General features: G+C 38.9%; 2 protein-coding genes across 2 annotated transcripts; both read right to left on the bottom strand.

Moving 5' to 3' along the window:
- Window positions 1-12,822: 12,822 nt before the first annotated feature.
- Window positions 12,823-31,018, bottom strand: TICAM2 (TIR domain containing adaptor molecule 2). Its single transcript, XM_066382048.1, has 2 exons — window positions 30,658-31,018; window positions 12,823-16,306 (listed from the first exon to the last, which is right to left on the bottom strand). Exon 2 carries the CDS (start codon window positions 16,249-16,251, stop codon window positions 15,550-15,552), a length of 702 nt encoding a protein of 233 aa, XP_066238145.1. The 5' UTR covers window positions 16,252-16,306; window positions 30,658-31,018; the 3' UTR covers window positions 12,823-15,549.
- Window positions 31,019-42,051: 11,033 nt separating this feature from the next.
- TMED7 (transmembrane p24 trafficking protein 7) lies at window positions 42,052-60,539 on the bottom strand. Its single transcript, XM_066382049.1, has 3 exons — window positions 60,019-60,539; window positions 53,552-53,797; window positions 42,052-49,354 (listed from the first exon to the last, which is right to left on the bottom strand). Exons 1-3 carry the CDS (start codon window positions 60,214-60,216, stop codon window positions 49,118-49,120), a joined length of 681 nt encoding a protein of 226 aa, XP_066238146.1. The 5' UTR covers window positions 60,217-60,539; the 3' UTR covers window positions 42,052-49,117.
- Window positions 60,540-72,089: the final 11,550 nt, after the last annotated feature.

Genomic DNA, 72,089 nt, shown 5'->3' on the forward strand with positions numbered 1-72,089 from the left:
TATGTTCTCTTGAGAAGTGTCTATTGAGGTCCTTTGCCTATTTTTTAATTAAACATTTTTTTTCGTGTTGGGTTTTATAAGTTCTTTATAAATTTTGAATATTAACCCCTTATCTGTTGTATCATTGATGGATATGTTCTCCCATTCATTCTTTGTCTTTAACCTTTACAATTCTAATTATGATATGTCTTGATGTGGGCCTTTAGGGGTTCATCTTGTTTGGCAGTTTACTTCATTATTATGACTATTACTTTAACTTGACTTATGTCTTTCACACATCTGAACACTCCTTGAGAGCAGGGATCACATCTTATTTATATCACAATGTATTATGCATAGTGTGTGCTCAATAAAAGATTTTTTTTAGGTGATAAGAGGGGAGATAGTGAGTCAAACTTCTGCATGTACCTGGACCAGGATCTACTTGGCAACCCCATGTGGGGCTGATACTCAAGTACCGAGCTATTTTTAGCACTTGATGCTGATGCACTCAGATAAACTGAGCTATCTTCAGTACCTGGAGCCATACTCGAACCAATCAAGCCACTGGCTGTGGGAAGGGATGAGGGGGGAAAAGGGGATGGAGGAAGAGAGAAGCAGATGGTTGCTTCTCTGTTGTGCCCTGACTGGGAGTCAAACCTGGAACATCCATAAGCCGAGCTGACCCTCTATCCACTGAGCCATGGGCCCAATAAAATATTTTGAATGAAGGTGTGGGTGAGGATAGAAATAGCTCCAACTACTACAATTGGGAACTATAGGTTTCATTTCTTAACTAGAAAAATCAACACTTCCCAGAAAACACATTGGATTAAAAGTATTTTTATACAGGAAGGTCTAGCCTCAGCATTGAATAAAACCACATATTTTCAAAAAGTTTTCATTCACCCCAATCTACAAAATGAAAGTCTATTATAAGAATTATATGTCTATTGACATATTTTCATTGATTAAAATTTATAGTAATGTATCAACAAAAGTTTAGCTCCAAGTAATTTATTATCCAAGTCTCCAGAAAAATCCATTTGTGTTATAAATTGCAGTTTTTATAAAATTCATAACAACATTTAAAAACTCAGCAATAAACTACTTGTTGGAGTAAGAGAAAAATTCAATCTAGAAATGTTTCAAAGAGTACCAACTTAGAAGGGATGTTCATTTCTTAATGTTGAGTTCAAGTGCCTGAGGGTAGTAAATTCAAGTCCTCAGTACACAGAATTTGTGGCAGACAGTTTATGACTCTCACCCTGAGAGCATATAAACCCAGCATGGGAAAAAGGAGCTCTGCAAGGAATAGGTATCTCAGTGGAAGTGAAAAAAGGGCCAACATATTGGTATCCTCACCTATTAATGACCTTCACAATCATATCATTAGACTTTCTCTTCTTGTTGATTTGATTATTAAATTTTCTTTTGACAGTAAAATTATAATGGGTAGATTTCTCTTTGTTTTGTTTTGTTTTATAAAAAGTGTACAGCAAGATACTGGTAAATAATAAAATAGTCTAATGATTACTTTTCATCTAATTATGCATATTTAATTTTACTATTGTGTTGCTTTAAAAAAATCTACAAGGCACCAATTTTAAAGCTATATTTTTTTGCCTGACCTATGGTGCCTCAGTGGGTAAAGCGTGTAGCTGGAATGCTGGGGTCACAGATTCAAAACCCCAGGCTTGCCAGGTCAAGGCATGTACAAAAAGCAACCGCTATAAGTTGATGCTTTCTGTACCTCCTTTCTCTCTCTCTTTCTCTCCCTCCCTCTCTCTAAAATCAATAAAGAAAAGTTTTTTAAACAAAATTATATTTTTATATATTAGACATTCTTTTCTTTTTTTAAATTTAGACAATTAAATTTAACAGGGTGATAGTGGTCAAACAGAGTACATAAATTTAGAGAAAACACCTCTACATCCTTTGGACAGTCGATTATATAGTATACCCATCACTCAAAGTCAAATCATCTTCTGTCACCCTATATTTTGTTTCGCTTTCAGTCCCTCACCTTCCCCCCACTCCCTGCCCTCTCCACCCTTCTACTCTCCCTGGTAACCACTTCACCCCATCTATGTACATAAGTCTCAATTTTGTGTCCCACCTATGTATGGAATCATACAGTTCTTAGCTTTTTCCGATTTACTTATTTCACTCAGCATAATGTTATCAAGGTCCATCCATGTTGTTGTAAATGATCCGATGTCATCATTTCTTATGGCTGAGTAGTATTCCATTGTATATATGTACCACATCTTCTTTATCCAGTCATCTATTGAAGGGCATTTTGGCTGTTTCCATGTTTTGGGCACTGTGAACAATGCTGCAAAGAACATGGGGCTGCAGGTTGTCTTTACGTAACCATGTTTTCAAGTTTTGTGGGTATATACCCAGTAGAGGGACTGCTGGGTCATAAGGTAGTTCTATTTTTAATTTTTTGAGGAACCACTATACTTTCTTCCATAATGGTTGTACTACTTTACATTCCCACCAACAGTGAATGAGGCTTCCTTTTTCTCCACAGCCTCTCCAGCACTTGTTATTACCTGTTTTGTAGATAATAGCTAATCTAACAGGTGTGAGGTGGTATCTCATTGTAGTTTTGATTTGTATTTCTCGAATAGTTACTGTATATCAGACATTCATTAATGGAACCATGATTTCAATATGGGTTCTTTCAGGAAGGGCAATTATGTCATAAATAAAATGGAGGAACATTCAGCATTTATCGGCTGCTCCAATTTTGGAAAATATTTTTCAACCACTGATATACTCCTTGTGTCTGTATTTAACTATAATCTTGTTATGCAAACTAGTTGTTAAGATTTCATTACACAATTACATTATGTAGGTTATAAAATAATAATGCTTCTTGCAGAAAATTGGAAAATATAAAAAAAAAACACACACACAGTTACTCCAAATTTAGCCCTGTAGATGGCTAATGTTAACATTTTGATTTATTGCATTCTTGTCTTTTTTCAAAGTACATACACATCCAACTTCTAGAAACAAATTATAGCCATACTATACATACTTTTAGTTTCTTGATTTTTCACTTACAATTATCACTGGAATTTTTAGGTTAATAAATATAAAAAGAAAATGTTTGAATCACTGATGGGTATTTTAAGATAAAGGTTATCATAATTTAATCAAACCTCTGCTGATATACATTTACATCACTCCAGTTAATTAAAGTTTTAAGAAACTTTTCAATTACAGTTGACATTTAATATTATATTAGTTTCAGGTGAACAGCATAGTGCTAACTTATGAAATGAGATATCACCTCATACCTGTCAGGATGTCTATCAGCAAAAAGTCAACAAATAATAAGTGCTGGTGAGGATGTGGAGAAAGGGACCCTTGTATATTGTCGGTGAAATTGTAAATTAGTGCAGTCACTATGGAAAACAATATAGAGATTCCTCAAAAAAAATTAAAAATAGAGCTGTCATATGACCAAGCAATCTACTTCTGGGTATTTATCTGAAGAAAATAAAAACTCTAATTTGAAATGATATACACACTCCTATGCCCATTTCAGTATCACTTACAATAGCTAAGATATGGAAACAACCTAGGTGTCCATCGGTAGATGAATGGATAAAGAAATGATATTTTTATAATGGAATATTACTCAACAATACAAAAGAATTAAATTTTGCTATTTGCAAAAACATGGATGGAACTAGGAGGTATTATGTTTAGTGATATAAGTCAGACAGAGAAAGATGAATACCATATGATTTCACCTATATGTGAAATATAATAAAACAAAACAGAAAACAGACCCATAGATACAGAGAACAAGCTGATAGTTGCCAAAGGTATGGGGAAGATAGGGGACCAAAGAACAAAAAAAGTCTGCAGTTATTGTGGGAGACTTTTTTTTAAAGCAAGCTCCCGTGCAAGAAACAGACAAGAACAGACAGACAGGAAGGGAGAGAGATGAGAAGCATTAACTCGCAGTTGCAGTATCTTAGTTATTCATTGCTTGTTTTCTCATACGTGGCTTGAAGGAGACAGGGCTCTATCCAAGACAGTGACCCCTTGCTCAAGCCAGCAACCATAGGGTCATGTCTATGATCCCATGTTCAAGCAGGTGACCCCATGCTCAAGCTGGTGAGACCTGTACTCAAGCCCACAACCTTGGGGTTTCAAACCTGGGTCTTTAGCATCCCAGGCTAACGCTCTATCCACTGTGCCACTACCTGGTCAGACTATTGTGGGAGACTTAACCATACTTGTTTTGATATAGATGGAACAAGGAGACTAATAAATAATATAGAAAAACTAAATTAAAAAATATTTACTACTAATTTTAAAAACAGAATCACAACATAGTCTAAATATTTTGTCTAAGTCCTAAGGTAAAAATATTGGTGCACTAGTGCAAGGCCTGCTTAAAGCCCTTAGTACACACAGTGCATACAAAAGCTTGGGATTAAATTTTTTTTTTTAATTTATTACTTTTGGCAAGAGAGGAAGAAGGAAAGCAAGGGGAAGGGAGAGAGAGACAGGACATGAATCTGTTCTTGTCTGTGCCCTGACCAGGGATCAAACCAGCAATCTCTGTGCTTCAGATGCTCTACGCAGCCAAGCTATCTGATCAGGGGTTGGCATTTCTGTTAAAAGTTTCCAGGATGGCATATCCATGTTATTCTTTGGCATAAAATATTTTTTGAGGGAAAGACACACATCATCAAAATATCATATCTCCTTAAATAAAACCATAAATGTAATGCAGTCCCAATAAAAGTAACAAAAGGATTTTTGTAGCGATATGAGCATATTTTAATATTAATATATTAAAATTATTATTTCACATTCATAGGAAATATTAAATGAGCAAGTGTAGAAAAGCCTGACCAGGTGGTGGCCAGTGGATAGAGCGTCGGACTGGGATGCGAAGGATCCAGATTTGAAACCCTGAGGTCGCCGGCTTGAGCATGGGCTCACCAGCTTGATAAAGGTGCCATTTAAAATTATTGGAAAAAGTTAGATTATCACAAAAGGGTATTAGAACAACTGGAGAAAAATAATTACACCAGTATCTCTCACAAAAAAAAAATGTTTACATGCATAAAACTACCATAAGCGAAGTCAAAACCTACACTGAGAAAAACATTTGCAAATTAAATCTCAATCAGGAGCAAATTTATCCCACACATATAGGCTCCTACAAATCAGCATGAGAAGACCAATAATCCAAAAAACCTGGAGCCAAGGCATACAGACAGTTCACAGAAAAGGGAACACCAACAGCTCTTAAACATAAGGAAAAGATGTTCGACCTCACTTTTTAAAAGATGCCAATTAAAACTTTAATGAGATACTATTTTTTGACAGGCTATTTTTTATATTGTAGATTGGCAAAGATCAAAAAATTTGGTAACACTCTTGGATGGATCTGGGGAATCAGTAACTCTCATATAATGTTAATGGGAATATGAATTGATACAAACTTCACAGAGGGCACTTTGGCAGTAGCTATAAAAATTTCATATGCACATGCTCAATAACTCAGCAAGTCCACTTCTAAGCTTTTATCTTACTGACACAGCCATTCATATATGCCCAAAATTTCACAGATATAAAGTTATCTGTCATTACAAGCGTTGTAATGGTAGATTGGAAACAACCTAAAAGCCCATAAAATAGGGACTGATTTAAATAAATCATGATACATTGAAATAATGAAATATTAGAGAGCCAAGAACAAAATGATGAAGCTCTTCAGTATTGATATGGGATGACTGCTGAGATAGATTGATAAGCATGGATAGATATATGTATAATGTATGTGTTATTGACTGTACATGCACTGAGTAAGTCTGTGAAAGCAACCAAGAAGCTGGCAATATTAACTGGCTTTGAGAATGGAAACTGGATTGCTTCTTTGTAACCTTTGAATTTTGAAGCATTCCAATGTATTATCTGTTTTAAAAATTAAATAGAACTCAATTAAATTTTTAAAGTTATGTAAGCCTTTGAAACCAGAAAATAACTTGGACCTTAATGAGGTAGTACGAAAAAGAATAAGAGAAATATCTCAGCAGAGCATAACAACCAGGACCTATTGTTCCCCCAAGGCCTCTAAGGTGTCAGGTAGTTTGAATTATCTACTCCCCATGCCAACCAGGTGGCGGAGTACTAACCAATGCCAGGGCTTCCCCAGTAGCTGAAATCAGAGCTGTAGCCACCCTCCTCTTCCTCTCCTTGCTTACTAGCTATGGAGAAGCCACTTTAGCACACACTTCAAATGACCAATGAAAGAACGGCTGGAGCCTTCCAGTTCTTCAGCTGATATAAAACTCAGTGAAACCAAGAAAGTATTGGAGTCACTGGGACCATCAACCACTGATCCTTATGTCATCTCTTCCTTAGAGCACACACAGCCTTTGAGTTCTCTCTCAGATCTGCCCCAATGACTGGATGTCTGACTCTATCAGCCACCAGCCTTGGCTAGAGGAGGTAGTGCAGGTGGAGCTCATCTTTATACACATTCTTCTTGAAGTTAAATGCAATAAATCTGTTTTTGTTTAAGGGGCAGATGGATTGTTCTTTGGCTTTAGGAAAACTTTTGTGAGAAAAGTGAACCCATATGGTCTGAAAGGGGAAAAATAAGGCAACTATCAAGAGCTGGATCTAACTGCTTAATCACTTGGTTGTCAGCCATGATTAATGGGCAAGGTCAGGATGAAAGTAACTTCCTAGAATGCCTATCCCCCACCCCACCCTGGTCTTAAGCACTTTACCTGTATTAGCTCATTTACTTTTCACAACAACTCTAAGAGGTAGTCATTACTATGATTTCTATTTTACAAATGAGGCAATTGAAACATGGAAAGTTTAATTGGCCCAAAGATACCCAAGGGCTAAATAGCAGAACTAGAATTGAACTCAGATAATGTGGCTCATTGGCTGCACTCTTATCAAAACATATGGCATTCTGTCATAGTAATTTTACCTATAGTATGATCTCAGCATGAAAAATAATAATTTTTGTTTGAACCAGCCCTTCCTGAAACTCAACAGAACAGAGTGTATGTGGATGTCTATATTTATTTCCTTTTCATCAATGTTTTGTACATTGTTGAACTTTTTGTTCTAAAACCATTAAAAAAGCCCCACATGTACCCAGCAGCTTTGTAACACTAATTTTCCTGAAATAAACACAATTCCTACTATCCTGTTCCACTCATTTTTTTTCTAAATAAAAGCAGTGTTTCAGTTAACATACATATAATCTAGTGTGAGCAAAAGAAGCAAATGAAACAAAACAGGAGCCCTAAGCAAACTTTAGGACAAGACTTCAGCCCTAAAGACTGAAGTCTGGAAAAGTCAGCTAGACAGCAGCCCAGTGGAATCGGGACATGTATTTCCTGCCTCCCAGTCATGAGTTACTCATACCAGGCTAAAACTAAAAATAGGCCACCTTTATCTCACCATGCCATTTCTTGATTTTATCTAGAACTTGCTGTGGTTTTCTCCTCTTACTACTGACCTCTCCTAAGAGTCTCCATCTTGGATAATGCAGACAGAACCACTGAGAAGCAGCATTATGGAGCTTAAGAATCACCAGGGCCCTGGCCGGTTGGCTCAGCGGTAGAGCGTCGGCCTGGCGTGCGGGGGGGGGGGGGGGGGGGGGAGGGGGCTGGGGGGGCTGGACCCGGGTTCGATTCCCGGCCAGGGCACATAGGAGAGGCGCCCATTTGCTTCTCCACCCCCCCCCCCCCCGCTTCTTCCTCTCTGTCTCTCTCTTCCCCTCCCGCAGCCAAGGCTCCATTGGAGCAAGGATGGCCCGGGCGCTGGGGATGGCTTCTTGGCCGCTGCCCCAGGCGCTAGAGTGGCTCTGGTCACGGCAGAGCGACGCCCCGGAGGGGCAGAGCATGGCCCCCTGGTGGGCAGAGCGTCGCCCCTGGTGGGCGTGCCGGGTGGATCCCGGTCGGGCGCATGCGGGAGTCTGTCTGACTGTCTCTCCCCATTTCCAGCTTCAGAAAAAAAAAAAAAGAATCACCAACTTAGACCTGGACCATCTGATATTTCAATGATCCTACCATCTACCAGGAATAATCATGTGGAAACATGAGATGATGTAAATGAAGTGCCCAACACATTAGTTAATAAAAAAAATGAAACCAATTATTACTAGCATGTATTTCTTTCATTTCTGTATCTATTGAGTCTTTCCTCATTTTTTCATTCCTCAAATCATTGCATGTGTAATAAAAATCTATAGCACTGAACATGACTACAAGTGTGGGATAACGTAAAAGAAAAATGACTATGAATTATTTCAAACACAGAAAAGCCTGGAAAAATATCATCACCTTTGTATATATCCATTGAAAATATAGTGCTGTGTTGTATGTTTTAAAATTTTATATAGGCCCTGGCTGGTTGACTCAGTGGTAGAGTGTTGGCCTGGAGTGTAGAAGTTCTGGGTTTGATTACTGATCAGAGCAAACAGGAGAAGCAATCATCTGCTTCTCCACCTATCCTCTTCTCTCTCTCTCTCTCTCTCTCTCTCTCTCTCTGCCTCTCTCTCCATTTTCTTCCCACAACCATGGCTCAAATGGTTCAAGCAAGTTGGCCCTGGGTGCTGAGGATGGCTCTGTGGTCTCACCACAGCCTCTAAAATAGCTTCAGTTGCCAAGCAACAGAGCAGCAGCCACAGATGGGCAGAGCATTGCCCAGTAGGGGGCTTGCTGGGTGGATCCTGGAGGGTGAATGTGGGAGTCTGTCTCTCTGCCTCGCCACCTCTCACTTAATAATAATAAAAAAATTATATAAATGGTATCAGATTGTACTATTCTATAATTTGCTCAACCCTCCCCAGCATTATGTTTTTGAGATTCACCTTTATTGATATGTGTAGCTTCGTTAGTTACTTTAAATGTTCTATACCCAGTGTTTTCAACTCCAGGTCCGCAGACAAGTCCACCAGAAATTTCCTGCTGTGAGTTAACCACCCTGATGTATGAAAGTTATAAACCCAATGATCTTCACTGATTTCGCCTATGCTCCGGGTGATTTCTGCTTTAGTGGTCCCTAAAATAATTCTATTTTCACAGGTCCCCAGTGTAAAAAGTAAAAATCATTGCTCTATAATATTCAATTGTATGAGCCCACCATAATGTATTTCTGCATTCTCCTACTGGTGGACATTTAAATTTTTTCCAGTTTTCCCACGCTTACAAAGAATATTGCCATAGACATTCTCCTCACAAGTGCTTCTTTGGGTACTCATGGGAGAGATTCTCTAGGGTACAATTTCAGAGGAGGAATCGCTAGGGTCATAAGATATGTCTACTTTCAGGATTACTAGCTATTGCCAAATTGCTATAGCAGCCTGACCTGTGGTGGCGCAGTGAAACCCTGGTTTGAAACCCTGGGCTTGCCTGGTCAAGGCACATATGGGAGTTGATGCTTCCAGCTCCTCCCCCCCTTCTCTCTCTCTCTGTCTTTCTTTCCTCTCTCTTGGTCTCTCTCTCTCCTCTCTAAAAATAAATAAATAAAAAAATTTAAAAAAATTAAAAAAAATTGCTATAGCATTTTGTTGTCACAGTTTTGGGGGGGGGTTGTTTACTTATTCTTTATTGAGATATATTTTACAAGGCATAAAACCCATTTAAAGTGTATAATTCTGTAATTTTTAGTATATTTGCCGAACTGTGCAACTGTCACAATATAATTTTAGATTCATGTAATAGTGTTTTTATTTATAAATATACTTAAGACATCTATCTGTAAAGCTAGTTATGTGTTCTGTCAAATGTATCCATGGAAATCCCCTGGGAGGAGCTAGTTGTACAGATTTCCTTGTTTTAAACCTGCTGTTTGAGTAGGTAGCTGAAAGGAACATTCCTAATTAGATTATGAAACTACTTAAATGCAGGTTCCTGTTATTTGCTATAAAAAGCATGCCTATTTATTCACCTCAGAGTAAAATGACTCAGAACTAACTCTATTTGAAGAGAATGGGAGGAGCGCTACACCAAATAAAGGAGTTATTTTTCCTCAGAACAATTCTTGCCTAAGCCAGAAAGGGAGGGAAGTATGAACCAGCAGAGATGTTGGAGTAAACAGTTGTGAAAGCCAATGCATTGGCCAGAGGAGGAGAGAGAGCAACTTTATCCCCCACCAGCACCACCCTCCCCCCACAGATTAACTCGTGGAGCTTTTAATCAAATAATTTTCATGCTCTGAGTTATTTATTAATGGCATTTTCAAATACTATTTACTCCAATTCAAACTTAATCTTAATATGTTAACTGACAATGTGGACTGCCAAATATGACTTAGAATAAAAATTTATATAACAATATCGTTCTTATTCTGCTACTAAATGTTCAAAATCTAATACGTTTTTTTTTTCTGCTTGGAATCTCCTAAGAAACATCAGGTTCATGGACAAACAACAAAGGTTCTCTCATATTAGTTAATTTCTTTTAGTCATTGGCTTAAGGACATCAATTTTCAGATGCTATGGTTTCATTTCATTAGGTGCTTGGCAGCTTTCTGAAATATCCTCCTTGCCCTTCAGAGTTTCCTACAAGTACAGAGGGTACAGTCACACACCGTGACCCACCTAACAGGTGGCATGAAGACCTGGCAATGTGAGACTGCAATGGGGAGAAAAGGCGAGGGTTGACTGACTGCCCAAAGCAAATACTCTGCGTCTCACCCTCCAGCAATTCATTTGTTAGCCACAGCTTCTCAGCCTTGGGCCAGCCCCACCGGTCATGGGTCAAGAGGCTTTACCTAAAGTAGGAAATAGCCTGTCAAACTGAGACAATTCTGCGTTGGATGCTTTTACTGAGCCACCCTAAATCCTCAGCAATTTGGGTGCCAACTCAGATTTCCCTATGAGTCTGTGAAAATCACTTTGACCTTTATACTGTAGGGTCCTCTACTGACAGGGAGATAGATGGCTCTACAAGGTCTCAGCTACATATTAACTTAGCATTTACTATCTGGAGAGGGAGTGACTGGGCTTCTCAGGCTTTGGAACAACGCTCACAGTCAGCAAACAGGCTTGGTGTTTAAGAATGAGCTGCAGTCAATGTGAGGACCCAAGGAAGCCGCTTCTATAACTAGCTATGTCTCCCCTATGCAGTGAGGCCTGGGGCCCTTACAGGAAGTTTTGGGTCCACACCAAGGCCCAACTAATATGTTAGGATCTGCAAAGGTGAAGGACAAGGGAATGAGACGGCAAACAGCCGAGACTTGCACTGGAAGGGATTAAGTCTAGCAAGCAACCTGGAACTCAGGGTGGAAATCCAATTAAGACAGGAAGGAGAGAAGTGGATGAGTGCCTCCCACTGCCCCTTCCGCCCACCCTGAGAGGGAACAGTCTAGCTACACTCCCTCCAACCTATACTCCCAAGCAAGGCAAAATTATCCACAAGTGCTCAGCCCCAGAAAAGGGTTGAGTTAAATGAGCCCCCTCACCATTAACTCCAATACATGCTACATTTATTCACTGCTTCCAAGTGGGAGAAGCAACACACAGAGATGACGCCTCCACACCCGGGCCACTCCCCTGAACTGGCTTCTGAGCTGGCCCTCCTGGGTCCACCTTCCTGCTTTTCTAGTTTATGCTCTCACTTCCCTAACTTGTCACAGTTGGGGCCATGCTCTTTCATCCTCCTGGCCATGGCTCCCTCCACACCCCCACTAACAGCTCACACAATTCCAGCTGTTCAGGGGGCTTCCCTCAACTCGCAGTGCCTGGATGGAACCCGTACTTGCACATGGAAACAAGGCCCAGCATCTTTCTTTCTTTTTGCTTAAAATCTATTTTCCCACCAGTGCAAGGGTTCCAAGAATTGGGGTGTGGGGAGTTATAAACTCCTATTTGCCCTTTCCCTCATCGCATGGTGCAGATTAACCATGTATAGGCAACAATAATAGTTCCAGTAGCATAGAACTGGTATAGTAGCTATGTCTGAGCCACTAGTGGAGTGCTTCACACATATTACTTAGTCCTCAAAATAACCTTACCAGGAAGGTATTATTATCTTTATTTTTGGATAAGGACTCTGAGACCCAGAAAAGCTAGGTATCTTGATTAGGATCACATTTTATAGAGGCCAGGGTGGGACACAAACCCAGATGGGCTGACTCCATTGCAGGGGAGGGGAAGGTAGTGGAAAGAATCCACTTGGGTGCGGGGAGAGAGAATTTTAAAATAATAAAACCAACTCAAATTATTACCTGACGTATAAGCAATTTTCAATAAAGTAGAGATGAAATCATCTTCCTTATTTGGGTGACTCTTCCGTCATCTGATTAGGCGGGGTGCTGCCTGTCTATATACGGTGCTTGGCAAAGGAACAATCGTGAGGGGAGTGTGACTGCAACACTGTGGAGAGCTGAGCAAAAATGTGGAAAGAACCTGGGACTTTAAAATCATTGTGATAAAACACACACAAAATTTACCATTTTAACCATTCAATTCAGTGGCTTTAAATATATTCACAAAGTTGTGCAACCATCACCACTATCCATTTCAACTTTTTCATCATCTCAAACAGAAACTCTGCACCCATTAAACATGACTCTCTCTTCTTCCCTTCCTCAGCCCCTACCCAGCCCCCTCTATTCTTTCTGTCTCTATAAATTTGCCTATTTTAGGAACATACAATTTTGCCCTTTTGTGTCTGGCTTTGTTTTCTTTTCAATTGGCATAATGTTTTCAAGATTGTATCTATGTTGTAGCATGTACCAGAATTTTATTCCTTTTTAAGGTGCAGTAATAGTCCACTGTATGTAAGAATTTGGGTTTTTAATGATATCTTTGAGGTCCCATTAAAGTGGAAGGTAAGTTTATCTTATGATGTAGGTCATATGCATTGGGTTTTCTGTTTCTTTCAGCTGAAAGAATCCTAACTGCTAAAAAGGCACAACTTGGATTCTTCAACGAAGTTCCAGGGTGGGCAATGAGGCTCACAACGTACTCAAAATGGGAGCACGCCAGCATGTAGCAAAATTTGCCAGAATTCCCCCATAGGTGTGTGTGTAAATCTAAATCTATGTATCTGTGCACATGTATATGCACTCAAACACATGACTAAGGCCATACCTTTACCTCTTTTCATTCTCACTTTAGCTATTTTGATAATCACTTGTTATAACTGCTAAGTTCAACATATACAGTTATTTGGTACTTAACATTTTTCATCATAAAAAAACACTGAACTCCAAATCGAGTGCCTAGTGCTCTACAGAGGAGTATAGATCAATGCCTCTTTTTGAAATATTTTCCACAATCTTCAATAAAGTTAGTAACAATCAAGTTTAGCCAATAGTAAAGAATGAAAACATTTATTTAAGGAAAAACATTCAGCACCAATTGATCTGAGTTTGGCAGGAAATGAAGAGTGGGTGATTAATGTTTTGTTGGTGTATGAAATTTGAGATACAGGAAGCAGTATGGCAAACAAAATACTTCTTATTAAAACTGAAATAGTAAGCTACTATGATAGAAAGGGACTTGAGGTTAAAAACATGTCACCACGCAATGTAAACAATCTCCTCATAAATAAGTTCTAGTAGAGAAGGAGGCCAGACTTACTTGCAAGGTTATGGGTGAATGTTACTCATGGGACATTTTGGTTCCTGGCTATGAAGAGGTGGTCTGCAGAAAGATGTGAGCAGACCCCAAGACTAACAGGAGATACAGAAAGGTGGGATAAGGAGAAAGAAAAATCAGGCAAGATGTCTTTGCTCAAAAGTCCCAATAAAGAATATGTTTTTAGGCCCTGGCCGGTTGGCTCAGTGGTAGAGCATCGGCCTGGTGTGCAGGAGTCCCGGGTTCAATTCCCAGCCAGGGCACACAGGAGAAGTGCCCATCTGCTTCTCCACCCCTCCCCCTCTCCTTCCTCTCTGTCTCTCTCTTACCTTCCCTCAGCTGAGGCTCCATTGGAGCAAAGATGGCCCGGGCGCTAGAATGGCTCTGGATGCAACAGAGCGATGCCCCAGAGGGGCAGAGCATCGCCCCCTGGTGGGCATGCCGGGTGGATCCCGGTCGGGTGCATGCAGGAGTCTGTCTGACTGCCTCCCCGTTTCCAGCTTCGGAAAAATGAAAAAAAAAAAAAAAAGCGATACATTTTTAAAAATCTGAGTAAGCATGTATCATAACTTTTTTCTGTCACTATAAAAGTATAATAAGCAACATGAGAAATGCAGTACATATATTAAAATACTCTTTCATTGTAAACATATATAAAACCTCCTGCAATGATATTACATACCACATTACAAAGTTCTATTTTTTTGCTTGTTCCCTTTTCTGGTTCCTAGTTGTTCACAAAGGCCTTTACAGACCCATCAATCCAATCCTTTTGTCTTGCAGATAGAGAAGGGTAAGCAGCTTTTCCAAGGTCACATTCATCCTCAGTGAGGTCAGATTCATCAAGAGCCTGGATTAGAACCAGGTCCCCTGACCTCCCATCAGGTGCTTTTAGTAGCACAACATAACACGATTCACACGACACTCACCCTGGTCCGTACCTGATGATTCTCCCTGAATCTCAGTGGGGCAGAAGGGTTGTGAGGGAAAGAAATAGGTCTGTTTGGGGCTTCTCTGGATTGCAGTGAGTGTGGGACACTAGAAGAGGAAGTGATAAAGCACATCTCCTACTTCTATCCCAACTCTAAATACTGAGAGAGAGACAGAGAGAGATAGACAGAGAGATACTACTCTGAACATCTTGAGAAATATTTCCTGGATAAAACCTTGTGCATGAAATTTTTAAAGGTTCATAAGAGAGGTCACTGATTTTAAAGAACATCTGGCTAAGGACACACAATCATACACCTTTCTGAAACACTGCAAATAAAGCCCTGATTACAGAAGATGACCAACATAAGGAGCTTCAGGCTCCAGGGGACATCTCAACCCTGCTCCATGGAGTCACTAACCATCACACTATCAATCGGTGGTGGGACTTGCCTCTACAGTATATGCAAATTCCAGCAGAAAGAAAAATACATTTGACTGTATTCTTTTTAAAAGCCCCACTATTCCCACATCTATTTCTGATTTCCTATTTATCGGCACTCAACATCCCGTATGTTCTGCTCTGGCTAACCAGATTTCTGGTGACAATATGGGGGATGCTGCATCACAACATTCACAGGAGGAAGGGCGGTCAGCTCTCTCAGGGCCATTCTGGTTACGTGTCTTTTGAGAACAAAATTCAGTGAAAGTGCTATATTTTTAAAATGCCTATTAGACAAATTTTTGTTCAAGGTTCAACACAAGGACTATCAATTGAGAATATCCTTTGTCATATTCATGAACTAGGAAAACTGTGACAGCAAATCCTGACATCCCTGAATTCACTGAAACACCAGAATATACCACAATTCTTTGTCTGGCAGAAATATCCTTTCCTTGTGCTCCACAGGTTCCTATAAGAATAGGATCTCTTTTATTGCAACTTCTCCTGGAAATTGCCTTCTCAAGTGAAGATAAATCATTCGTTTTAAATCATTTGTTTATAAGACAAGAGCCAGCCCTTTGTTCTGTGCTCCCTCTCAGGCAAGAAATTGCCTTTGTACCATATTTCTCGTCTCTCTCCAGATAGTTTGTTGTGTCTTATACACAGACTCCTGAAAAATTCTTTCCACTTGCGTAGGAAAGCCACGACTCTCTTCCTCCAGGGCGTTGATAGTTCGCAGGGCAAAGGGAGTCCTTTCCCGGGGCAGGGGATTGTTCAGGGGCCGCAAAGGGATGACGGAGTTGTATTTGTGCTGCCTGTTAACAGAGTTCATCAGGGATGTATAGAACTGGAACTTACACCAGGTGTCTCTCAAAAAGTTTTCAGTCAACAGTAAGATGGTCCACGCAGACCCATTCACAGCGTCATCTAAATTCTGTAAGTGCTGTCTGCCACACGGCATCTCGGCAAAGATGATTCCAGGTTTGACCCCAAAGTCATTTTGGAGCAAATCCTGGATTCTGAGGGCTTCGTCTATGTCATCTTCCGCGTGCAGTATCACAAACTTGAGGAACTCCTCTTCCTCAGCGGCCTCTGCGGGCACCCCGTCCGCTCCCGCAGCTCCTGCCTGCTCTTCCGCGGGCACCTCTGCTGTCCTGCTTTGCTCCGCAACGTGCAGGGAGATTTCTGAGCTCTTGGCATCTGACTCAAGAGGTCTTTGATTTGTATCCGTGCTGTGGCTTTTACCCAGAGAAAGAGAAAGAGGGCAGGGATCTATTTTTGACTTTCCAATACCCATTATAAATATCCAAGTCAGAAGAGAAAAGCTTTATGTCTCAGCACTTCTTTTCATTCTAAAAAAAGAAATAACAAAGAGAAGAACAGTGTAAATTTAATCAAAACATTGAAAATAGAACCTAAAAGGCTCAAAACGATGACATAGGCAGGTCCTAAGAAAGTAATGTCAAGCAGATCTCTGGGAAAAGAGATCACTTGTATTTTGAGAGCCTCACAAGGGCTACTACTACAGGTAGTCAAGGGTAATTAAACCCACGGTCCAGGCGACTATAACAGGAAACATTTGGAAATTTTAAATGGTATTATACTAGCACTATAAACCTCCAGATAAAAACGAATCATTTTGGTATTATTGAAAGAGGTACCATACCACTTTACCCATCTAAAGTTAAACTCCAAATTCTCCATTATCAAATTATTGTGTAGGCTAGAAATGTGAAAATCTAAAAAACAAAATATTCAAATATTAAGTAGAGAATTTATTTTTTGAAATAAACACAAGGACAAAACCGAATACAAATATCCTACAGTTGGCTAGCAAGCAGCTCTACTGACTGAGCATAAAAAGATCGAAAATGTCAAATTTCACTGGTTCCGAGCTTGTTTGTTTAAGGTCAGGCATTTCTGCTGCAGTGGGGCTGGTGAAGAAATTAAAATTGTGGGGAGGAAGGAATACTTCTCTCCAGCTAATCCTGGAAATACCGAATAAAACATATTTATTCACCTAGGGAAAAATTAACATCTTGGTTTGGAAGTGATTTTCTCCAGTGAAATCAACAACAAAAAAAATCATTATTGTCTAAACTCATTGTTTTATTTTAAAAAGTCTAAGTTCAGAGGGGAAGAATTAAATCAGCCATGGAAGAAAAGTATTCCATGTGAAGCTAATTTAAAGAAATGTTCAGATAATGTTAAAAAAAGGCAATTATAAGACAGATTCTTTTATCAAAAGACAGAAAATTAATAATACATAAATATAGACTTTATATTTTCAATATGGGCCCACATAGTTTATTTCCCAGAGCATTCATTGTTCATGGGAAAAGACCAGAATTCAGTAAGAAATCAGAATTACATTGATAATGAGTCATACCACTTCATATACCAAAATAATTCAGGTTTAGAAGAAACCATTCAGCAAAAATGGTGGAAATTGTTATGGGAAGAAAAGATAAGAAAAAAACAGAGAACTTCTTCCTAACATATATAGAGTGAAAGGGTTTGCTACTGCCTCTGAATAGTGAAGGACTGCTGGTTACTATCCGTAATTTACTGTAACTGTACTTCAGGTTCTGACTCCACAGTCAATTATGCCAATTACAAAGAGGAATTCCAGGCATAATAACTCTAAACTGCTATATACACACACACACACATACATACATACATACATACATACATACATACATACACACACATATACATACATTCCAAGTAATAAAAACAAATGGATTTTAACTCTTCATTGGTTAGGGTTAACTACTGACTTTGTTACTGTATTTTGAAAAAAGGTTTTAATATATGCAAAGTTGTCAGAAGAAACTTCCCCTGACTAATAAAATAACCGTTCAACCATTCAGAGACATCTATTTACTATACCAATTAAAATGATCTTCACTTACTCATGGATCTAGGCTTGTTAAAGCAACTTAAACTCATTGTCTTGATCACTAGCTGCTGCAGATAAATGCACCTGCAGTACTACAAGATATTCATAAAAATGTCAAAGGTTTCTAAGATAAAATAATGTGTCAAATCAGATCACAAAATCTTTCAAAATCCTTTTTTTTTTAGTGGAGGGGGGAGAGAGAGAGGTAAGAAGCATCAACTAGTAGTTGTAACACTTCAGTTTGTTCATTGATTGCTTTTCAAACCTGCCTTGAAGGAGGAGGGGGAAAGAAGAGTAGCAGTGCTCAAGCTGAGCCAGTGACCCCTTGCTCAAGCCAGCTACCTTTGAGCTCAAGCCAGCGGTTGTGAGATCTTTTTTTTTTTTTTTTTTTTTTTTTTTTTTAACAGAGACAGAGAGAGAGTCAGAGAGAGGGATAGATAGAAACAGACAGATAGGAATGGAGAGAGATGAGAAGCATCAATCATCAGTTTTCCATTGCGACACCTTAGTTGTTCATTGATTGCTTTCTCATATGTGCCTTGACCGCAGGCCTTCAGCAGACCAACTGACCCCTTGCTCAAGCCAGCGACCTTGGGTCCAAGCTGGTGAGTTTTGCTCAAACCAGATGAGCCCACGCTCAAGCTGGCAACCTCGGGGTCTCGAACCTGGGTCTTCCGCATCCCAGTCTGATGCTCTATCCACTGCGCTACCACCTGGTCAGGCCATGAGATCATTTTGATGATCCCACACTCAAGCCTGCGACTCCACGCTCAAGCTGATGAGCCCGTGCTCAACCTTGAGGTTTCAAACCTGGAACCTCAGAGTCCCAAGTCAAAGCTCTATCCACTGTGCCACCACTGGTCAGGCTCGAAATACAGTTCTAGAAAAGATTTCCAACTTGATGTCTTATTTTTCTTAAATACCAGTCAGTAAAAAGAGCAAAACAATCCAGAAATTTATGGTGTGCTATTCAACTTCCAAGCAGTCCTGCTCACACCCACTCTAAGCAGACCAGAGAGAAAAAAGTTGATGACGGTATCTGAAAAACTTCACTATGACCTTCTATTGGGCAAATAAGTTTGTAAAATTTGTGTTGTTCACTTTTATTAAAATGGTGCTGTCCACATGGGGTGGCTGCTTACCTTCATTCTTGGGAAGGGGCTTGGTTATGCTAATATGTGCTGCAGGAGGGACTTTTGTGCTGAAAAGTTTTAAAAGGAGGAGCTAGGAGGCCACTTTAAACAGGAGAGAGGCCACGTGGTTGTAAGGGAAGAGGCAGCCAAAAATGGAGGCATGCAGAGCGGACTGAGTGAGACTATTGGGACGTTGATTCTAGGAAAAAACCAGAGAAAGTCAGTGGCTTTGGGAGCCCTGAATGGAAAGGGAAGTGTTTTCTTGCTGTGTGTATTTCTCGCCTGCTGGTTGCAAGCAGGAATAAAGGAAAATGGCCCACCAGTTCTTGGCTCTGTTGTTTCATTACCATCTGTCTGAATTAAATGGGAACCTGCATGGGCCAGGTGGCTATGATGGTGGCCGCGGCTACTGGCCTTACACCTTCTAATTTGGAGGGAGGGGGTAAGGAGATAGCAAAGGGAAAAAGATGTGGAAAATTGTGTGCTGGAGACTTGCCTTTCCCACCACCAGTGACTCACGGGGATTGTCCAGGTTCATCACTGGGGTGTCCAAGGTTCGAAGAAAGGAGAGAACATGACTGTGCCACTCTGTGCCGACTAACTCCATCAATATAGAGGGCTTTACTCGAACAGAAGGAAGGTATGGAATGCTGAAGGAAATAAGGGGAGGGAGAAGGCTTTCAAAAAGAATCCTGGAAAGCTCTCTTTAAAGTTCTTGCCCATCTGGAATGGTTAGCACAGGGCTAAAGCATTTAGGCTCCACACCCTTCCTCTCAGCTAAATGGGAGGAGAGTGAGGGTGGCCTCTGGGGACAGGCACATGAAACAACTGTTCACAGGAATAAAAATACGTGTGTATTCACTTTTTAATTTACTTTTTAAGAAAAGGTAGTGGTTGAAACATCTAATGACTTTGAAAACATTTATATTGAAAAGTTTCACCATATCCTTATCCATCCTGTTACCCCCATGGCCTCCCTCTGGTGGTCAATTTTATGAGTTTCTTCTATATCCTTCCACTGTTTCTTTATGAATATATATTCTTTCTTTTCTTTCCTTTTTTTCAAAAATGTATTATGTACGGGATACTTATTTTTCCAAATAAAAGTATCTCATATATATAAATGTTCATTCACACACACACACACACACACACACACACTGCCAACCACCACCATATAGATAGGTTGCTTTTCCCATTAATACTATGATCTCAGAGCTTTCCATATCACCACACAGAGAACTTCCTCTCTCTTATTCACAACGACATTATCTTCCAGTACGTGGATGTACTATAACTGTCCCCTGTTCTTGGATATGTGAGTTGTATCCAGTCTGCTACTATTATGAACAATGCTACAATGATTAACTTTGGACAAAAGTCATTTCATATGTGTGCAAGTTCATCTGCAGAATAATTCTACCAAATGAGGTTTCCATATCAAAGAAAAATTGCAATGGTGATAAGGACAGATTTGGTCAAATTGCTGGTAAGACTGAACCTCTTTTCTTTGTTGTTTTTAACTCAATAGAATGACACCCCACATCCCCTCCCTTTACCCCAGCAAAGATCTAAGATCACCGAAACTACCCATTACTACTGCCTACAGCCCCTTAGACAAGAGAAATGTGGAAAAACATAACCCATCAGAATGAAGCCCTGACACGGAGGCTCTGAAGGGAAGCTCAGAAGAGACTTGAGACAAGAAGGAATGAAGGTCCAGAGTGTATCCACTTTATAGCTAGGTAAAGAGGGTCCCAACAGAATCTCCCAAATCAAATAGGAGTAACGGAAAGAACAGCTTGGCAGATATGCAAAAACATTACAGGAAATTAAAAAGAATATAAAGAAGAATCATAACATGCAAAGGACATTTAAAAATTCTATTTTCATTAAGACTATGTGCTCTGGAATTACACTGTCTGAATGTAAATCCCAGTCCTGCTATAGAAATCTGGGAGACTTTGTACAAGTTACCGAATATCTCTGTGTTTTTATTTTACCATGTGTAAAACAGTAATAATTTCAGTGCCTACATTTAGGGGTTTTAGTATACAATTATAGTACCTATGAAGATCAAAGTAGTTTAGAACAGTGCCCCCGTAGAAATTTTAGCAGTTATTACTGTTATTAAATATGTAACAATGAAACTAAAGAAAAATTTACACAACAAATGCATATTCTCTGGGACAGTGCAACTCAAAGTGTAGAGCAGGGGTAGTCAACCTTTTTACATCTACCGCCCACTTTTGTATCTCTGTTAGTAGTAACATTTTCTAACCGCCCACTGGTTCCACAGTAATGGTGATTTATAAAGCAGGAAAGTAACTTTACTTTATAAAATTTATAAAGCAGAGTTACAGCAAGTTAAAGCATATTATAATAATTACTTACCAAGTACTTTATGTTGGATTTTTGCTAAGTTTGGCAGAATAAATCTTTATAAGACAACTTACTATAGTTAAATCTATCTTTTTATTTATACTTTGGTTGCTCTGCTACTGCCCACCATGAAAGCTGGAATGCCCCCTAGTGGGTGGTAAGGACCAGGTTGACTACCACTGGTGTAGACCACGGACAAGCTGCCCATCTCTGAACTTTTTGGTACCAGTCTGACAGGATGTCAATCCACTATATCAGTTAAGTATGCTGTTTAGTTCAGCTGACATTTTTTCATATAAGACATTGTCAATGAAGAAGACAGCATGGTTTACATTGGATGCCTGCTTCTTATATTATAGACAGCACTTTGAGTAATACTGTTCTAGGAGACTCTAAAGAGAATATATAACGAACAAAGCAACAATATTAAAGACGAGAAACAGAGTTAGATGAAAAAGAAGGCTATAGACAAATCAAGAACCCAACACTATTACAAAAAAAATAGAAATAGCAAAGAATAAAATAAATAGGAAACCAAAACCATGTCAGTTAAGCATGTTGGAAATGCTTGAAAAAAAATCACAGAATATGTAAAGGAAAAAAGAAAAACTAAAGCATTTTAAAAGAAGATATAGCTATGAAGATTTCATTTCAAAACAACCAATATAATGAAAACCAATGCATCTGAAACAGAAAATGCTATAAAAATAACAAAAAATTCAAAGATATAACAGATTTACCACCCTAATCCAAATGATCAGTCTTACTGATGACAACCAGAAATTACGTGCCTCCCGATGTAATCTGTTATGATATGCATAGCATAATGAATGACAAGATTTGCTAATGATGTTAAGTAGGCCAAAAATACGTCTGGGGTTTGGGGGAAAGCTGCAGCTCACAGATGTATATTTGGCATTTATCTGTGTATAGATTGTATTTTAAAACTAAAGACTATAAGAAACAATTAAGGGAGTGAGAAGAGACAGAAAAAGGAAGTGAATTTCTGACTTGCCAGCCCCACAACCATGTGAGTCAATTCCTAAAATAAATCTCCCTCCCTCCATCTCTGCATCTCCCCTGCTCTCTCTCTAACCTATTAGTCTTGTTTCTCTGGAGAACTCTAATACAACCTTCTTTAAAAATTCGTTGCTCTAAAATTAAGGGTTAATGTTTGAATTTTTAAAACATTATTACCACTTGGGAAGAGAGGCTCCCAAACAGTAAGCAAAATAATGATCAGTAGCAATTTGATAATAAAATATATGCACATACACAATTTTTAAATCTATGTGTTTACCACAGAAAAAAAGTTTTTGTGTTTAAATCACTGCCTCTGAAACTGAACACATTTAAAAACAGGGCATCTGGTACTATATCTGAATCCTTCAGCCTTTCAGTTTTCTTTCCTGTCTAAGCAGCACCACCTTGTGACAAATGCAGGTAAACTCAGTAGTTTCCTCATTGGTTAATTAATAAATTTTGATGTTATTAATAAATAAGTGTTGAAACAACATAAGTGTCCCTCGATAGAGGATTGGATAAAGATGTGGTACATACATACAATGAAATACTACTCAGCCATAAGAAATGAGGACATAGTGACATTTACAACAGGGATGGATCTTGAGAACATTATACTGAGTGAAATAAGTAAGTCAGAAAAGCTAAGAACTGTATGATTTCACACATAGGTGGGATATAAGACTGAGACTTATGAACATAATAAAAGTGAAGTGGTTACCAGGGAGAAGGGAACATGGGGGAGGGAGAGGAGGACTTGAGTGAATGGGGAGGAGGGAGAGGATGGGGGGAAGGGTATAAAGAGGGACAAATATAAGGTGACGGAAAATGACTTGACTTTGGATGATGGGTATACAACATAATCAACAGTTCAAATGCTGTAGAAACATTCACCTGAAACCTGTGTACTCTTACTGATCAATGTCACCCTGTTAAAGTTATTTTTCTAAATAAATAAAGAAGTGTTGAAAACTTCCTCTGCATCAAGACCTGCTGGGTTTTAGGGCTGTGAAGCCAGGACAAGTAGACAGCTAGGACTCCCTGCACTGGTGCTTCATTCAGGACAGAAGCACTCAAGAAGGACACCTGCAGGAGGGGACACTGCACCTTAGTAAAGCCAAGAAAGGTGGATGGTACCCACACAGTGGGACCAGCGTTTGCAAAAATACTGAGGCACCAGAGGGCAAATTTTGTTAGGATCTTTTTGTACTAGGTGTTTACCTGACTCAAGCGTATATGGGGGTGGGGGGTGGGTGGAAGGTAGTGGTGAGAGATGAGAACGGTGAAATAAACAGGATTAGAGTGCCTAAGAAAGCCTAATATACTGTATTTCCCCATGTAAAAGATGCACCTTAATTTCAGGGCCCAAAATTTGTTTTTATTAAAGTCAATGAACTCAAGTTTTATTAATCATAAAATTCATATAACTTATCACTGTCAAAACTCCCATCTATTAGCTTGACTTCAGAATCACTGTCTTCAACAATGAATGCAAAAACAAGTGCAAAAAAGCAGGAAATGCAAGTAAAAAAAACTACAACCACTGTATAAGATGCACCCAGTTTTTAGACCCCAAATTTTTTTGAAAACAGGTGTGTCTTATACATGGGGAAATACAGTAGTATGCTCAGGATTTTGAATTTGATCATGCTGGCAGACAGAGCCCCTGGTGGGTGTTCAGTTGGGGAGTGACAGGGCTGTGACTTGTTTTAGACAGGTTAAGAGTTGTTGTATGGAGACTAGGCCAAAAGACTGTAAGACCTTACTTAGACCGGGAGAACAATCACTTGAGAGGCTGGTGCAATAACCTAGGTGAGAAGGCCGAGTCCTGACCTATGGAGGTGATAATGGAGACAAAGGCATGTAGTTCGTAACAAAGGCGGGTGGGTGGCAGAAAGAAGAATCAGGTACGCCGCCCAAGCCTGAGCCTTGTGTAACTTGGTGGTGGTGCCATTCGCCAAGATGAACGGGGTGGAGGTGGGTGCGACCAATTAATCTAGTTTGGGATCTAGAGAGCTCAGGGTACCCATAACTAAAGGAGGAGCTGTCCAGTAGGCACTTGCACAGGTAGGCCCAATGCTCAGGAGAGCAACCTCATGGTGGATAAAACTTGGGTGCTAGCTCAAATCTGCGAGTAACCGAGTCAAGTGAGAGAGAGAGAGAGAGCAGAAACTGAATCAATGCAGGATGGCATCCAGAGGAGGACTGGCTGTGGAGCAGCAGGAAAATCAGACACAGATCAGTATCCAGAGTAAAGGGAAGAGAGTGCTTGGAATGGTGGTCAGGGTCCAGGCATTTAGCACCTGGAGGTTCTCAGGAGCAGTTTCAGAGAAATGGTGGGCGTCACCACACCTGACTGCAGTGTGCTTGAGAGTCTACAGGAAGTGAGTGCACAAGGAGAGGGAAAAGCTTAGCTAAGACAGAAAGGAGAGGCCGAGAGCTATAAACGAATGTGGGACAGGAGAGGATTTCATTAAGAGAAGTGATACTTAAAATGCCTAGAAACTGAGGGAATTTGCTCATAGAGAGAAAGAGGATGGAAATATGAGTGGGAGCTTCTTAGAGCTGAGCTGTTAGCCTCTTGGTCATTGGGCAGTTCTCTCTTCAACTTCCCCTTTCCCTAGGAAAGCAAAGAGAAGCCACTTAACTCCCGAGTGTGCGGGTCGTGGGATAATGTCTGTGAATGTTGCACATAATGTGGTGACCTACAGGGCTTTGAGTTTTATCTTCTGGGGAGAAGGTGACTGCGTTTTTGTTTTTAATGAGGGATAGTTGCATTATCTTGGGAGAGACCATACTGTAATTACTATTGTCTGGAAGTTTACGTATGGAAAGAAGGATATATTTGTGAAGTGGCCAAAGGGGTATTCTGTAGCAGATAATACAAATTTGCTCATCCAAAATTTATTCCAACTTCCTTTTAGTGTATATTCTTGAACTTCCTGTACCCCAAGTACTAAAGCTGTATTTCCTAGACTCCCTTGAAGGTAGGGTTCAAGATGTAATTTAAGTTCTGCCAATCAGATGTACTTACATGGCAGCATCAAATATGAAGGCAGGCAGAGCAGGAGGCTCCTATTTACTGGTTAAGATTCTAGTAGAGTCGGTGTGATTGAGGAACTGGCAGCTTCCTGATTTGACAGGTTTCCTGGACATGGCAAAAGTCCCAGAAATACACGACCAAATGCAGCTAGGTGATGCTAGGAAGTGTCCCTAGAAACTCAATCTAGACTCTAGCTCTTCAGCTTTCCTGATCAGACTGTGAATGTTATAATACCTTCTAACACATACCTTTCTGCTTAAACTAGCTAGATTCTTTTTTTAATTAATTAATTAATTAATTTTTGTGACAGAGACAGAGAGAGGGACAGATAGAGAGGGAGAGAGATGAGAAGCATCAACTCTTTGTTGTGGCACCTTAGTTGTTCACTGATTGCTTTCTCATATGTGCCTTGACTGGGGGACTCTAGCAGAGAGAGTGACCCCTTGCCCAAGCCAGCGACCCCGGGTTCAAGCTGGTGAGCTTTACTCAAACCAGATGAGCAAGCGCTCAAGCTGGGTGACCTCGGGGCTTTGAACCTGGGTCCTCTGTGTCCCAGTTCAACGCTCTATCCCCTGGGCCACTATCTGGTCAGGCAGAGTAGATTCTGTTTTCTGGACCTAAACTGTGATTGGTACAACATACAAATTCAGAACAAGGAGCTACAGCAGAAATCAGCAGCAGACAGCCATGCCTATATATTTATGTATTGTCTGTAGCTAATTTCAGGCCACAGGGGCAGAGTTGAATAGTTACAATAGAAACCATATGGCCCAAAAGATTATAACATTTATTATCTGACTCTTCCAAGAGAAAGTTTGCCGACCCTGGGACAACAGCAAGGGAGTGTCAGGATGCCTGGACACAACAGGACAGAGCGTGTCAGTCAGACAAGGAACACGTGGACTCTTCTTTCACTTCTTCACACTGGAAATGTTTTTTAAATTTCAACGAGGGTAATCGATGTTTTTTGGAACAGGCTAGAATTTGAATCCATCCTGATTTTTATACTAAAATAACATTTTTAAAAATCAGTTGTCACTTACTTATTTTCTGCTTTTGGAGGTTGTACAGAATCCCTAAGGATGGCAAAGGTCTGGTATAAATAAAAGGATTAATTATCAAATATTACCTACTGATATATTTTTTTTTTTTTTTCCATTTTTCTGAAGCTGGAAACAGGGAGAGACAGTCAGACAGACTCCCGCATGCGCCCGACCGGGATCCACCCGGCACGCCCACCAGGGGCGATGCTCTGCCCACCAGGGGGGCGATGCTCTGCCCATCCTGGGGGTCGCCATATTGCGACCAGAGCCACTCTAGCGCCTGAGGCAGAGGCCACAGAGCCATCCCCAGCGCCCGGGCCATCTTTGCTCCAATGGAGCCTTGGCTGCGGGAGGGGAAGAGAGAGACAGAGAGGAAAGCGCGGCGGAGGGGTGGAGAAGCAAATGGGCGCTTCTCCTGTGTGCCCTGGCCGGGAATCGAACCCGGGTCCTCTGCACGCTAGGCCGACGCTCTACCGCTGAGCCAACCGGCCAGGGCACCTACTGATATTTATAGTCCACATAAACCAGGGTATTTATCCTATGAGGCACCAGAGCTTGCATTAGGGGAGAGTTATGTGCTCTGTAGGAGCATAGCAGCCTCTATCTTTCCATTGTGACACTAATCACAACTACAATTAATGATGTATATGATTACCTGCTTAGTTTCTCATTTTTCCCACTAGTATACTTTAACTCTAAACCAAACAAGGATCCTACAGTATTCTACTTAATACAGGTCCTTGAGCAAATAAACATTTAATTACTTGAAAACACACACACACACTGCTTCTATCAGCTAAAAAAAGCAAAACTACACAAACAGACCTTCCCCTGGATACCTGCTTTTCACCTGAGGCGCCTGCCTCTGGATTCAGCTGCTAGCACGCGGCAGGCTCATGAGCGCTCTCAGCTCACCGATGCCGCAGCTGGTGACAGGTGTTTTGAGTCTAACTTCACTCCTGGCTTCACTCTCCTCCTCTTTTCTGATTCATATTCCAAATCCATCTATTTTTAAATTTTTATTTAGTACTCCATTGCACATATTTATTCAAGCATCCCAATTGTGAATTAAAGAATGTTTTATTTTCTTCTAGAAGAGGGTGGGGTAAAACATATACTACTGATAACATCACAGAACAAGTTCCTTAGGATTAAAATAAGAAATAAGTATTATGAATTAAATGGTCTTTTATTGCCCAACAGTTTTCCCTAAAAATAAAAATACTGTATGTCATTTCCATTCCCATATATTTTTAAAAGAGAACTAAATTTTACCATAATCTTGATATTATGCTATTGGCTTAGTCACTACATTTTTAAAAACTTGTATTATATTTTCTGAACAAACTACTTAATTTTCCTTCTTCCCATTTAAACTACCTGTTACCAGAACCATTCAGAAAGTCTCCAGATCACAGACCACTGCTTCCTACTGAAGCAAAGGAATTGGCAAAAATAATTACTGCGTATTCTTTTCGGTAAACTGGACGATATTTTTCTCTTATTTTCTATATTTAAAATTGAGAACTGATACTAACAGGCAAGTCGTCTACCAACCAGGAAGAACATTTTATAAAGACACAGAACTTAAGGGCAAACTATGTATCTCATCAAAATGAGGCTCAGGAGAAAGACAGTTGTGCATTTTAACATTAGAGTCCTAGCAACCAGCAACATTCTAAAGGTGCCATACAATTCATGGAATACCAGTATCTAACAGCAGCCCACCTGACGGTCAGTAGCAAAAAAATTGTTATAACGGGACTATGGCAGTAATCCCTGAACTACAGCATGGACAGGTGAGGGAAATGAAGGTGCACAGCCTGTGACAGTCTTGTAGAGAGGCCCACTGTGGGCAAAGGGAACAGCAGTAAGATCAGTGTCCCTACAGTGGAGTAAGCAAGGGAGAACGCAGGAAGGGAGATCAGAGAAGTAGTCAGGAGTTAGACTACAAAGGGCTTTGATGCCATTCTAAGACTTTGCTTTTTATGATTGTGATAAGTAGCCACCAAAAGGTTTTGAAGGGAAGTGAAAGTTCTGATTATATTTGAAAAAAGTCATTGCAATTTGTAGAAAGACATAGAGGAACAAAGGCAGAAGGCAAGAATTGCAAATCAGAGACTTTACAGTCATTTAGGTAAAAGATTGAGGTTTGCATGAGAAGGAGTGAGAGGTCAGATTTGATTATCTTTTCAAGGTAGACTCAAGAGAATTTGCTAGATGCTTGCATGTAGGGTATGAGCTGAAAAGAAGCATCAAGGATAATCCCTCGAGTTTCAGCGGAATGGCATTAACGATTAGTAATATAAAGAAGGTAACTAAGGGGAAAGCACAGGGAGGTCTGGGTGGATGCAGTATCAGTAATTCTGTTTGAACACACAAAATTTAAATGCCTACTGGACTTCCAAGTGGCGATGGTGAGTAAATATCTGGTTGTATGTATCTGGAGCTCAGGAGAAGTAAAGCTAGAGAGAAAAATTTGGAAGTTAAAAGCTTATATATGTTAATCACAGCCATAGAATATGGCTTGTCACAGAAATTGCCTTGAAGGAATGAAGCATGGCTAGAAAGAGAATATGGCCAAGAACTGAGCCCTGGGGTACTCCGACAACTAGTGGTTGGGAAGAGGGGAAGCCTGTAGACACAGGAGTGACCAGTGAGGTGAAGGAAACGCAGGAGAATGTGGTGACCTGGAAGCCAAGTGAAGAAAATACCGAGGAGGAGGGAGCAGTCAACTGTGTCATATGAAATGGAAACTATGCACAGATACTGAATTACACAAGTGACAAGGGGTGAAGGAGACAAAAGGTCCAGAGGAGAGAGTGGAGGAGGATATAGGAGTGGTGTAAATAGAGACCCCGCTCGTCTTTTGTCTTTTAAAGAACTTCTGTTGTTGTTGTTTAAATAAAAGAGAGCAAAGAAATGGGTGGGACCTAAAAAGGGATGTTTGGTCTGGGAGGGGAGGAGGATTATTTATGAGAGAGAAACCAGAAGAATGCAGGAGAGGGGCCTACGATGTGTGTGATTTTACGCTCATGCCAGTGACCTCAGCATTATGGACTGAGGGAGGAAGGGCTGACTGAGAAAGTTTGAAAAGTAACAAACCATAGCTGTGGTTCTTGTTATCAGTTCCCTGAAATAAACTTGTGCAGCATCAGCAAGAATAGATTATATGAATAGTCAAGGGCAAAGGTTCAAACCTCCTCTGATACCCCTTCCCTTCCCGAGACACAAAAGTCAGGTAGGTCTGCAAACAAAGAAGTCAAGGAAAGCAGGCACTTGTCCCGTGAAAGCTAAAGCTATAAAAGTATACATGATAAGAAATATAACTTCAGGGAGCTCCTGTTTTTGGTGCTCCACCAACTACCAATAAATCCTACTTCCTCGATCAAGCTCTCTGGGTGTCTTATCCTCCATTGGGGCTGCTTCCTGCAACATTTAAAGACAAGATTTATCAGCAGACCCGTATTTATTCAACGAATAAATAAAAAATACCACGAGGAGCAAATGATTCAACACTATAAATGTGGTTTATGCTTTAAGTTCCATACAGCTGAACATAAGTGGCATTTCCTCTGCTTCAAAAGTAAGGCATTATTCTACTTCCACTCATCTATTTCAGATTTAAAGAAATATAAAATAGTATTGCTTACCTCAAGTTATAACCAACATGCTATTTAAAGTGTTAAAAATATAGCATGTTTTGAAGACATCCCCCTCCCATTTTTTGAAAGTTTATTGCCATGAAGAACTGGAGAAATCCTAACCAATACAATACTGAAAACTAGCTCGCAGTTCTAGCCCAAATTATTATATCCAAATTAGCTTTTGGACAAGAAGCCAAATAAAACCAAAGCCTTCAGCATTTTGCGCCTGAATGAGGCTCACGCAGAACCTTTACATGCAAGACGCTGAGCCGTTTGCCTATGGCTCTAAGGTCTCTTTTAAAAAATGGGTCTCCAGGCAAAGTGAAACTTACAGTAACAGTAGAAAGTTGCGTGGATTTCCCCTTCAGAGTAAGGACCCATCTGATGCAAAAGGCGGCTCTGCGCCCCGCCGGACCCCTGGAGCCCGCTGCGCCCCGTCCACCCAGGGCTCGCTAGGGCTGCTGCGCAGTCAACAGCCCTCATGCCAACACCGAGCCCTGCGGCACCTGCCCCGGGGCACTACTTGCCTGGGGAGTGCAGCCCACACTGGGACCAGCCTCGTGGTTTCTCCGTCTTCGTCCTCCGTGGAACAGACCCACTCGGTGCGAGACTTCTCCTGGGCGTCGGGACGGACAGATGTCCAGCGGTCGACCGGCTGCAAGCTCCGTATCCACACTGACTGTGCCGCGCTCCGCCTAGCTGGGCGCACGGAAGTCGTGGCACCGCGGAGTCCCCACCCCTGTCAGACACGTTGATACTTAACCCTTTGGAGAGTGGCCGTGCGGACCCCGCAAGTCCCCAAGGGCTGCCTGAGCCCTGACGCACCGTGGAGGAAAGCCGGGTGTATACGTGACTGGATCTCTCCACGCAGGAGGAAGAGCGGGCCATTAAGAGCGGCGGGAAGAGGAAATCACGCCGCACAACTCGAGCCCATGAAAATACGGATTTCCTGTGCTGAGACCGCTGCTGCTGCTTCTGTTTTGGTCTCAGAATCCCAGACTTCGAGGCCAGAAAATGCGGGGCATGTGTGTGGGGGTGTGGGGGGCGGTACTGAGGGGGGTCTCCACTGTATTTGCTCCTTAGAGATCTGGGTGCTGGGATGGGGCTGCAGCTACTGCTTCCTTCCGCCTTCCTAGCGCGCCCAACACTGAGCCCGTAGTGAAGTCTGAGGCTCCCCCAAATTCTAAGGGAAATGTCCTGTCTTTCCCAAACAGACCCTGTACCTTTCCCGAGGCACAGCGATTCCGCTGGCCCTCCAAGATGGCCCCTTGGGGTTTCCTTTCCCTTTGGGACTCTCTCACTGAACGTTGCTGTAGTCAGGGATGCATAGTGCATCTCCCTCTCCCCGAAAAAGCCCCTTTCCTCAGGTTCCTTTCCCCTGCAGAAAGACTGCCACTTCACTGAATAGTAAGAATAAAAAAAGCAATCAAGTAAAAGAAGTATAAAAAGCTAAATACTTGTTTTACCGAAGCTACTTAAGGCTACCAATCCTAGTCATATCCTAAAACCCAGTTCAAAAATATACACCCTTCGCCTGACCTGTGGTGGCGCAGTGGATAAAGCGACAACCTGGAAACGCTGAGGTTGCTGGTTCAAAACCCTGGGCTTGCCTGATCAAGGCACATATGGGAGTTGATGCTTCCTGCTCCTCCCCCCTTCTCTCTCTCTCTCTTTCCCCTCTCTATAATGAATAAATAAAATCTTTAAAAAAAAAACCAAAAAAAAAAACCAAACAAACAAAAAAAACCCCAAAAATATACACCCTTCCTAATCCTTTCTTTTAATTCTCAATCCCTACTTCCTGTTACAGGTTAGAGCAAAAAGTTACCTTCTCCTCTGCCCCCAACCAACAACAGGCTGGGCCTAAGCTCTGGCAGATAGTCATTACTTGGGAAAACACCTTATTAAGCAGCATGGCAACACAATTCATTACCTTCTGAGAGTTGGTTTCTCCTCCCTCCACTTCCCAACAATTCTATTTCAACTTCTCAGTTAAACAGTGGCCTTGTTATTAAATCCAAATGATGTTTTTGTTTCATTGATTTTCGTCTGAGTCACTCTGAGACAATGGACAAAGGTGCTATTGTCTCCTCCAAATACCTGATTTCCTTGATGTCAACCACCCCACATGGCCTTTACGCTTATCAAACTTGTTAAAAATTCTTCTCTTTCAGTCTCTGCCTTCTCCTCTCAACGTTTCAAATCAGTGCTTTTCATTTATTTCATTGCTATACTACTAATGGCAAATGCGATAAACATTTATTTCCACGTTCACCAACCACATCCCATGCACAAATAAATAAATGTAGTCACTAATGTCAAGGGCAAATTCACTTGAATTTTTTCATTATATGATATGTTTAAAACTGCTCCAAATTTTGCACTGTTCTTCATAAATAGTCACATGCTGTACTAAGAAAATATTTTAATTTCATTACTTAAATTTTCTACTCAAATTATGTATGTCAAGAAAATGCACTAATTTATGCAACAAATATTTGGTGTCAATTATTTGTTTACAAATATTTGGTGTCTTCTATGTGCTAGCCATTAGGAATATAATGTGAACAAGACAACACATGGTCCCAATCCTCTTGGAGATGTTGCAGTCTAGGCCAGGAGTCAGACAACAGACTTGTAAACAAGAAAATTTCAGGTCCATCATTGGTAATGAATGAATGAATGAGAGCAGAGTAAAGTAGGAAGGAGTGCTAACTAAATCAGAGAAGAGATGGCTGGTTTCTCTGACAGGTAAAATTTCTTCCCTATGGCTTCACATCCCTGAAATCCTTGACATTAAATGCTCTGGTATTTTCAAGGTCTTGAACCTCTGTCAAGCTTACTCCATCATTTCCCTGGGTATCTTAATATGCCCTGTAGACTCACACATAACTCAGTAAGAATATAAATGATTTGAACATGATTAATGAACTTGACTTGATTGACATACATATAATATAGCATCCAATACAATTTCAAAACACATATTCTTTTCAAGTATACATGGAATATTAACAAAATCAGACATTAACAAAATTAGTCCATATTTTTTGCCATAGAAATCTCAACAAAGCAAAAAAAGAATCAAAATATTAAAATAATACAGAATATGTTCTCTGACGACCTAGGTATTAGTCTGAAAAACAAAAACAAAAAGATAACTAGAAAAGCCTCTACATGTCTGGAAATCAAGACATTTAAAAATAACCCATGGGTTTAAAATAAACCACATCAGAAACCACAAATATTTTATCTCAGTTACTAAAAACTCTATGTATCAGAATGTGTGGGACATTGCTAAAATCTAATGAGAACAGAATTTCTAGTCTTAAATACACATATCTGAAAACAAAACAAAGCCAGAGAATCAACTATCTAAACATCCACATCAAGATGTAAAAAAGAAGAAAAAAGGAAAAAAAAAAGGAAAATGAAAAAAAAAAAAAAACACAGAAAGTGAAATCCACATAAAAATAAGACCAGAAAATAGAGAAAACCAAAATAACAGAGGAACAACAAGAGCAAAAGATGGTTCTTTGAAAATACTAATAAAATTAATAAACTACTGGTGAAACTACTTAGGGGAAAAAAGAGACAAAGACACAATACTAGAAGAAACAACAGTACAGATCATAAGACATTGAAAAGGTAAAAGATGACACTACCATTCCAGTATATTTAGGTGAAATGAGTTGGGAGACAGTTATCCATGAGTCTCCTGTGTTTCTGTGTTGTGCTGAGTAGGATAAGAATGCAAGACCCTGACTGCTCTTTACCTGAGCCATTTCACAGGGCAGTGTTTACAGTGAGCCACCTTGAGACACAAGGTCATGTCTCCCGCCAGGATCCAGAACAGGCTTACTTACTACTTGCCATAAAAAGTGGTGGATTCCTCAAATTCCGTGGTCCTCAGAGGTGACACAAACATATGTAAATGTTTATGGCAGGCTACCTACATGGATCTCTTCATGCCATTCCCACGAGACTTGTGAGCAGGAGGAACCAATGCAAATATGCTCATAGCAGTGCTACTTCCTGTGCCATGAGTAACACTGCCCTTTGTCTCTGACTCAGAAATTCTGTCTTCTGCCAGCACCCATGAAACAGTACCAGGTTAATTTGTTAGATCATAAGTGGAATAAAACCAAATTTCAGGCCTGACAAAATTGGTAGGTGGGACTTCTAGTGATGGTAGAATGAAGACATCATCACATTTTCTCCCCTCAAAACAAATATAAACTACACAAGATTGTCATTTGAAGGCTCTGAAAATTAAGGCAAACAATAAATTGAGAGTCATTTATTCATTAAAAAAACCATGTTGAACTGTGGGTAGGAGTCTGTGGCTGCTCTCATCTACCAAACCCAGCACGTTCTTCAGCTATGTTGGTGCAACAGTGCTCACTACCAGGGTGAGGCCAGCAATGAAAGCCAGAGGCTCCACTGCTCGAGGGAGCCAACGGGATTTGGAGTGGACAGTAGAAAGTTCTTACCTATTGGTGCTGTCAATAAAAATCAAACTTGGTTAGAAATAAATGGGGAAACCCCACAGCAGTTAGTCTGATGTGATCTCACATGAGGTGCGCAGCAGACCAGTGTATTATCCAGCAATTGAGCAGGAAGATCCTGGAAATGAGAGAGCTATTGAGAGTCCAGATTAGCTGTTCACACATGTCTGCAGACTGGAAAGCTACATACACACATGGGAGACACAAGCCGGCCCTCCAGATATGTGTTTGAACCCTGGTTCTAGCACTAACTGTATGACCTTATGCAAATGAACTTAAACATTCTGTGCTTCAGTTTCTTAATCTGTAAAATGGTGGGAAAGCACTGTTTTGAAGAGTAAATAAACTATATAGCATGAATTTTGAGCAGAATATAGCGGATACATAGTATTATAAGTGTTGACTATTATTTCTCAAAATGTGGTATAACACTTGCATCAGAATCTTTGTGAGGATTTCCAAGATCCACTCCAGATCTATAGGATCAAAGTCTCAAGGTCAGGGGAGAAACTGAGAAAGATCAGTTTTTTACAAGTAGACCAGGTGATTGTTATATCACAAATGTTTGAGAACTACTTACTTTCAGGTTAGATCTTGTAATTTTCTCTTTGGGATCAGTGTCCAATTGTCTTGAGAACAAGAAACTATACTTACTTTAGTATCCCCATTGCCTAGCATACAGTAGACATTTAGTGAAACATTTATTGAATAGTAGCAAGTTTTAAAGTTAACCACTATCCAACCCTCCAATTCCCACCATGTAGAATAAATAATAATACAGGCTTGGAATTTAAACTGTTATTTAATAAGAAAAAGCTAAAAGTACGCAAACATCAAATTGAGCAATGATTCTTTAAAAGTTTTTGAGTCACAGACTTAGAAAATGTGATGAAATAACAGACTTTCTCTAGAAGACTGAATAAATGAGTCACTGATAAAAAGATAAAATCTGGTTATCTGAACTCTAGGAGTCACCCAAGAGTGATGTAGAAAACGAATATACGTAAATTATACATTTTATTCATGACTAAGATGTAACCTTGAATTTTTGCAGGTGGGTAATGAAAAAACAGGTCATTTGGACCAATGTTCCCACTGTAGATGAAACACAGTATCTTCTTGAAGACAAAAGAGATAGAATTTGTCTCTGGTCAAATTCAGAGACAGGAATCGAGTTCAGGAAGCAGTGCCAGAGCTACTTCTGTCTTTGGTGTGGACTGCCAATCTTAGAGGAAGTAGCTGAGAGGCAGAGTTGTCTTTTTATCAACAACCAGAGTTTGAAAGACAAAAGTTAGGTCTGGTATCCAACAAAAGTCATGAAAACACCCTTGTTCTAGACCAAATCCCAAGGGTTGTATCCTGGAGTGGGAGTACAAACTGCAGTGCAGTGGGTCATCTGGGACGACACAGAAAATCTAAGGCCTAAATTCCAGAATGTGACCTCAGGTACTTGGCAGAAAGAATTAAAAACCCCCTTCTCTGGGCTTGAACCTAACACACTGAGGTCAGAATTGTTAGTAAATACGGGACTCATTATAGTGCTTCCCTCAGGAAAATGGTGAAGAAAATTGAAATCGGCCAGCATAGCAAGTACACTTGCTCTTTCTATGGCAAAACCACGATGAAGAGCTGAGATGTGGGGATATGGCACTATGTTTCCTGCATGAAAATTGCAGCTGGTGGCACCTGGACCTATAATAACACTTCTGCCATCACAGTCAAGTCTGCCATCAGGGGACTGAAGGAACCAAAAGACCAGTAGAAGCTCTGCCATTTGAAATATTACTAGCCTTTAAAAAATGGGTTAATTTATATAACAAACCCAAAATCCTCTTAAGCAAAATAAAATCCCAGATCTACAATTATTTCTGTATTTCTTTTCAGGTTTTTCAAGTAAACAATCAAAGATAATGAAGTACAAGAATATATTAACTAGACAATATTAACTAAAAGCAACATGAACTATAGACAGCACAAAAAGAGTCACACCAGGCTGTACATACTGGAATTATCAGACACAAAGGATTATCCATGGACATAAACCCTCACTTTAACAATGCAGCAAGGAATTGGATGCCATTAAAAAAAAAAAAAAAAAAAAACCCTACCGGAATTAAAATATATAGAAAAGAAATTAACTCAAAGAATGACTTACGGAAAATTAAAAACAGCTAAAAAGTGAATGCATGAAGAGACACAGGGATTATACCAAAAAGGTCTAACATATATTTACTTGAAGTTAAAAAAGGCAAGGAAAGAGCACATTGGACAGAGGCAATATTTAAAGAGATTATAGTTGAGAATTTCCCAGAATTGACATATAAATCCAAAGATCCAAGATGGAAATACAACCCAAGTGGTAAAATACAATGAAGTCCTCACTTACAGTATAATGAAACTGTAGAAAGTCAAATACAAAGAGAAAATCTTGAAAGCAGCCAGAGAAAAAAGATTAGTTTCAATTAGGCAACAGACGGAGAGCTGACTTCTTCATGGTAACAAAATGGAAGCCAGAAGACAATGAGAAAATATCAAGATAATCACCCAAAGAGAATTCTATTCCCAGCACAAATTCTCTTCAAAAATTAAGGCAAAATAAAGACATTTTCAGAAAGAGAACAAAACAAATTTGCCCCTAGTTGACCTGCACTAAAGGAAATTCTAAATGTATTATTCAGGCAGAAGAAAAATTATTCTAGATGGAAGCTCAAAGAGCAGCAAGAAACAGACAGCAAAGAAGGTGGCAAATACATGGGTAAACCTAAATGAATGCTGCCCACATAAAATAGTAGTAACTTATCATATTTATAGGTGTACAAAATATAATATATAAATTGAGAGAAAGATAAATGGGGTTCCAAAACAATCACCCATAAATTTCAAAGAATTTAAATAATAGAGAAGATGCTCTCTCACCACAAAACTGCAGTTATATTAGAAATCAGCCTGACCAAGTGGTGGCGCAGTGGATAGAGCATCAGACTGGGACGTGGAGGACCCAAGTTTGAAACTTCAAGGTTGCTGGCTTGAATGCAGGCTCATCAGCTTGAGCGCCAGGTCCCTGGCTTGAGTATGGGATCATAGACATGACCTCATGGTCACTGGCTTAACCCCAAAGGTAGCTGGCTTGAGCCCAAGGTTGCTGGCTTGAGCAAGGGGTCACGCACTCTGCTGTAGCCCCCTGATCAAGGCACATATGACAGAAGTCAATAAACTAAGGTGCCACAACAAAGAATTGATGCTTCTTATCTCTCTCCCTTCCTATCCATCTGTCCCTATCAGAACCTCTCTCTGTCTCTGTCACAAAAAAATAAAATCAATAAAAAAGAACTTAATTATGTTTGGAAATTAAGAATTACAATTCAGCCTGACCTGTGGTGGTGCAGTGGATAAAGCATCAATCTGCAACGCTGAGGTCACTGGTTCAAAACCCTGGGCTTGCTCAGTCAAGGCATATAAGGCAAGCAATCAATGAAACACTAAAGTGAAGCAACCATGAGTTAATACTTCTCATCCCTCCCCTTTCTCTCTTTCTCCTCTGTAAAATCAATAAAATCTTAAAAAAAGAATCACAATTCAAAATAATATGGGGCAAATTAGAGTAATAAAAAATTATTTGAAATCAATGAGAAAATGGATATCAAGACATGTAGAATGGAGTTTGTGGTGGGGAGAATTTTAAGATGGCCCCTGAAATCCCTCCCCATCTCCATATGTATACCTTTGTGTGGGCAGAACTTGTAACTTGCTTTTCACCAACAGAATATGGCAAGGTGAAAAGACTGTGGAGATGCAATCAAGGTCTCTATTCAGCTGACTTTTAAGGGAGATCATTCCAGGTGATACTGACCTAATCAGAAAATCCTGTCAGGCATTACGTGAAAGATGAGACTCAAAGCAGCAGATTCTTTCTCCTGCTGGCCTGGAAGAAGCAGTCATGATGTGACCTGCTGATGTGGAGGGAAAGCTTCAAGTGACTGAGGGCATCAGTTCTACAGCTGCAAGGAACTGAATTTTGTCAACAACCTGATGAATTAAGAAGAGGATACCTAGCTCCAGAGAACACAGTCCAGGTGACTACTTTATAGCAGCCTTGTGAGACCCTGGGCAGACGACTGAGGTTTGCCCAGACCCTTAACTTATAGATATTGTGAAATAATAAAAGTATGCTGCTTGAAACCAGTAATTTTGTGGTAATTTGTTATGTAGCATAGAAAACTAATATAGAGCTAAAGTAGGATTTGGAGGGAAAGCTATAGTTTTAAAATATATATTAGTTTTAAAATATATATATCTCAACTAGAAAGTTGAAAATTCAAGACAAATATATATTACAAGAATATAAAAATATGACATTAAACTCAACTTAGAGAAATAAAAATAATAAAAAAAGCTAAAAATCAATGAAACAAACAACAAATATGTAACAAGTGCCTGACCATGCAGTGGTGCAGTGGATAGAGCGTTGGACTGGGATGTAGAGGACCCGGGTTCGAGACCCTGAGGTCGCCAGCTTGAGCATGGGTTCATCTGGTTTGAGCAAAGCTCACTGGCTTGGACCCAGGGTTGCTGGCTCGAGCAAGGGGTCACTTGGTCTGCTGCAGCCTCACGGTCAAGGCACATATGAGAAAGCAATCAATGAACAACTAAGATGTTGCAACGAAAAACTGATGATTGATGCTTCTCATCTCTCTCCGTTCCTGTCTTTCTGTTCCTATCTATTCCTCTCTCTGACTCTCTCTCTGTAAAAAAAATAAAAAATAAATAAAAGTGATCAATTTCTGGTAAGACTGGTCACGTAAAAAGGAAGACACAAACAGTATCAGGAATGAAGAGAGGAACGCAATTACAGATATGGCATATGTTAAAAAGAGAATAGGAATAACATTGTGCGAATAAACTTGAAAATAAAGAAGAAATTACATTCTAAGGAATATTCAGTTTACCAATATTACAAGAAGAGATACTCTGATTAATAATAAAATTGAATCAGTATCCTACAAAGAAGATGCCAGGCCCCAAACACACTTCACCTAAGATTTCTAATTTCCTTCTGGTTCAAGATAAAAGTAATGCAAATCTTACAGTTCTTCCAGAATATAGGGAAAGCAAGCCACTCTCCAACTCATTTTATAAGGCTATATAATATTGATAATTAAGCAAAAATCTTAAACCAAATCCAGCTATTAAAAACAAACAAATCACATCATGGCCAGGTTGGTTTAGCTCAAGAAAAGAAAGTTGTTTTAACAACAGGAAGCAAATCCATGTAATTGATCACATTAAGAGAATAAATGTGGAAAAAGAATGATTCTTCTCAATAAGTACAGAAAAAGCTTTTGATAAAATTAAACTTTGAGTATTAAGTCCTGACTGGTTGGCCTAGTGGTAAAGTGTAGGCCTGGCGTGTGGAAGTCCCAGGTTCAATTCCGGGCCAGAGAACACAGGAGAAGTGCCCATCTGCTTCTCCACCCCTCTCCATCTCCTTTCTATCTCTCTCTTTCTTTCCCATAGCTGAGGCTCCATTGGAGCAAAGATGGCCTGGGCGCTGAGGATGGCTGTAGGGCCTCTGCCTCAGGCACTAGAATGGCTCTAGATGCAACAGAGCAACGCCCCAGATGGGCAGAGCATCGCCCCCTAGTGGGCATGTTGGGTGGATCCACATCAGGTGCATGTGGGAGTCTGTCTCTCTGCCTCCCCGCTTCTCACTTCAAAAAAATACAAAATTAATAAATAAATAAACTTTATGAGTATTAAAAAACTCCTAAAAACTAAGAATAGCAGGAAAATTTCTAAATTTCATAAAAATACTGTAAACTGCTTACAGGATACCTTAAAAGCATTCACAGAGAACAGAAACAAAACAAAAATGCCTATTATGACCACTTCTGTTCAACATCCTCTGGATGGAGATCCCTGCAAATGTAATTAGACAAGAAAAAGAAAAAAAAGAAACTAAAGGTATGAAGAACAGAAATACAAACAAATCTTTCCTGACTTATAGATGATACAATTGTATATACAGAAAGTCTGAAAGAATCTACAGATGAATTATTAGAATTGGTTGAATAGAAAATCAATAAAAAACTGTATTTTAATATGCCAGCAACAAAATATAAAATATTTAAAGATATCTTTACATAATAGCATCAAAAATATAAAGAAAATGAGATTAACAAAATATATAAGTACTTTTGTGAAGAAAATTACAGAATTTTATCAAAAGATCTAAGAAGATATCAACAATGGAGAGATGTTCATTCACTGGAAAACGCACTATTATAAAGAGAAAACTGTTCACAATTAAATACAATTCCAATCAAAATCCTAAGAGACTTGTTTTGTTCATACTTGTGTTAATTCTAAACTTTGTACAAAAATGCAAAAGGTACTCTAAATCTTGAAGAACAACGTATAAAAAGACCTGTTCTACCAAATATCACAAATTTAAAAAGCTTTAGTAATACAGTATGTTACTGGTGTCAAGACAAACTGATTAATGGAATGGAGCAGAGCCCAGAAAGACTCATGTAAGTGTGGATACTTAATAGATGATCAAATTGGCATTACAAATCAATAAAGATGATTTTCAAGAAATTAATAAAGAAGCCTGGTTACCTTCCTTCTCTCATACAAAACTCAAGTATGTGTATAAGACAAAATTATACATATTTTAGAACATAGTATAGAAGATATTCATGACCTCAGGATAGGGAAGTATTTCTTAAACAAGACACAAAAGCACCAATACAGGAAACGATCAATATTTCACTAGATACAGAAAAATAAATACAAACTGTTGGAAAGATATTTGAAATAGTTATTACTAAAGGGTTAGTCTCCTGAATACACAAAGAATCTTGTTAATCAAAAAATGTCAAACGATTTAATTTTTAAAAATTGTCAAATGATTTAAATACAAGAGGAAATCAAAATGGTAAATTGAGAAAAAAATTAACCTCATAGAAATGCAAATTAAGGAAAGATGAGCTGTAATACCAGTTTCTTTAACAATATGTACATATATATATATAAATAACTGAAATGCTCAGATTTTCAAGTTTTAAAGTCTAATAATACCAAATGTGGAACTTTCCAACACTGTTGGTAAAAGTATTAATTATTAATTGATATAATTGCTTTAGATGTTAGATATTACCTAGTAATAATATCTAGATGAAGATACACATATTCTAACAGCAAATTCCCTTCCTAGATGTATTCTCAAGAGATCATACACATATGCAATAATGTTCATAGTGGATTTGTTCATAATAGCAACAAAATGGGAAACAATCCAAATGCCATTACAGTAGAAGAGACATATAACTGGTATACTCACACAGTAACAGGAACAAACTGCAGCCACATTCATCAACATTGATGACTTGGCAAAACAAAGTCACACAAAAATACATGTAATATTCTATTTATTAAATAGAATTTAATACTCCATTAAATTTTATTTATTAAAGTTTACTTTTTGCCTGATTAAAAAATTATTTTCAAGAATGTAGACATCAGTACAATTCAGTGTGGTCTACAGACCATACAACCTGTTACAGGCTGATGCAGAAACAAGCACATCAAGTGAGATTTTGACATTGCCAAAACATTCAAGCATGTGATTTTGTATTGTTTTTAGAGGGGGGGGGGGGGAAGAGACACAGAAAGGGAGAGAGATGCATCAACTTGTAGTTGCATCACTTTAGTTGTTCATTGCTTCTCATACAGGCCTTGACCACAGGGCTCAAGCCTAGCCAGTGAGCCCTTGCTCAATCCAGCGATCTTTGGGCTTAAACCAGTGACCATGGAATCATTTTTTTAAAATTTTATTTATTTATTTTTTACAGAGCGAGAGAGTGAGTCAGAGAGAGGGATAGACAGGGACAGACAGGAACGGAGAGAGATGAGAAGCATCAATCATTAGTTTTTCATTGCGCGTTGCAACACCTTAGTTGTTCATTGATTGCTTTCTCATATGTGCCTTGACCGCGGGCCTTCAGCAGACCGAATAACCCCTTGCTGGAGCCAGCGACCTTGGGTTCAAGCTGGTGGGCTTTTGCTCAAACCAGATGAGCCCGCGTTCAAGCTGGCGACCTCGGGGTCTCGAACCTGGGTCCTTAGCATCCCAGTCCGATGCTCTATCCACTGCGCCACCGCCTGGTCAGGCCATGGAATCATTTTGATGGTCCCAGGCTCAAGCTGGCAAGCATGCAATCAAACCCATAAACCTAGGGGTTTCCAACCTGGGACATCAGTGTCCCAAGTTGATGTTTTATCCACTGTACCATCACTGGTCAGGTGTGATTTCGTATTTATACAAGAATCTGTGATGTCTGGAAATTATTTTAAAAAGTAGTTTAAGAACTATTATATGTAACTGGTAAAAATATAAAAAATAAAATCATTTTCATTACAAGCAGAATATTGGCTATCTCTAGTGAAGAAATTCAGGGATGTGATCAGGAAAAGATACATGGGAACCTTCTATGGTGCAGGCAATGTTGTATTTCTTAAACTTAGTCTTAGTTAATGTGTACCTTCTAATTTTACTTCTTTTTAAACTGTACACATTTAATACCCTCTTCTGTATTATGGCAGATTTCACAACTTTTAAGTTGAAAAATTTACTACAGACAATAGCAAATTTTTAAAAACATATATGTATCTATAAAAATAACTGAAATACATCAAAATGGATGGTGGGATTATGGGTGGAGTTTACTCTTTGAACCAGTGTTTCTTTAATTCTTGTGTTGCCTTTTTTAAGGTAGTAGTAATCACTAGCAAATACCAGCAGTAAAAACAGAATTTGCCATGCCTGACCAGGCGGTGGCGCAGTGGATAGAGCATGGGCCTGGGACACTGAGGACCCAGGTTTGAAACCCCGAGGTTGCTGGCTTGAGGGTGGGATCACAGATATAACCTCATGGTTGCTGGTTTGATCCCAAAGGCCACTGGCTTGAAGCCCCATGTTGCTGGCTTGACCCAAGGTCACTGGCTTGGCTGGAGCCCCCCAGTCAAGGTGCCCGCAATTATGAGTTGATGCTTCTCTTCTCTCTTCCTGTCTGTCTCTCACTAAACAACAACTATTACAACAAAAAACCCAAAATAAACCACAAGAAAAAATAGATTATGCCAGACCTGTGTTACTTCTGGCATTTTCTTGTATAATCTTTATCTTAGCAAGGAACATGGTCATTTCTAATGATGGTATCCTTTGTATAAAATGAAGAAATGTAGAGTAAAAAATAGCACAGTAGGTGGTTTAGGGATAACATCCTATATTTCGTCCAATATTTTGAAACAACTGAGATGGAGAAATTGAGATAATCACCTCCATTGTTATCAAAGTAATAGAATGTGTTTTTCCAACCTGTAGCAGTGGAGACTGGCTAATAGTCCATATGTCTGAATTAGTTTATTCCACTCAATTCCTGACCTAGCTAGACAACCATGGACCTCCCTCATAGGTAGACAAAGTTAAATTTTTTGGGATATAAATCTTTCAACATACATGTTTTCTTCTTCTTACAGCACCCTATAAATGCCTTAGCCCCATCAAGGTCATTCTGCTGCATTCCTTATACATTAGTTGCTGATATAGCTATCCTGCCTCCTCCAACTAAGTTATGTTCCTGAAGGTCCAACTATCTTATTCAGTTTTGAAACTTCTAGGTGTTATGTATGCGATAGCTGTTCAAACACTTTCATATTTGTGTTATGTACTATTTAAGAGCCATATGACTAGAGGGCAAAGTAATAACTTTAGAAACTAAAGAAAGAACAAGAGACTAGACTTGGACCAATGACAAAATATAGCTACTATGAAGTACTTATCTAGGAGAGGCACTGATTCCAAGTGTTTTATAAAAATCTCATTATATTCTCATTATAGTAGGTATTATCTTAGTAATCAATGAAGAAACAGAAACATACTGTTAATAAAAATCATTTGTGTGAGGTCAACCATGACTTGAACTTGACAGTAAAGCACTGAACTGATATTGAGCCACAATGAAATCCAGATAGTTAAGCCTTCAGAGATCTATCCTTTAACTGGTGTTTGCAGGGCAATCCTTCATGGTAGCTGAGAAAGAGGGCTCTGGAGCCAGACTGCAATAGTTCATAATAAATTTGCTACTATTGTGAGATGAGCAGGTTTCCTAACTTCCCTATGTCTCTGTTTTCTCATCTGTAAAATGGGAATTCCTTAGTTCACAGGATTATTGCAAAGATGAAATGTATCAATACAAGTAAATTATTTAGCACAGCACCTAGCAGGGTAAGCATGCAATAAATGTTAACCTATATTTACTGTTATGTATTTTTGTATTGTGCTCAGAAACTAGAATGTCCCTTATGACTACATCATAAAGGGAAAGAAAAATAATGAGGCAACTTGTCATTACATAACCTAGGGTTAATTTATTTAAAAACTAAGATTTCTAGGGAACTGAAAGCTTACCTGCCTTTTACCCAAACGTTCAGAAAGAAATGCAAAAAGGTTAAAAAATGAGGCAGTTTAGAGGTGGTATGGGTTTCCTCTGCTACCTGAAAGTACAGTGTTCCTATGAAACCTTTCCTGGGCAGAAACGGGGTAAAGCAAAGAAGCAATTACCATTAAATTATGGAAAAGTTTTTAAGTGATTCCCCCAAAATAACTTACCAAATAACACATAAAACCTAAAATAGACTCATACAACCTCACATATAATAAAAGCAATGCCACTCACTCTGTCTGGGGTGCATGCTGCCTTTACAATGGCTCCCTACAAAACAAATGCTGAACACTACTTTCGCTTTTACCATTTCTCGTTAAAGAAGAATTCTCTTTGAATTTCTTCCAGCTAGTGAAAACAGGTACATATACATAATGTAGATCTTTTGTAAAAGCAAAGTGGCATATCGTGAACTTTCAAAAAGTGGGGGATACCTGTATTTCTCTTCTCTAATTTTTTTCTTAGGCCAGTACCTAAGATATTCCAATGAAATACCAAATAAACAATCACTCTCAGCCTTGGCCAGCTGGCTCAGCAGTAGAGTGTCGGCCTGACGTGTGGAAGCTCCAGGTTCAATTTCTGGTCGGGGCACACAGGGGAAGCGACCATCTGCTTCTCCATCTCTCACCCTTCTCTTTCTCTCTCTCTTCCACTCCCATAGCCATGGCTCAAATGGTTTGAGCAAGTTGGCCCTAGGCTCCGTGGCCTCACCATAGGTGCTAAAAATAGCTCAGTTGCCGAGCAACGGAGCAGTGGCCCCAGATGGGCAGAGCATTGCCTGGTAGGGGGCTTGCTGGGTAGATCCTGGTGCCAGCACATGTGGTAGTCTGTCTCTGCCTTCCCACTTCTCACTTAATAAAAACATAAATAAATAAAAATAAAAAATAATAATCACTCTTTTGCTAAAAAAATGTACTCCAATCTGCAAATTCATAAGGAGCCTTAGAAAGATTTAAATCCTGACAAAAAAAAGTCAGTTGATATTTTTTATTCTGCAAGAATCTATTGGTGCAATCCTACAGAACCAACAACTATTTAAAGAAATTTGCTTTTCCTTCCAAAAGTAAATGAAAATCCCCTGATTTATTTATATGTTAATTTAATATTTTAAAGCAATCAGAGAGTCTGCTTTGTCCTATTTAACTATCAATGTTACAAATTTACAAACTGAAGCAAATACAAATAGTACAGATTTAAATGAAACTTTTCAAATAAAATTGCTTTTCAGTCCATCGTATTTTGAAAGTTGATTAGCATCAAGCCAAAATGAAAGTATGAATCACACACCATTTGTTTCTTTTAATAGAAAAAAAGAATGTTTAGATTATCAGCAAAGTAATCTTACATCTCTTACATCTTCACAGTTGGAATTTTAGTATAAACTTGTATATCAAGTCCCTTTCCATTATTTATTTTGCTTTAAAAATATATACAGCTAATGATGTTTAAATATGTATTCTGAGTCATATGTCCAAATATAAATATTTGGGAAATTCAAACTGTTGCATCAAGTTATGAAAAAATTAAAGAAAAAAGAGGAGCTTCAAATTCTATAGTAGTTGGAATAAAAAATTGTTAACCACATTTACGTCTGGAAAGATAGGTATCTTCTCATTTATATATACATACCCAGTGGAGTACAGACAGCCAATTACACAGAGATGAGATTAAGCCTGTACTATTTTCTAAACCAGGTAACAGTGGTGATTTCAAACCCTGTAATATATTTCAATAGTTTCATTAAAAGTTATTTGTAATAGTAGTCCAATATGAAGTTTTGATAAACGCCAAATCCTAATCACTAGACCACCAGGGAGGACATTATAGGCATAGATGAAATAACTGCATTACCTATGCCAAATTCAGCACACTAATGGTACCTGATTCGGTTTAATCATGGTCTAAGTATCTGAATGCAACAGAGCAGAGAGGTAACCAGAAGTACATTTAACATACATTCATGCTTATGAATCACATTAACATTAGTGTTGAAAATTTTCATATCTAAATATAGGGGGATACTTATAAAACTGCAGGACAACTCCAATATAAGAATCCAAATAAATAAAGCTGTAAAATCTTAAACTTCAGTTCTTAATCTATTAAAATTTGGTTTTCAAAGAATTTTAAATTAAAGGGCTGAAGTTGAAAACATGTTTGTCTCTTACTACACTGCAGATTTGAAAGTAGCCAGCATGACAACTTTAATTCCTTTGCTCTTACATGCAGTAGTGTATATAAGCCTTCTAAGGAAGCTTAAAATTGAGTTATTTTTTACTCAGTGGTGGTGATCGGGAGTCCTATCCAATAAGTACTCAATGGTACCACATATCAAAGTCTATTCAATATGAGTTTTGTTCAGAACTTACACTTTTGGGTGGGGAGGGAAGCACGGCATAAAGCAGTTGCATTTCCTTTTAAAACAGCAGAAAAGCTTTAAACACATACAATTTTGCAGTATTTTGTATTCTAACTTAGAATACTTAAAATCTTATTTCAATCAGCTCAAGCTATACAAGTTATAAAATACAAACACATTCTAAACCACATAGTGTACAGAATATGCACTATTTAATATTCATTAAATGTAGTACAATCAATGAAGATTATCAAATAAAAAACACACACACAGCATTCTAAATTTTAAAATTATTTTAGGGATGCTAACCAGAGATTATACAAATTATATGTGCAAGACAGAAAAGAAAGAAATGAAGATGAAAGAAAAGAAAGGAAGGAAGGAAGGGAGGGAAGGAGGGAAGGAAGAAAGAAGTGAGGGAGGGAAGGAGGAAGGGAGGGAAGGAAGGAGGAAGGGAAGAAGGGAAGAAGGAGGGGGTGGGGGAGGGGAGGAGGAAGGGGAGGGAGAATGGGAGGGGGAGAGGGAAGGGGGGAAAGGGAGAAGGACAGGGAGAAGAAAGAAAGAAAGAAAGAAAGAGAGAGAGAAACCAAAGAAACTAACTTCTCAGTGCATCACACCTATTGGGATTAAATATATGGCACTTTTATGATACTAATATTATAACTGTCAATTTAAACTGGGAATAACTAAACATCATTAAAGCCACATATGGGCAAGAACCAGCCAATTAAATGTTTAAATAAAACAGATCACCTTTTTTCTTTGTAAAAGCACTTAAAATGTAATGTGTGCAGATAATTCACTAAATTTTTTCTCATTTCATTTGCCCCTAAACTGTAAGACAAGGTAGTATCTTAAATTATTCTGTATTTAGTCTATTTGGTATGACAATCTGATTTTTAAGGCCTGTATAAACTCTACTATTTTACTAAAACATACAATTTTCTATGTGGTAAGAATGTCTTTATGAAAAAAATAACATATCTGGTCATAAATCATAAAATAAACCCCAAAACAAAAAGCTGACATTTTCCAAGCTAGTGAAAAATAAATTATACCATGATGTATCAATTTAAAATTATATCAATATTAACAAATATTACTATGGTAGATTTTCCCCCCCATAAAAATTAAACAGTGCAGAACAGGGCTTGGACTACAGTTAATCACATACTGTTTTCTGAAAAACAAAACCTTATTTACTATAAAGAATTAAAAAGCAATTTTCTTCCTCCACAACAGAGGTAGATATTAAATTGAAGGTTTTAAAAATATCCACTACCTATAAGAAAAGTACTTTTAAATGGCAAAAAAAGAATCAAAATATCAAAGTTTACTGTGCGAAGAGTTGATATAAACAACCAACAAAAGAGTAGATCACTGGTGTTGAATATTTAACATGAATAGCCCAAAATAAGTTCCAAAGTTTTTATACCTTTACAAATAAAAAAAGGTGTCCTTTCCACAGTTTGAGGATATGCACTGTACATCCCCCTAAACAAGTGTATGAGTAAGGTTTTTAAAATGTTGCCAATATTAAGTTCTTCAGTACCCAAAATTAATTATAGGACAGCAACATTACAGTGGCAATGGTGTATCAATTCTCAAAATGTAGTTATGATCCAACACGAGTTGTGGTGGTTCTTTTATCTGAGAAAAAACTTTTCAGAAGAAATACCTGCCCTATGCTAACCACCAGAAGAATGAGGGCTTCTCCTACTGACCAATAGGCCACTCTTGTATTCAGATCCTCTGCTCGGCTTCGGCCTTGAGCTTCTCTCAAGCGGAAATGAGTCTGATAGTCGATGACAGACTTCAGAGCTTCATGAATTGAAACACAGGCAGATTCCATCTAAAGAGAAGTATTTCCAGTTAGTATGTTTAATACTTTCTGTACAATCCATCGAGCACAGTCATCTTTCCTTTTAATTTGATCTTAATTCCTCATTTCATCAACATTCTACTACACTGGCACTCATTGTCACACATTTACGCCAGCAGGCCTGGCAATGCAACCCTTTACTCATTTCCACTAGGACAACTGGTAAGGTTAGGGATCCCATTAAGCAGCTGCTTGCCCCAAACTATTGATAAAATGCTACAGCTGTGGTATCTGTAAAGATAGAACAGCAACAGAAATACTTACCAGTTAAGGTTTGTGGCTATAAAATTTCAAACATAGATGCCCCAACAAGAAAGAATTAGAAGGAACAGATTGTTCAGATGAGTAAATTAGACAAATAAGAATATACAAAAGTAAACCAAGTATGGCAGGAAAATAGACTGAGTTAGTCAAAGTTACTTTAACTATTTTAAAAACAGTTGAGTCTGAAAATAATAGGTCAGAGTAGGAATATCTTTATTTTTTTACATTTATCAATTTGCTAAACAAGTCATTTCCCTCATGCCATTCAACTAAACCAATATATATGTTTTCAATGGGATACAAGTTTCAGTTTCACTGTGTAATCAGTTAGTGAGCCCTCATACGATGACACCTAACCTTTTAATACATTAATTACACCATCGGACTTGAGAAGGGTATACTTTTGTATACCAGAGCTTAATATTTTCCTACTGCTGAACACTTAATCCTAGTGATTAAATATGATACATGCTTTATTATACTTATTTTACATCACAAACCACATATTAAGAATTTAAAAAACAATCTGAGTTTGTCTTCATTTTAATTAAGAAATGTGGATTTAATAAAGTTCTACCAAAGTATGTATAAAAGGAATAATTATAAAAATATTCCATTAAAGGTGATTTTTAAAAAGCATAACATTATAAGATCTACAGATTTCTGCTGTTCATGTTTTAGTTAGGCCCTCAGGAATGGAAGATTAGCAAAACTGTGCTAAAATGAATGATTGCTAATTTGTGATAAGAGGCAAGAGCGGTGCTTTCTATGTATTATCAAAATATGTGGTCTAAGGATTCTTCCCTGTAAAACATGCATAAAAGGACTTGACAGAAGTTCAGAATGTTTAAGAATTCCTTAGCCCTGGCCAGTTGGCTCAGTGGATAGAGTGTCAGCCAGGCATGTGGATGTCCTAGGTCCAATCCTGGAAAGGGCACACAGGAGAAGTGACCATCTGCTTCTCTCCCCCATTCTCTCCTTCTCCCTTTCTTTTCCTCCTGCAGACAGTGGCTTGATTGGTTGAGCATGGCCCTGGGCACTGAATATAGCTCAATTGATTTGAGTGTCGAGTTTCAGTCTCAAGTGCTGAGGATAGCTCAGTTGATTAGAGCAGTGGTCCCCAACCCCCAGGCCATGGACCGGTACTGGTCCGTGGGCCATTTGGTACTGGTCCGCAGAGAAAGAATAAATAACTTACATTATTTATGTTTTATTTATATTTAAATCTGGACGATGTTTTATTTTTAAAAAATGACCAGATTCTGTCTGTTACATCCATCTAAGATTCACTCTTGACGTTTGTCTCGGTCACGTGATACATTTATCTGTCCCACCCTAAAGGCCTGTCCCTGAAAATATTTTCTGACATTAAATTGGTGCTTGGCCCAAAAAAGGTTGGGGACCACTGGATTAGAGCATCGGCCTCAGACAGGGGTTGCTGGGTGCATGTGGGAGTCTGTCTCTCTCTCTCCCCTCCTCTCACTTAAAAAAAAAGGACTCCTTGAAGCCTGACCATGCAGTATGGATTAAGAACTGCTGGATTAGAGAAAATTCAAAAATAAAGGGACTTGCATAAATTCAATAAACTCTTTCATACGGTATTGTTTCCCTATTTTTAATTTGTACCTTTAAAGTGGAAATGTTCATACATATTCAAAAGTATAGAAAATAGAATAAACCTCCATGTAAATAGTTATTAACACATGGCTATTCAAATTTTCCCAAATGCCTCAAAAGTTGTTTGCAAATCAGAATCTGAAGGTCAACACAATGATCCGGTTGGTATATCTTTTAAGTCTTTAATCTTTAGGTTCTCCTCCTTCTTTTTGCCCTTCCCATCTATTTTCTGAAGAAATTGTAGCCTCAATCCTGTAGCATTTCCCACTTCCTAATTTTGTTAATTGTATTCCCATAGTGTTCCTCTGTCTCAGGGGTTGGGAACCTATGGCTCGCTAGCCAGATGTGGCTTTTTTGATGGCTGCATCTGGCTCATAGACAAATCTTTAATAAAAAAAATAATGTTAAAAATAGAAAACATTCTCATGTATTACAATACATTAATTTCCTACTGCTCATGTTCATGGTTGCAGGTGGCTGGAGCCAATCACAGCTGTCCTCCGGGACAACAACAAATTTTTATTGGATGATGCGTAACATATACTGGTCATTTAATGGCTCTCACGGAATTACATTTTAAAATATGTGGCGTTCATGGCTCTCTCAGCCAAAAAGGTTCCCGACCTCTGCTCTATCTTATAAACTGGTAGTTGGAACTAGAACTTGATAGGATTCAGGTGTAATGTTCTTAGTGAGAACCTCAGGCAATATTGTGTAGCTCATTATTGCCTATTATCAGAAGACACATAATGTCTAGTTATCTCTCCATTTGTGAAATATCATTAGATTTAGGTGATAGCAGTCTTATCTCCACATTATAAGGTTTCTCATCTGCCCTTCACCTAATGGTTTTGGTAGTGACTGGCGATTACTGTCTACTCCAGATCTATCATTTATAGTGATTAAAGAATGGTTATTTAGTAAAACTCATTTATTCTGTATTTATTAGCTGGTAATGTTCTTTCAATTTCAAAGTATAAACAGCTGCTTTATAAGAATCCCTACTATATGAGAAACTTATTAGTTTTTTGAAGGTAGAAGAAAAAATAGAAAACTGTGATACAAATAAAGGAGGTTAAGTGATACTAATTGCTTTATGACCACTCATTTCTTACATTTATTTACTTAGGTTTTAAGAGCAAGCTACCTTCTTACACAAATTAAAATTCAAGTTATAAACCATGGCCTTAAAGAAAAATCTTTTTACAAAGCAAAGTGCCATTCGAATACACAGGATGCTAAAATTAAGAGAACATTTCTAGAAATAAGAGTGTTTAAATAGATCTTATTAAAGCCTACAATAAGTTTATGAATTAAGGCTCTTACATTTTATTAAAAACTGCCTCTATCATCACAACTTTGGCCAAGAGACTAACTAGAACCTGGGAACACTGAAATACCAGTTTAAGGTTTAAACAAGCAAGTGTTAAATAATTCCTTTGATTAACTAATTGATCTTTTAGATACAATCGAAGCTCATACTGTATTTTAACTAGAACTAAAATAGCCCTTTCATCACCTGAACAGTATCTGTTCATTGACTCTATTTCTTTTACTATCTTTCTCTCATTAAGCCATTCCTCAAACTAAAACCCAATTTAGCTTCCCTATTTATTAGCTAAATTATTAATCTTCTAATATTTTACCTTAAGTTACAGCAAAAGTTATTATAACAGCACCTTGAATAAATATTAGTATAAAACCATATGTAACATCTTTATATATTAAGGCATCATTATGCTTCTAGTTATACCAATCTGCTACGTATGGTAGCAACATTCCTCTATGAATTACAGAAAATGCTTCAGAATGCTGAGCACTGTTTAGACTTCCTTTGCCATTGATATTTCTACCTAAGGGATCCTATTTTATGCTTGTTATTTTTTTTACACCTAATAATTCATAAAACCCATGCCTGACCTGTGGTGGCACATGGATAAAGTGTCGACCTGGAATGCTGAGGTCAGTGGTTCGAAACCCTGGGCTTGCCCAGTCAAAGCACATATGGGAGCTGATACTTTCTGATCCTCCCCCCTTCTCTCTCTCTCATTCTCTTTCTCTCTAAAATGAATAAATAAAGTCTTTTAAAAAATTAATTAAAAAAACCCTTTCACACTGATGGTGTTCACTAAAAAGTCTGAAGTTCCCTGTGAAATGCCTAATCTGCTGTAAGAATTAAGGTAAGTCTTAACAATTGTGTTAGAGTCAAAATTCTGATAATGCATATAAACTATGCATTTTCTTCCTTTATATATACCAACATTATATTATTGACTTTTTACTTACCTGGGTAAGAGCACTGACTCGGTTCTCACTAGGAAACAAAGGTGGGTCTTCTCCAACTTGAAAATCAAAATATACGGTTTTATGTGTGAAAGTAGAAAATTCATTGCTGAAGCAAAATTTGTAAGTCCCATTTTTGGAGGCTGTGAAGGTAAAACTGTCATACTGTTTCTTCATCTCCTTGTATAACACATTACCATCAGGGTCTTCTAATCGACAATCTACATCATAGTGACCACCAGTGATCACCTATAAAGAGGGAAAAAAAGGGCTCACTGTAATTACCTTAAGTTTTAGAAATAATCAGATTTCCTGTTAAAATGGCAATAAGCTTATAGGCTAAAAACCTTTACTATCACAATTTTACATTTTTTTATTTCTATCAGTGAATGGAACTTGGGAGGCAGATTTCAGTTCAACTGAAGGTTTCTAAAAACTGAACAAATTTCCTCAAGATAGAAGAGAGGGAACTAGGTAACCAGCCAAACTATTCCAGTTAATGTACCGTATTTCCCCATGTATAAGACACACCTTAATTTGGGGGCCTGAAATTTGAAAAAATAAAAGTATCACATAAAGTTATTGAACTCAGGCTTTATTCATCATAAAATTCATACAACTCCTCAAGCGGGAAATGCAAGTAAAAAAAAAAATCGACAACCACTGTATAAAACACACCCGGTTTTTAGACCCCAAATTTCAAAAAAAGGTGTCTTATACATGGGGAAATATGGTAGGTTTCTTATATCACTTAATTCTCCAAAACAACCCTACCAAAGGGCTTTTTCACCCCTCCATCTGACAAACTGAGTTAAGGTAAAACTTGAACTCCGAAGTCATATTCTACCTTTAAGCTTAGTGTCGTGTAATATTTTACTTCTCCAAATTTTCTCACCTAGTTTCCTACTAGTATCATTCAAGTACACACATGAACAGGGTAGTGAAGTAGTAACTATAGTAGGTCAGTCCTTAGCATAACAGCCCAAGCATACTTCCATCATACAATGCAAATTAATTTTACGCCAAATTACAAATAAGTTGCGTTGAAATTCTTTTACAGGTCAGTTATATAGAATTTGAACATATTTTGTTATGAACTGCATTACAAATTGAACAAACTTATGGGCTGTTCTAAGAGTATTATCGTCATTTTTAAACTTGTTTCCACGAGAAACATAAATGATTACACTATATAGTTTATAAACTAGTGATTAAAGCAAAAACAAAACAGAATAACACAAAACCAAAAATATCTTTTATCTGGAAACCTTGTATTTAAGGACAAGCACTTGGAAAAGAAAACCGGGGCAGATGAAATGTTTCTGAAGAGGATTTTGAAGCTATTTCCAAAGCCTTATGCTTAATTAGTTGCAATCTGGGCAACTTGGGTTATCCAAATGAAGAGAGGAGTGGGATATTTTCCCTGAAGTAACTGGACAATCATAATAAGAAAGAAAAGGGAAAAAGCATTAAAGAGAAGAAAGTCCTCTTTATATGAGAAAGAATTGAGTGGGAAGAAAGAGAGGAGACAAAAGAAACATAGGGTGCTTGTTTCCCCCTAGGTAAAAATGAGAAAGAAACAGTGGGTTTGAGGGTTCCCAACCAACAGGAGACTGGGTGGAACAAACCTTAATTTCAAGCATGAACATTTTTGGTTAGCATATTGACATTCAGATCTATAAACCAGAGATCAAACTTTGGACTTCAAAGAAGAATTGGTTCTTTATGTGACCTTTCTTCACTTAAGAGATATGATAAATAACTGAACTACAAGATCATTATAAGATCATTTGATAATTAAATGAAAGTATACAGTTAGGAAACTAAAAATATATTAAATTAATATAGAGATATAGTGTTTTGACAAAAAGTGTTATCAATTGGGCATTTACTCCTCCTTCCACAAGTCAATAACTTTTCTTCCAGGTGAAAATGATTACATCATTTTTATAAGCCCAATTATTCAGATTGACCATCATAATTTGAATAATCAAATACATACATACAAACTGATCATCATGACACTTTTCTTCCAATAAATTTTAAAATAAGTAATCTCACTTTGATAAAAGCAACCCTTTACCACCTGTCTGGTCACTTAAGATAGAGACTGGGAGTCATTCCAAATTAAGTATTCCTACCTGTCCAGTTAAATCACAGGAAATTCTTGATGTTACTGCCTTTCTTAAATTCATCCCATCTTTTCCATTCCTAATCCACAATCCAGACAGGGCTGTTGCCACAACTTCCAAAAGTTCTTCCCACAACCCAATCTCTCATCCCTCTAGTCAAGTGTTTCTCAACCTAGATTAAGTAACTTTGGGCTGGATAATTAATTTTTTGTTGTAGGGGGCTGTGTTGCCCTATGCATTCTATTCTAGCCCATTTAGCAGCATTTCTGGTCTCTATCCACTAGATGGCAGTAGCATCCCCTACCTACCTACCTACCTACCTACCTACCTACCTACCTACCTACCTATCTCTTGGAGGGTGGGGGCAACCTCCCTATCCTTTTCCACCCCCATCTCCTTAAAACCTTTTGAAAACCCTGTCTCCTTTTGGAAATTGCCTTTTGATTCACCCTACAGAAAAATCCAAACCTGTTAACTGGCATTTCACGGTACCTCCTCCACATAGCCTCAGCACCTCTTTTATATCCTTTCTCATTCTGTGTTCCAAAAATACCAGATTGCCAGAAGTTCTACAAAGAAGCCTTTGCTTTACACCTTCAGTGACTGTTAGATAGAGTTTGTTTGGTGAAGAAAAGTCATAGGACCCAAAATGACAATGCTTACAAAAATCCAGTTTATTACAGGAAAAGAAAACATCACAGTCAAATGTTGTCTCATCAAGCCTTTGTGGGTCTCAGATCAGGTGCAATTAATTATCCATAAACCAAGCCAACAAACTGGTACAAACTGCCCCTAAAGCCCATGGTTCCACAGTTACAAAGCAACAGTATTACTCAGTGTATTTCAGTGCCAGCTCAGGCTAATGAACACATCTTATCTACCTTTACCCTTCTGTGGCCTGGTAAGTAACACCTATTTATTCTTCTAGACTCAGACCAAACAGACACCAGCCCGTCAGCTAAATTCCCCAATGATCCTTCTTCCTTCAGCCAGTGCTATACTGGGCTGGGGACCAAAGCTTTGCCACTCCAAAAATGTATCTTTTGGAATACTGATTTTAAGCTAACAAACGACTAAAAAAACCCTTTATTATCTCCCCTATTCCCACCTGAAGAGAAACCAATAAAAAACCTGTCTTAAGGCCCTGGCCAGTGGATAGAGCATTGGCCCGGCATATGGACGTCCTGGGCTCAATTCCCAGTCAGGGCACACATGAGAAGCAACCATCTGCTTTCCCTCCTGCAGCCAGTGGTTTGACTGGTTTCAGTGTCAGCTTTGGGTGCTGCGGATAGCTCTGTTGGTCCAAGCATCAGCCTCAGGTGCTGAGGAGAACTCAGTTGATTCGAGCATTGGCCCCAGACAGGGTTGTGACGGGGGGTCCTGGTCAGGCACATGCGGTAGTCTGCCTCACTATCTCCTCTCCTTTCATCTCTTAAAAAACAAGAAAAACTGTCTTAGAAAAGGAACCTTAGCATATTTATCACATGAAATAGGAAAAAAATCTAGCAAAGTCTGTTTCCTGGCCTCAGTTCCATTGCTTCCAGGTTACCTAGCAGGAACTTGTTTGCCACATGTTCTGTTCTTTCTGTCCGCCTGTGAATTGTTTATTCCCCTCCAAAATCCCAGACCCTTGTCCACACCTTCGGCTTTATCTAGCATGGCATATATCAGCTGCCCGAAGGGTTTCAAGTCTCATATCTATGACATCCATGCATATACATCCATAATAAACTTTGTACATTTCCTCCTGGTGTCTGTTAATTTGAGTATTAGCTCAGCTAGAAGAACCTAGAAGGTGAAGGAAAGTTAACTTATTTTTTAAAAATAATTTTATTTATTGATTTGAGAGAGAGAGAGGAAGTGGAGGGAGAGACAGACAGAAGCACTGATTCTATATGTGCCCTGACCAGGAATCAAACTGGCAACCTTTGTGTACCACGTCAATGCTCGAATCAACTGAGCTATCCAACCAGGGCAGGAAAGTTACTTATTTTATGCTCCCACAATACCTAGTGTACTTTCATTGTTGCATTAAACATTATATGTCTGAATCTATTTATTTATGTAAGCTCCCTGAGATCAAAGTCAGTCTTACTTATCCTTGGGACATATTATAACAAAGTAAATAATTTAACCTAGAACCGCATACTGATTCTGTTATTTGCTGCGTTTTAAGACCGTGTGTGTGTGTGTGTGTGTGTGTGTGTGTGTATGTGTCAAAGACAGAGAGAGGGACAAATAGGGACAGACAGACAGAAAGGAAGAGAGATAAGAAGCATTAATTCTTTGTTGTGGCTCCTTAGTTGTTCACTGACTGCTTTCTCATATGTGCCTTGGGGGGGGGGGGGGGCTACAGCACAGTGAGTGACCCCTTGCTTAAATCAGCAACCTTGGGCTCAAGTCAGCAATCTTTGGACTCAAGCCAGTGACCCTACGCTCAAGATGGCGACCTTGGGGTTTCTCCCAGCTGGACGCTCTATCCACTGCGCCACTGCCTAGTCAGGCTAAGACCTTGTGTTTTAAACTATGGGAGACTCAATTTCTTCATCAGTAAAAAATTAATACACCCAAATGCTTGACATACTATCTGCCACAAAACAAGTGCTGTTTTTGGCCTGTAACAGCAGGAGTGGTAGTATTCCCAGCACTGTGCATAGTGTCTAGACATACAGGAATTAAAACCTGACCTGTGATGGCACAGTGTATAAAGCCTCAACCTGGAATGCTGAGGTTGCCGGTGGTTCAAAACCCATGTTTGTCCGATCAAGGCACATACAACAAACACCTGCTATAAGCTGATGCTTCCTACTCCCGCCCTCCCCACTTTCTCTCTCTCCTCTCTTTAAAAAAACAAAAAATTTTCAAACAATGCTTGTTAAACTCAAAAAAAGTTTTTGCTGACAATTTTTATTACAATTCCTTCTATCTTCTTTTCTCTGTCCTATGGTCTAATTCATGAAGCCTAGGGTCATCCTTAGCCTTTTCTCCCTCTCTCACTATAGTCAAAGAGCCAAGTCCTGTTGATTTTACCTAATAAATCATTTCCAATCCTTTCACTTTTCTCCTTCTGCTAACATCCTAATCTAAGCCTGAACCACTACAATAGCCTTCCAATCGGTCTGTATATCCACTATGAAATACCTCCTCTAACTGCACAAGTTAATATCTATATAACTACCAAAACTATTTGTGTCATGTCACTGCATTGCTTACAACTCTGATAGCTTCCCATACGCTTAGGAAAAATTAAAATCCTTAACACAGCCAACAAGGCACTGCATGGTTTGGCTCCTGCTGACCTCCTTCCTCCCCTTTCTGGCTTCTTATTCCCAAATATACAGGACCTTTCTATGGTCTTCAAATTCTCAGTCACTCTTACTACAGGGTCTTTGCAAAACTTATTCCCTCTTCCTCCTTACTGAAGTACATACACTTATTCTTTACAATTCAGCTTAATATCAATTGCTAAAGGAAGCCTTCACAGATCGCAAAGGCTAGATTGTATATCCCCTATTTTCTGTTCTTAAAGCAGTTTTGATGTATGAGCAGATATTAAGAAAAGAAGAGTAGAACAGGTGGGGAATCAAGAACAAAACACTCTCAAGTGTTTTCCATCACTCTGTATCACCAGCAACTAGCACTGAACAGCTGCTCAAATACATGAAATATACCTACCAAAAAAAAAAACAACAAAAAAAAAACAAAAAAAAAACAAAAAACCAGAAACACAGTAGACTGTTTTAACCAACTTAAACTTAAACTACACCCTGCCCAATAAAGTCTTTTATTTAAAATATTCCCAAAGATGAAAAGGGGCCTCTCATTTATTGCAACAATTGCTCCTACAAGACCCTGGCAGTTGGTCATCTGTCCTCCAATGATGCTCTTCCAATGACAGGAACCATATTAACCTATACTCCAATACCAATGAAAAAATGAAAACAAAAGAGTTAGATATTGGCAGCCCCTCAAATCTGACTAGAGGTGTGGATTAGAGACGGGGAGACAGTGGGCACTATAGAAAAGGAATCTTTTTTTTTTTTTTTTTTTTTTAAAGGAGAGTCTTTTAAAGAAGAAAGTTCAGTGGCTTTCAAATGAAGGACATTAGAGAATGGAAAGAAAAGTCACAGCTAAGAGAAGCATTTCTGAAACTCATATCTTAATATCCGGTCTTAAATGTTTCTAGCCCAGGGTCTAGAAGAGGAGACAAACGCTCTCTGTGAGCTACCTAGAGCTGATCCTTGAATCAGCCAAAGAATGAAGAAACAAGGTCAGGAAGTGGGAGACACCAGCAGATTACTCCCCGATCCTGGACGCGAGCTGGGGCCCGGGACCGACCTGAAACTCGAGGGTGCACTTGGTTCCTTGCGCGATGTCCTCGTAGAAACACTGCTTGGCATTGTCCGGCAGCTCGAAGGTGATCTCAGAGGCGCCCCCGGGTCCGGGCACCAGCAGCAGCAGCAGCAGCGCGAGCAGCCTGCAGCCCCAACGGCCCGCGGCGGCCGCCCAGCGCTGCGCTGACAGCAGCCGCGGCATCCCCAGGCGGTGGCGGTGGCGGCGGCGGCGGCGGCGGCGGCCTCAACCGAGCTGCGGGGAGACGCGGGGTCGGGTCTGCGCGGACTCACCGCGCGCGGCAGGCCTCAGTCCCAGCCGCTCCAAAGACACACGGCAGAGTCGCTCCGAGCCTCGGAGAGATTCGGGATGAGGATCGAGCCGCTGGGGGCGACTGAGGGGTACCGAGAAAACCGGACCTGGGGCCGGAACGACCCAGGGAGCAGTTATTAAGACCCGCACGGAATAGTCAGAAAGACCTGAGGTGGCCGGAAGTGGGGGCGAGAGCTTGGGAAGAGGCGGGGCCTGAGGCACCTGCTCCAGCGACCCGGATGTACTCACTTTCGAGGGAGGGTAGAGACGTTGGAGTGTATACGTGGAAGCCCGCGAGGCGTGCACAGGGCTGGGCCGCCGCCTGGGCGGAGGGGCGGGGCTCGCATAGCGAGCGGGTGGGCGGGCCCAGGGAAAGGGGTGTGGCCGGTGGGTGTACCCCTGCGGGTGCAACCCGGCATTCATCGGTCTGAGCGAACAATCTGTAGTGGGAGTCAGCTGCACCAGTTGGATCTTCTGTGGGAGCTCCCCCCTGGGAGAGCTCACTTTGCCCTGGGGGGTTAACCAGTGGTGGGATTCAAATAATTTATAACAACCAGTTCTCTGCCCTAATGACCATTTTAAGTATAAAAAAAGATATACCGAAAGGTAGTTTATTATTTCATGCATTTAATTCTTAAATAAGAATAAAAGAGGTACACAAAACTAGATTGTTATAAGAGTTTAAAAATATTAAAAAAAATGTTAAATACTACCTGACAAAAAACAATAAAACTGTTAAGATATTTCCATATTGCTTCTTGATTGACATCCTCACTTGCAATTTTCTTCGCTTTTATCCAAGCATCAATGGCTGTGTGATTTATCCTTAATCATCTTTTTGCTCTAGGAGTAGAATCCCATTTCTTTAGAGGTAGGCCAATTAGACTAATAGTCATTGTGTTTCATATATTAGAAACAGGTGACTTCTTTTCTCTGCATATATTATGTTCATCTGAAAATCCCACCTTAGAGAGAATGCTGATTACAAGTGCCATTTTAACAACCAGTTTGCAGAGCTCAACAAAAAATTAGATATGGAACCAGTGCAAACTGGCTGAATCCCACCACTGGGGCTAACCATTGATGGGAGAGTGCTTAGCAATTTCCCCAGGTTTCTCATAAGTAATAACGAATTTGGGCAGAAGTAGTTTAGCAAGGAGCACGAATTCTGGGACCACCTATTGAGTATTCATTATCAGTCATTGTGCCAAGCACGTTACATTTATTGTTTTTGGATTCTTGAAACAACCTTATAGGTAGATATTAGGCCTGTTTTACTGAGGGGGAAGTTGTGTTGGAGTACTTAAAAAAAGTAATAGTGGATAATAGTAATAGTAGCTAGCAGGTGTTCATTTTACAAATTATACATTTTCTCATGCCTATACACACAAATTACCTACTAGGTATTATACCTTTTTTTATAAATGACCACAGGGAGGCTCATGCACTTGAAGATGATCAGCAGGAGGGTGAGTGGAGAGTTTTATGAGAAGGAAATAGAGGCAGGTGGGTAGGAGCCAGGCACGGAAGTGAAGGGGGCAGTGAGTAGGTGGGGTAGAGAGACAAGGTAAAGGGGGTCTTCATGAGCTGCGGAATTGCAGAACTAATATCCACTAATATCCGCCTAGGGTGCCCAAAGCCTCTGCAGCGGGAAGGACTTCCGAGAAGGTGAAATTTGGGGGCAATTGCACTTTCCTGAGAGCTGGGCTAAAAAGAAGCATTATTTCTTCTGTGAGTGGGAAGAACACTGAATTTCTTTTTATTTATTTTTATTTTTTTATTATAATTTTATTTTTTAATGGGGTGACATCAATAAATCAGGATACATATATTCAAAGATAACATGTCCAGGTTATCTTGTCGTTCAATTATGTTGCATACCCATCACCCAAAGTCAGATTGTCCTCTGTCACCTTCTATCTAGTTTTCTTTGTGCCCCTCCCCCTCCCCCTTTCCCTTTCCCTCTCCCCCCTCCCCCCGTAACCACCACACTCTTATCAATGTCTCTTAAGTCTCACTTTTATGTCCCACCTACGTATGGAATAATGCAGTTCCTGGTTTTTTCTGATTTACTTATTTCACTTCATATAATGTTATCAAGATCCCACCATTTTGCTGTAAATGATCCGATGTCATCATTTCTTATGGCTGAGTAGTATTCCATAGTGTATATGTGCCACATCTTCTTTATCCAGTCATCTATTGATGGGCTTTTTGGTTGTTTCCATGTCCTGGCCAATGTGAACAATGCTACAATGAACATGGGGCTGCATGTGTCTTTATGTATCAATGTTTCTGAGTTTTTGGGGTATATACCCAGTAGAGGGATTGCTGGGTCATAAGGTAGTTCTATTTTCAGTTTTTTGAGGAACCACCATACTTTCTTCCATAATGGTTGTACTACTTTACATTCCCATCAGCAGTGTATGAGGGTTCCTTTTTCTCCACAGCCTCTCCAACATTTGCTATTACCTGACTTGTTAATAATAGCTAATCTAACAGGTTTGAGGTGGTATCTCATTGTAGTTTTGATTTGCATTTCTCTAATAACTAAAGAAGATGAGCATCTTTTCATATATCTGTTGGCCATTTGTATTTCTTCCTGGGAGAAGTGTCTGTTCATGTCCTCTTCCCATTTTTTTATTGGATTGTTTGTTTGTTTGTTGTTGAGTTTTATGAGTTCTTTGTATATTTTGGATATTAGGCCCTTATCTGAGCTGCTGTTTGAAAATATCATTTCCCATTGAGTTGGCTGTCTGTTTATTTTGTTATCAGTTTCTCTTGCTGAGCAAAAACTTCTTAGTCTGATGTAGTCCCATTCAAGAACACTGAATTTCAAAGTAGAAAATTTCTAACTCCTGACTTAATTAATTAATTTCTAACTTACTTTGGGAAAGTAACATGGCTCTTATGAACCTCAGTTTCTTCATACATAAAATGACAATACAAAAAACAAAGAATGAATTAGTGAATTATATTAAAATCACAATGCACTACATTACATGCCACCAGATAGGCAAAAATTTTAAAGTGCAACTTACCAGATATTGGGGAGCATGTAAAGCAAAAGATCCATCGCACATCATACACTGCTGGTGGAAATGTGAATTGGTACAAACACCTTGGAAAACAATGTGAAATTCTTTAATAACATAAAAGACATATATACATATTATGCACATATATATGTATGTGCGTGACCTAGAAATTCCACTTTGCATATACTTTATATACTTCAGAGCAGTAGTTCTAAAAATGTGCTCCAGAGACCTGAAAGCCTTTCAGAGGGCCTGAGGTTATCTATGTAAGGCTGGATTTACATCATGTATTTCAACCAAAACAACATATAATGGATTAAATATAAAAACATATGAGCACCCAGCTTCTTGGATGAATCTAGATATTAAAGAGAGTCAACACAAGTGAAAAACAATGTCACTCTTACCACTAAATTTTTATTTGAAAAAGTAAAGCTTTTTAATTTAAAAATATGCTATATGTTAACACGTGTAGTGGGTTTTGTCTCCCAGATAACATATGTGCAAGCCCTAACTCCCAAGTGCCAACCTGACTTGGAAATAGATGTAATTAAATTAATTTCAAGATGATACCATCCTGGATTTAGGGTGGGCACTAAATCCAATTGCTGGTATCCTTATAAGAGGAGAGAGAAGAAGATTTGAAATACATGCAGACACACAGGGAAAATGCAAGTGAAGACAAAGGCAGGGACTGAAGTATGCATCTACAGGCCATGGACTACCAAGGACTGCCCACAACCACCAGCAGCTCAGAGAAAGTCATAGGACAGATTCTTCCTCAGAGCCTCCAGAAGGAGTCAACCCTGGCAACATTTTAGTTTCAGACTTCTGGCCTCCACAACTTGTGAGAGAATAAATTCCTGTTGTTTTAAGCCCCCAAAGTTTTGGTAATTTGTCAAGCAGCCTCAAGAAACAAATATATATAATGAGTTTATTATTATTATTTTAAATGAATTATTCAGTACATATATGTCTCAGATCTCTAACTGTAAAATTTGAAATTAAAAAACTAATTAATATATTTTTATTTAATTTTAAAGATTCTGGAATCAAAAACTTGAAAACCATTGCTTTAGAGAAACTTATGTACAGGTATACCAGAATACATATACAAGAACATTTAAATCCAGACCCTAATAATAGTCCCAACCTGGAAATACCTCAAATAGCCATAAATTTGAGTATATTTATAAAATGGGACATTATGTAGCAATGAAAATGAATAGATTATAGCAACACAGGACGCCGTGGGGAAATTGTATAAGCATAATGCAAGAGAAGCTAGGCAAAAAAGAAGTCGTACAGAATATAAAGGCTGACAACAGGCAAAACTAAAGAATACTATTTTCCCTAATGCAGTGATTTAAGAAGCAAGGGAAGAATTATCTCAAAGTCTGGATAGTAGGGAAGGATAGGGTAATAAATGAGAAGCAACACCGGGTGGGGTATGAAACGGGCTTTTCAGTGCTGGTCACGCTCTTTCTTTTGACTTAGGGATGGTTACATTTATTTCAACTTTATAATTACTTGTTAAACCCACATATGTTTTATGTCTTTTTCTGAATATATGTTATATTTCATGATTAAAGTAGGAAAAATTAATATGCTGGATGCTCCAGTTAGTCATTATTGTGGTGAATAATACATCTCAAAACTTGTGACTTACACAATGTATACTTATTACTGTTCTGGAGACGATAGGTTGGTTGGTGGGTCTGCTCACAGGTAGGTTCTCTCATCATCTGTGGTCAGATGGAGGTTGGGTGAGCAGCTTTGCTGATCATGGCTGGGTGAGCTCATATTCTGGTAGAACAGGTAGTTCTAGAATGGCCTTGGTTAGGACAACTAGACTCTTTCATGAAGTCCACGTAGTAGTCTCTCATCCTCCAACATGCTAGTCCAAGCTTGTGCACACAGTGGTTACAGGATTCCACAAGAGAATGTGCAAGGCTTCTTGAGGCCTGCTCTCAAAACTGGACCTGGTCACTTCTGCCTCATTCTATTAACCAAAACAAACCTCAAGGCCAGCCTAGGTTCAAGGAACAGAGGGAACTGCAAAGTCAGGACTCCATTAGAGAAGCAGAACCACTAGAATGAAAAACAACAAATAGATATATGTATATATGTTTCTATTTATGTATGCATATACAAATACATATCTATATAAAGTATTGAATATAAACATATTTTTATATATATCAATGTAATCATATATATTTAATTTGATATTACTAACTGTGGTAGCTGGTTAAACAGTCTATAGGAGGCTGTTACTTCTTCATCTGGTGCTGGAGCCTAAATTCTACAGTTAAAGTCAAAAAAGGAAGGTGAATATGAAGTGGAAGGAGGAGGAGAAACCGGACCTGTGAGAATGGGCCACAACTCACATCACTTTCTTACTGCCTCCAAGCCTCCAACTTTCATGATGAGTGTTCTACACAGGAAGAGCTGGTATTCTTCCTCGAGTTAAAACATGCACCTGGCCCAGAGTTAGAGAAGCTTCTGGTGCAGAAAGGAATATCTCTGCTGCTTCATCACTTCTGCCTTTCAAAATGTCTCACGTGGACTCCTAACCTCCAACTATGCAGGGAACAGAATTCTAGGAAGGAACAGTTGTAGCTGAGCAAGTTAATACAGTACAAAGGGCACTTTACAGAAGTGGGGGTGGGTGGGTGAGGGAGAAATTTTGTTAATTTTTGCAATCAATCTACCCTACTGGATAAAGACAGAAAATGAATAAAACTAGATTCTTGCCTTTGGATGATTTGTAATCTACAAAATAGAAATTTAACTTTGCACCAGATTTTTAGTATATCTTTTCTATGTTTCCCAAGATTATAAGAATCAGTATATAATGTGCAAAAGCTTCATAAAATATACAAGGTGATATCATCTTTATGTCAGATACACATTTTTACTAGGAACTACAAAATAGTACAAGAGAAAATAAACCATAATATGTTCAGCTTACAGTGAAAACACAACAATGGAAATTTTTACCCAAACATAGTCTTTGAGCTTAGGTCATTATCATGCCCTTCCTAGTGTAGGTAGTACAGTGTAGGCTTGGGCAAATTACCTAACTTTTCTGATACCCAGTTTCTCCATCCATAAAAAGGAGGTAATAATACCTATTTTGTAGGTGGTTGAGAGGATTGAATGAGGTGAGATAATATCCAAATAGCACACAGCATAGTGCTTTAAATGCAGTAGGCTCTATATAACGCTCCTTCAAAAAGTTAAAAACACTTTATCTTATTACTCCTATAGATATGAGGTCTACTCTTATTTCTGTATGTTAGAATATTAGGTCAGATTGAGTCATGAGATTAGGACATAAATATAAAATCAGAGAGGTTTCAGATGACAAGGTGTAGGATGAGGGGAGGGACCCTGCCATGATCTCCTTGGTGTGAGCATCAGATACAGATCAGAGAAGCTCTGGAGTTAAGCATTTGACCATGCAGAGATGAAGGTGACAGTTTGGACAGCACCTTGACACAAAGACCTTGACAAAAAAGTGGTGAGGACCAGAAATGTCAGCATCTTCACTGTTTTACCTACTTACAGCCTGCCTTCCTCACTATCTGAATCTGAGATAGTTCTAAAAACATGTTGGATAGCAAGTTAGGCACTGGAGTTTACTTCTATCTAGTATTTTTAAAGGTTATCTAATATTTTAGTAGTTTAAATGGGAAAAATAATCATGCATTCCATACCATTACAAAATTCCAACCAATTTTTCTAAATATCACGAACAACATCTATATTTCAACTACTATAACAATCCTTAAATATATTTGCTCAATATAAGCATTTAAAATACTAGTCATTCAATTATTTAACACTTAATTATTAATAATCAATAGTATGTTTGTATGTAGCTTTCAAGGATACTACACACTCTCAGGTATGTATTATGTTTTCCTTCTACATTGTACTGAACATGCACTGTAATGTAAATAAACAAGAAAATACTATGTTAAAGATACATAACCTTACAAAACTAAATTTTTTTTTAAAAATGAGACAATTAAAAAATAGTTACTATTCAATTACCCAAGTAAGGTTTGGTGGTGGGAGGGAAGGAGAATTGTGGTCTTGGCAGAGGTTTGCGATGAATAAAATTTGAGAGAGAGTGAGCTTGTGAAGGAGTTCGGTGACTCAGTACATGTCAGCAGCATGTCCAGGTCTAAACTCAAGGAATAGGTGGACAGTCTTCTCAACTTGGCAATTAAGACAGTCAGTGAGTGAGAAGGCTCACCAGGACAAAAACCAAAACAGCCAATAAAACAGCTCTTCAAAATGGATAGCATTCCCTTATCATGCAGTTATGTGGCTCCCAATAGTAAGATTGTACATGGAAATGCATTTTTGAATGTGATACTTCTGCTCATGTCATAATCACAGTTATTTACAGCAAAAAATTCCTATAAATGATCTAAAATACCTTTTCAACATTTAGCACTGAGTATTCAGAATTGTTCTTCCTCTTTCTTTGCTTCTGACCAACAATGAGCATTAAGTTGAACAAGTTTCTTTTCAACTTTTTCAAAATTTTCCCTGTGTAACTATAGCTGTGTGTGTGTATTTAACTTTAACAGTAGCAACAACTGTAATTTTTTGCTTTAAGATGATCACTTCTCAAAACCATTGGTAGTCAGAAACTAATTGGCAAGAGCAATTCTTTACAAGACATTTTTACTTAATGTCTTAGTTCATTTGGGCTGCTATAACAAAATACCACACACTGGGTAACTTATAAACAAGACAAGTTTATTTCTCACAGCTCTGGGGGCTGGGAAGTCCAAGATCAAGGGGCCAGCATGGTTGCCTTCTAGTGAAGGCCCATTTTCTGGTTCACAGGCAGTGCCCCCTTGCTGTGCCTTCACAAGGTGGAAGGGTTAGGGCGCTCTGTGAGGTCTCTTTTATAAGAGCATTGATCTCATTCATGAGGGCTCTACCCTCATCACCCAATCACTTGCCACAGACCTACCTCCTAATACAATCACTTTTGGATGTTAGGATTTCCACATATGAATTTGGAGGGAGGAATAACATAAACATTCATACTATAGCACATAATAATGTGGAAATAATATCTGTAATGTACAACCCATGTAAACAAGGACAGCAAAGATCTATCCTGCCTGGCAAAGGTCTGAGCTGAGTCTGCAATGCACTCTGCATGCTCTCCTCCATATGTGTAAGCTAATCTACATATTTTAGTTAACAGATACATGCAGATTCATTATAGTGGATTTTGATTTAAAGGATTTTGGAATACAATTGTTTGCATTCTTCAGATGGTGAGAAATCAGAAAATGAGGGATACCTGTATTTTTGTCCAGCTCCCATAGTTGCTCCCTTATAGACTTATCAGATCTCTCTGAAATTTGAATCAAATGGGCACATTAATTCATGATTCTTCACAGTTGCTTAATCTATCCCTAGACACAGATATATGCACAAAGGAGACATATTGAGAGACTTGTGAATACTCAAATCTGTGAGTATTTCTACAGCATATAATATTTCCACTATCGGCATTAAATTTGAAATAAAAAAATTGATGTTACCTCTTCAGAATCTTGCTGAGAGTGACTGCCTACTTGATAGTAAATGAAGAACAAAACCACAAGGAAACCATGAAGGTGGCCAGTTGTCATGCAAATAACGTTTGTGTCTCAGGAACAGATTGTCAGAAGCCACTAGTCTCACTGATGGCTGAAATGGAAAACATGAAGTCTGTGGAAGCCAGGAATCCAATTCGCTGTATTGTCAGCTCATCTGAAAGCGCTATAGTCGGACCATGTTGTTCCCCTCTCCAAAGAAATTTTTCAACGTTGTAGAGTTAAGATGTGAAAGTTTATGAACATAACATTTTGGGAAATAGTTTAAATCCTCATTTGAAAAATGTTTTTGTGTCTTACAAAAGTGAAGTTAGAGACAGTAACAAAACACCATTTTCCTTCAGAACATCAGTTAGCATTCCCCAAAATACAGGAAGCAGCGGTGAAGAAGTTTCCCTTGTAAACAGGAGGGTGGCCCTATAAAGACATTGTAGGCTGTCAGATACCCTCTCTATCTGACTTCAACTCCCACTCATCGGCCCCACCAACATCATACTGACCGCTAGGTGGCGCTGCTCCCTTTCTAACATTTCTCCCCGGGGCACAAACAGTTCTTTTTCATCTGGTATTTACAGTACCACAGCTGATATATTTAAGCAAAACTTTGTTAAAGGCACCAGGATAACAAAAGGAATATACTATTTAAAAGTGGTTAGTAAATGAATGACAAACCTTGTGGAAAGTCATGTCAATAGAAGTGGGCTTCTTCCCAGGGCAGTGCAGAACCATTAAAAAGTGTTAAGCATGACAGAACCTAATTAGAGTGGTATTGTAAAAAGAGCATTCTAGTGGCCATATAAAGACTGCATTAGTGAGGTGAAAATATTTAAACAAGGAGACCATTTGAAAAACTTCTACAGTAACTCATATTAAAAGATGGTGGTAACCAAACCTAAAATGGTCTGTCTGCTGATGGCTGATGAGCACTTGTTGTGATGGCTGTAGGATGGAAGAGAATATAAGCCAGTACAGTAGGAAGAGAAAACATATTGGTCAGGAGTAAATGACCAGAAGGGGTGGAGGAACAGAAAGAGAGAGAGAGAGAGAGAGAGAGAGAGAGAGAGAGTAGATTGATTAGATTGATTATCCCTGAGGTTGAGAAAAGGTTTCCCAAACAGAAGCTAAGTTACTCAGGTATCCAGAGACAACTTGGTGATGCAAAAGAAACCGAAGCAGCCTTGCAACAGAGATCAGAGGGCAATCATTTCTTGGATAAGTGTAAGGTGGCATTCTATTAATAAGAACCTGTTTTCTAGGCACTGTGCTAGATGTTTGAAGTACCAAGGAGTCAAGCATCCTTATTTTTATTATAATTCTCTCCTTTAAAAATCACATTGTAAGGCAGAGAACTGTCTTCTCTTTGCTCCATTATTTAGCACATAATAGATGATAAATAAATATTGACTGAAGGGATGGATGAATGGAGAATAAGAACGATAACAGATGTGGAGCAGCATTCAGAACCCAGCTTATTCCTTTTATGTTGTTACATATAGCAATCTTATTTTAACCATTTAAAATATTAGGATTATATAGCACGCCACTTTTAAACAACTATATTTACTAGATTATCTTTAATCAGATATGATTTTGTTTTTTATTTATAGGGATATCTCAGTTAGAAACAAAATTACTTTGACAAATGCAGATGAACAGTTCCAGGTGGTTAGTCTAGGCAGGAAACAATTGGAGATGATATCAGTTCCTTTGCATTGAGCTTAACTGGCAAGGTTTACAACACACTATGTCCTATGTATCCTATCATAAAATCAGGTAGTGATAACTAGTAAGACAATGTATTTTAGCCTAACATTGACACTTGGAAAATAACATCACCTGCAGTCTTGCTGAATGTCTCTGAGCAATAGTCTCATTTTATTATTGTCATTCCTATTTCTAGAAATCTAGGAGTCATCTTTGATTTCCCTGTATTCCTCGGTATTGCTTTGATTTAGTATTTAGATAGTGATAAGGAAGTTTGATAACTTCTCTCTGGTGCTCCTTGTCATAATTTTCCTTACTTCAGGGGTCAGGAGCCAACCAGAAATGTTATAAATTGTTGTTGCTATATGAACTCAATTGCCAGAAGCTGAGAAAATAACTACAGAATGTATCTTGGGCCCAAATGGGATCAGGGTGATGCCTGACTTGAATTAAAATCCCATCTATTACTTGGACCCTGTCTGATGGTTGAATCATAGTGATGTTTGGAGTTTCCAAGAATTAGTGTTGGCTAACTAGTATCTAACAATCCTCAAAATCAGAATTATTTCTCCAAGTACATGATTTCTAAGGTCCCTAGGAGGAAGGCTAGTAGGATGATCATAAAAAGGACCTTTCTCAAAGATACCCAACATCTTATTCAAAACATTCTAGGGCTGGGAACTGACTCAGGTCTGGAAGTGGATGAAGATTGTGGCTCTCTAGAGTGGACATTCAGGTCAGTTTTCTTCTAGTGTTCACCTCCCTGGAATCTTGGACTATAGAAATCAAGTAGGATGTTAGTACATTGCTTATCAGTTGTATTCCTGTGGACTCCATGAATTAACCACAACCAGACATCTCTGCATATTATTCCCTACTCTAGGTCTGATTAGCAAACCCACTCTGATTTTAAAATTTTATTTATTTATTTATTTATTTATGTATTATTTATTTTTTGCAAGAGAGAGAAAGAGAGACTAGGACAGACAGGAAGGAAAAGAGATGAGAAGCATCAACTCATAGTTGTGGCACTGTAGTTGTTTATTGATTGCTTTTCATATGTGCCTTGATTGGGGCTCCTGATAAGCCAGTGACCCCTTGCTCAAGCCAGTGACTTTGAGTTCAAGCCAGTGACCTTAGGCTTCAAGCCAGTGACCTTGAGTTCAAGCCAGCAACCTTTGGGCTCAAGCCAGCGACCATGGGGTCATGTCTATAACCCATGCTCAAGCCGGTGACCTCAGGATTTTGAACCTGGGTCTTCAGTGTTCCAGGTTGATGCTCTGTCCATTATACCACCACCCAGTCAGGCTCTGATGCCTATTAAAATGAGAAGAACCATATTCTTTAATGCGCTATCTTTAGGGACCCTCCCAACACCAGTCAGCTT

The sequence above is a fragment of the Saccopteryx leptura genome, chromosome 4, assembly GCF_036850995.1.
Source record: "Saccopteryx leptura isolate mSacLep1 chromosome 4, mSacLep1_pri_phased_curated, whole genome shotgun sequence".
NCBI lineage: Eukaryota > Metazoa > Chordata > Mammalia > Chiroptera > Emballonuridae > Saccopteryx > Saccopteryx leptura.

Excerpts from the sequence above, each read along its gene's own strand:
- TMED7 (XM_066382049.1), bottom strand. The coding sequence starts at position 60,216 with ATGCCGCGGCTGCTGTCAGCGCAGCGCTGGGCGGCCGCCGCGGGCCGT. Across the intron at positions 53,798-60,018 it reads AGTGCACCCTCGAGTTTCAG|GTGATCACTGGTGGTCACTA; the intron begins GTCGGTCCCGGG and ends CCCTCTTTATAG. Across the intron at positions 49,355-53,551 it reads GAGTCAGTGCTCTTACCCAG|ATGGAATCTGCCTGTGTTTC; the intron begins GTAAGTAAAAAG and ends ACTTCTCTTTAG.
- TICAM2 (XM_066382048.1), bottom strand. The coding sequence starts at position 16,251 with ATGGGTATTGGAAAGTCAAAAATAGATCCCTGCCCTCTTTCTCTTTCT.